We start from the raw sequence: 72089 nt of genomic DNA, 5'->3' as shown, positions 1-72089 counted from the left end.
TTATCACAAATTCAAACGCAACAATCAGCTCCTTTTAGACCGTCTATCCCTGATGTATTGGTTGCACGTGTCAGCACCAAAGAAAGCTGTGCGGAGGCTGCTGCAAATGTTGTTGCTAAGGAGCGGTCTACACTTGATGCTTCTATTGTGGGGTTATACATTGTGTGTGGCGATAGTACACAGGTGGTGGCTGCGGGAAAAATGTATGGAGTTGGTGGCATTATACATAATGTTGCTTACACAGATGATGTAGTAAGGGTTTGTGTTGAGACAATTTATGATGGTGACGCCAGTGTCCCGTTTCCAACTTCAGAGATTCAGTATGTCAGGGACGCGAGTAGCACATTCATTGCATGGCCCAGACATCTAGTGAAGCCTATAACTGATGTAAGTAATATAATTATCGCCCTGTCTAATGTCATTTAATTGAATACAAATTTGGTAATACACCATTTGTGATTAACTTTACTACTTATTTTGTTGTACCATATAGGATTCAAATCATAATGCGCGTTTTCCAGTTGGACGTCTTGGTGAGGCTGAGGTTGCAGCTGAAGCTGATCCGTTGGGCGAATTGATGAAGACATTATTTTACGTGTACAAGACTCCAGTGGAAGTGCCGTGGGAGGCAACACAATTTGGACTTCCTGATGTTGGGGCAAAATTTTTCATCACACATGCTGATCTAGCGGAAATAATATCAGGTGACAAGTGTTTGAACATATCTATCCTGCAGCTGTGGACCATGTAAGTCATTTTTCGTCAACCTTTATGTTTGATTACGTCATAACCAACATTGTTGAATCTAAAACATTTACAATATTCATGACTTGTGTTGGAAATAGTTTTATGAATAACTGTGGTAGAAGCAAAGTTGATCAGTCACTGTATGGTCTGTTGGAGCCTCAATCTATACACAATGCTAAGGACAGACGTGAACAATGCCAACAATACATTCAAACATGGGTCAAGGAATCACAAAGGCAGTTGTACTTAGGAGCTTACTTGCATCAGTAAGTTGAACTGTTCTTGTAATTAAAGTCGTTTTTTTTGCTTGAATAAAAACCTAATTGTAATTGTCAACTTCAGGGCACATTGACAACTATTTGTTTTGTGTCCAAGGGAAAACACAGTTGTTTGGTTTTGTTCTCTGAGGAAGAAGCCAGACATTAGCATCAAAGCCACAATTAACAGGTTCTATTCAAATATACAAATGATGGTTTGTGGAGGTAACTGTTGTTACATATTCAAAAATAATGGTTGTCATATATATGGTTGTTTGTATTTTTTTACTATTGCAATGAAGACAATAACCAGTTCTTTCGAAGGCATGTCTAATCAACCTGCACCTCGGTGGGTTGAACCAAAGGTTAGCAATTATTGAAGTTCTACCTGTTTCTAATGAAGCGTTTGTACATGTTGAAGTCTTGCATCTTAACTAACAATTTTCACTGTTAAATTTAGAGTCATGTCCAAACTGGAGCGTACGAGTGCGGATATTATGTGATGCATTGGATGTGGTGCATAGTGACTGGTGGATTGAAGGATGACTGGAACAAGGTATACGTAATGCATGGACTTACAATTGTAGGTTTGGTTAATATTTGTTAAGTTACTAATAATGTCATCAATTCTTAAATTTGTAGTGGTTTTTTGATGGATCACCGTTAGACGTGGAGGCCATCACCACACTTCGCCAGGAATGGGCAACATTCTTTTTAAGTATTAGGAAAAACGGATGCTAAAGAGGATTTTCATTATGTAGTAGAACATTTTTAGTGTGATTACATCATTTCGTTTAAAATTTCAAACAATTGTTTCATGTGACATTAATGGTTGCAAACAAACTACTTGATGGTTCGGTTAGCTAAGTGTATATGAAAGGCACAATTAAGGTCTCCATTGTTTATGCTTAAATTGTTTTAGTTTGTGGTTTTATTTTATTACAAAATATTCATTTTAATAGGATCAACGCAATTATTAGTTCATAGATTCATTTTAATAGGTGACTTTTGTTAGGGCTCATGTTTACTATATGATTAATTAATTTTACCACTTGTTTAGCTTGTTTGAAGTGTGATGCACTTGTTCAGTGTACTTGCATGGTGCATGTTAAATAATCAAAAGAAGCAACTAACAACATAGACTTGGATGGCCTCGTCGTTATTGGTGGTGATGACTTAAACACTAATATGTGCCTTCTTGCTGAGAATTTCAGGTTTGTAGCTGAATTTTATTTCTGTTGTAATCTGTGTCTTAGGACATTTCCATTCATGAATAATCACAGGTCATCCTGCAGGTTTAATTGCTATAATATGGATTCATGCAGGAGCTAAAATTTATAAATAAGTTTAAAAAAGATGCATTAAAACCATTGAATTCATAACTCAGGTATGTATGACTTTTACCTGAGAGATTCAAGTTGCCTAAGGATGAGGTGCAAAGAATTAAGTGATTGATTTTGGGTCTTTTTCAGGACAACATTGATATGAAAGGTTGGGGTTTGATAAAGTTTTGCTGCTATTCTCAGCACTGATAGATATTATATATTTTTTAGTGTCACATTTCTTGATATTTTGTTTCTAACAGTGGGGATTATGGTCATGCTATCACGGTGGAAATTCGGAGAAGAGTTCAAATTATAGCAGATTTAAGTGCTGACCTGCTTGCATTAGAAACAGTGCCCAATAAGCTTGAAGCTGAGGTATCCTAAAGCTTTGGACAGCCAAATGCTAAAATCTATCCCCCATGGTTCTTTTTTATCTCTGTTAAAAGTGTCATCCGTCTTTTAAAAATTATTGAATCATAAATTTTTTTCTAACTTTACCCTTAATTAATATTTATGAGTGAGAGAAGATTGATAAAATCATAATAATATTTTTAATATTTTAAGGAAGGGTAATTCAGTCAAAGGAACTTGTTTTGCTTATAATCGAGGCTATCTAATGACATTCTTATTTCTTGTGCAATAACCTTAAAATCTAGATAATGAACGGAAATCAAATCCTTGATGATTGAAGAAATTTTGTTATATTTGTATAATTCATTTTGGTTGATGTGCTTTTGTTCCATGTTACCATCAAATGTGAATCACATAAACTTTTGATGGATGTTTTCTTTGAGTGAAGAAGTTTTCAACAAAATTTGGCCCAAATTTTGCCTTGCTTCCCTTGACCACTACAAAGCATTAATTTTTCGATTCTGGAGTTTCCATTGCTTTTGTGAAAGGGTAAAATCACTAGTAAAGCAACTATAATGAGTAACTCACTCAAGCATATATGATCAATTAAAATCCCGGAACAGGTACAAAATAATAGTTATCTAAAGCTAAATATTAGTATTGGACAATTAAATTTGTAAGCCTTCACTTGCAATTATTTTGTCTCGACTCCCGAATTTATCTAACTATATTGACTAAGCAGGCTTTTGCTCAGCTTCTGGAACAAGAGGACATAAAGATTCCAGCATGGTTTTCTTTTAACTCATGGAGTTAATGTTGTTAGTGGTGATTCTTTAATGGAATGTGGCTCTATTGCTGAATCAGGTAATAAAGTTGTCGTTGTTGGAATCAACTGTACCCCACCAAGATTTATACATGGTCTAATTGTTTTGCTTATGAGGGTAAAACTTAGGTTCTCTCGTTTCCAATCAATTATGTTGTGTGTAGGCTAATTATTGAACGTATTTTTTTACACATCATAAATTCTTTTTTTTGTTTTTTATAACCTCTCCTATTCTTTTAGGTCATAATTAGTATTGTTGTTTCAGTTCTAAAAGTGTTAGTATTCACGTTGCCAAGTTCTTTTCATTTTGATAAGTCATGTACATTAGGGTGAATAATAAATGCACATGGAAAATGGCTTATATATATCTGTTAGTCATGTACATTAGGGTGAATAATAAATACTCATGGAGTTAAATGGCTTATTTTGATAAGTCTGTATAGAGTCAACCATTCAAGAGTTGCATGATATTGTAAAAATAGCTTTCAACTATTTTTTATTTTTTTATGAACATGGCTTATATGAATGGAAACTTCTCTGAGTAAAGTACTTAACCTATACCTTGATACAGTTTTCACATTAATGTGAAACTATTTGTCTCTAGAAATGTTGATAGTGTCATTTTCCCTTGTTTTTTTGTGTTACTTTCATGTAAGAAATGTGTCAGTGTTAATAAGCTATTATATTATTATTATAGTTATGGGACTTGTCTTTGTGAAATACTTATTCTTGATTCACATATGATATCTTCAGGTGACTACAAAACCAATTGTTATATATCCAAACAGTGGGGAAACTTACGATGCTGACCTAAAGGAGTGGGTGGTAAGTTTATTCCATGTGGTTTTACTATTACAATTTAAAGGATAGGCAGGCCTACTTTGTCTTCAAAATTGAAGAAAGGTCTATTATAGAATGTAAGTATCTAAATTATCATATAAAAAATGAACCACTATGCATTGGAAAATTGGATTTTGGAAATTATTCTGCTTGAATCAAGTAATGACAAATTTCACATCCTTTTATTAATAATTGTATACAAGTACATCTAAAGATTTTAAGGAAAGACTTAAATAGTTTTTTAGCCCCTATAATATTTATAGGGTTGTTTTCTTTGTGGTCCTCTTAATTTTTTTTCCTGTTTTGGTCCTTATAAAATGTTTTTGTTTCATTTGGATCCCTGTCCTGGTTAGTGATGACATGGTGTTAATAGAGATTAGAAAATAGTCTAATGTTTCCTAAATTGCAGGACTAAAATGAAATTTTAATATAAGGACTCATCAAAACTTTACAATTTTATAGGAACTGAAAAAATAACATCATGGACTAAAAAATAAAATTATAGGGGCCAATACAGGAAAAATATTAAGGCTATCTTTCTGAATTTTATTCCAAATTTTGGGCTGATTTCTCATTTAACCTTACATGATGGAAAGTTAATAGATATGTAGTGATCTAGAAATTAATGTCTGCACTCATGTGTTGGACATAGTCAAGAGAGATTAGTGATTATTTAATCATATTCGGCCTGTGCAATTTTCTATATTTCTTGGAACACAATAGCAAACAATGCATGTAACATAATATCATAAGAAATTAATGTAACCCACATGGACATGAATTCAGAAAAGTAAAAGTATACGCTTAACCTAACCTTTAATTCCTTAAGTTATGTTCCTGTTTTAAGCTATGTTTATCTAGTTTATTGTATTTTTCAAGTTATGAACTTCATGGTTGGTTAAAGTTGATAAGTACTTCATATTGTACACATCCTTATCTTTGAGAAAAACCACATATAGCATGGAGATAGTTTCTTAGAGATTCAATCATTTTAAAGAAAAACCACATATTGTACACATCCTTTCCTACTTTCTAAACTTGATATGTTGTTAGTTTCCATTGTTATGTGCATATCAAATAAATATAAATAACTATCAACTGTATGCCCTCCTAATGATCTATATTCTTGTGTCTTATATAATACTATATTATAGGTTTGTTTGTGGTGTCTTTAGTACTCCAATCTTTCTGAGTATTGATGGGCTTCAATTTTTCTAAAAGGTCGATGAGGACATATCTGTTGGTTTAGAAGCTTTCTGCCGAATAGCTCCTTCAATTCCTATCATTGCCAATGTCATCATTAGTGAAAATCTTTTTGAGGTGCTGAGTTCATCAACTGGTGCTCGCCTTCAGTTCCCCATCTATGACAAGTACCTCACTGGCCTGGAAAGGTATCAACCTTTACCTTGAAATACATTGTAGCTTTCCCCTTTGTCTGGTATTGATTTGACTTCCAAGTTTTTTTATGCAAGCCACCTTTCCTTCATTTTGTGTATGTTTATGTATATATGTTTAATTGTTTATTTTTTCCTCCTATCCTTTCTTCATTTTTTGGGGGTAGGGCATAGGACATATTTGTAGGAGTGGCTGAACGTATATCTCTTTCACTGTTGATTTGTACTTTAAAAGAAAACTGACTGGATATACATAATACATCTGCTTAGATTGATTACTCACCTAGTTTTATAGAATTCTACTTGGGTAGTGTTTCACCTACTGTTTTTTGGGCTTCTTTTCTCCTTCAAAGTAGAAGCTCCTCTAATGAGCTTCTACAGAAGCTCTGTTTTCTGGGCTTTTGTTCATTTTAAAAGCTACTTTTATTTTCCAGAGCTTCACTGTAATGGTGTTTGGTTTGACTTCTCCTTTTAAGGAGGAGAGAAGCACAAAAAAAGTTGGGTCAGATGCTACCCTGGCTGGAAAAAAGATGAAGACATTTAAGTTTTAGAATCCAGACATAATTGTAACTTTTAGCACATATAGTTTAACATTTTTTTTATTGTAATGTTTTTATGATATAATTTAATGGAATCCCTCCCATCTATTTTCTGTAATGGCTATCCTATGAATATAGAAGAGAATGAAACTGTGGGAGGGGCTTACAAGGATATAGATGGTACTGCTCTGCATATACCTGTTGAAAATTTAAGGGCATGGAAAGGGTAAGAGAGCTAGAGAGAGAACCTATATGTCATGCAGATGGGAGTGGATAGGTTGAGCCTTTTTGGTTGGTACCTGGTATTTTGATTTTATAGTTTTGAGGATTCAATTTGGTGTGACTGATTTTTTTGGGAACCTTTTATGTTTCAGTAAATGCAAGAACTTTAAGAAAGATTAGGTACTGGGTATCTTGTATTCCAACTCAATAAGATAGTGGGGAGGAAAGAGATATGCCCGTCGCTAGCAAAACCAGAAATATGCTTGAAGGTCTGGTAAAAGAAGGATCATTGAAATTGTTGCTTGGCAAGAAGAGTTACTTTGGTGAAGAATTTGAAGAGATGGAAAATTCTCCTTCTGCTGGGAAGAACTTTATACGAGAGCTCTCTCCTGTTGCAAACCTAGTTGTTCGTAGATGCTCAAAGTAAGTGCATTTCTGTACATCTTAGCATGTTTTCTTGGAAATTATTGCTTCATAATCAGTTTTCAATTTTCAGTCTTGTTGGATTTAGTTTATTTCGTATATTGGACCTTTCACTCCTTTTTGTTTGACACAATGGGTCATACTTTTGATTGGAAATTCAACTGTAATATAAAACAAATAATGCAGAATCCTTAGGACCTCTTCAAGTGATCTTCTGGAGAGCTTCAATCAAGAGGCTTCTGATTCTATGAAGCATCCATCACGATATGCGAGGAACTTTTTGGAATATTGTTGTTTCAAAACCCGGTTAGGACTTATCTTCGAAGACCATGGAAGCAATATTCAAGAACAATTTTAATGAAGACTTATCTTGATGGCTTTATCAATCCTCAAGGTTCGATGGAATGGAGTGGTAACTTTGCATTGAACACACTTTATTATGGAGAGTACATTGAACAACTACAAGTTCTTTTTTCCTTTTGGCTTCAAGCTTGACTGGTCTTTAACTCAAGAAGAAAAAAATGCTTTAATATTTACCTTGTTGATCATTTTATCCAGCATATACTTTTCACTTTTTATCAATTAGTAGGCCATTTTGATTCCTGTATACAATTTGTATTTTATTCTTTAGTGTTGACTCTTGACTCATTTTTTTATTCTAATTGTTGTTTCTCCATTATACTTCTACTCTTTTAGAAATTCTCATAGATACATTAATTAAAAAAAAAAAGCCAATGCAATACCGAAAAAAATTAAAAAAAAGGCAAAAAAAAAAAATTCAATACAATACCAAAAAAAAAATAAAAAAAGATTAAAAAAAAGGCAATACTACGACGGTTATTGTATAACCGTCTTAGTATGTTGCACGTACGACGCCAGTTATTTTACAACCGGCGTAAAAATCCATTTTCGCATGTCATATACAACGACGGTTCGTGGCCAACCGTCGTAAAACTCGTAGACATACAACTACGGTTCATGGCCAACCATCGTAAAACGCATGGACATACAACGACGGTTCGTTGCCAACCGTTGTAAAACGCGTATACATACAATGACGGTTTATGGCAACCGTCGTAAAAAATCTTGCGCTTTCTACGACGGTTCAGAAGACCGTCTTTAAAATATTTGCGCCTTCTACGACGGTGGCTATTACGACGGTTCAAAACCGACATTAAAATAACTATTTAACCGACTTAAAATGTCATATTTGCAATAGTGTTCCAACTCTAATGTTCTAATCATTTATTTAAATAAGTAATTATTTAAAAACAAAATAAAATTTGGTACATGAGTAATTATGTAAATTGTGTACCCAAAATTTTATCTTTTTTACCAACTGCTGTACTATAATCTATAAATTAGTAAGCTACAGATGTTTCATTGAATTCATTTATGTACCTGGGTTCATACAATAGTAAGACTTTAATTTTTTAATCGAGTTAAAAGTATTTATATTTGGTAACTCAATCATTATCGATACTTCAGTATTTATATTTGGTAAGCTTGTTGGCAACTCATTTAATATCAAATATATATTTTTTCATTTTCTCCAGCCTATTTGTGGTTCTGGCTTTCGGGAACAACCAAGTCCATTCACCGTGTTTTGTTATAATAATAATAATAATAATAATAATAATAATAATAATAATAATAATAATAATTTGAAACGAGTTGTTGAGGAATATGAATAATGTATGTAGAGAGTAAACTCAAGAATAATCATATAATTTTTTTTCGTGTGAAATAAAGCTAACCCTCAAATGATAGATGCTTGCAAAATACTATTTCCAATGTGTTTGATCTATATATAGCCCAGATTCCCGTTTAAATGACAATCAAAATGAAAGCTCAAGTTTAATATAAAACAATCTGCAGGAAGTTGGACTCATAGAGATAGACTAACTAATAATGGACCTTAAATGAACAGCATCAGAATTTGTATGTATCTGGGGGGAGTTAGAGTAACATACTGAATGAGGAATAGGCTGTTGAGATTAATTTTATTAAATATGTCTTGTCAGCCCCTTACTGTATGCACTGATCATTTACGGAAATTTTTTGTTTTCTTATAAGTCACACCAACTCAACTGTGTGAGTAGATTAGAATCATTTGACTGTGTTTTATCCCCGAGAAGAAAAATTTAACTAGCTATATTTAGTATGAAGTATCTTGGAAGTTATTTGCATTCAAGTTCAACAGAGTATTCAAGTTGACGGTTCAAATAGAGGCACCGGTCTAAGTTCTATTCCTCTTCCAGCACGTCCTCAAAGAATTTCTACTGGAAGAAAATTATTCTACCAGTAATTAATCTTTCTTGTAAAAATGTGTTCAAAATACACTCTTGTGCTCTAGTTTATTTGTCAACCTTGATTTCCTTAATCTTGGGTTGTATATGATTGAAAAGTTCAACATCAAAGAGTTGTAGGTTTAAAATTCAAATGCCTGGTTCCAACATGTTATTAAACTACTATGAGCTCTAAGTTTCCTTTATGTAGGCATTCGAATCTCCACTTGACATTAGCCAGGACGTAGATTTTAGTGAAGATCCACATCAATCGACCCAAAAAGATCATTTAGTTTCTTGAAAAAAAATTCTGGATACACTTTAAAGTTCAAAGTAATTCAATAAAGCCAAAACTTCACTTTACTGCTAGTGATGTCTTCCTTCACTTTGGCACCATGGCACACTTATTTATAAATACAATGTCTATTTGGTTCATTAATTCTATGTCAATTTCAAACGTCATAGCATATTTTAGATAACTGTCTTTTTCTAACAGAACTAATCTTTGCTATATACTATTGATTGTGTTTTGCAGTATTAGTTTTACTCATAAGATTTTTTTTATTTTTATTTTTGCTGAAGTTTTACTCTAAAATGCATCTATACTTATCTACAGCCCTTTTAAACATCTTTATTTCAGGTACCAGTCACCTCAACACTACAACAATGGTTGGATCCATCTTTAAAATTGAATGTTCCTTTAGTTGATGTAGATAAGGTATATTTATGTTTTCAGCATCATTCTTTTCAGTTGTTAATTGTTCCATGGTAGGATAATGGAAAGGTTGGTTTTAATGGGTAGTTAGCAAAGTTAAAGAAATTGATATGAAACCCTCATGGCACAAGGGCTGACTTAGGATCGTCTAGGATTAAACCTTGATGGAAAATGCGGAAATTGATTAAGGAAAGGATGGAAAATAAGGTGGTTAATTTCGTGGGTCTTAATAAGGTGGTTCTTGGCATAAAATGGATGAATGAGATGGAAAAACGTAGGTTAAGTGGTGGTTGGACAGAAATATAGAAATGACAATAACTCAAGTTACAGGGATCCAAATGAGGTGATTCCAAAATGAGGTGAAAGGTCTCGTTTTGAAATTCAATTTAGGTTCAATAATCACTTAATTTGAGTACGTAAAATGGGAGTTATGGCCACGATATAATTCTGGGCAGAGTGGATTTTCTGGAATTGTGGTTTGAAAGAACAAGGTTGAAGATGAAAGAAAGAAAAGAATCACTCTTTCCGTCAAGGGCAACACACAAAGGTTGTGAAAGTCCTTTGATACAGCCAGGGTGTTCTTGATGGCTAAGTGTAACTAAAATTGTGACAACCAAAAGTTCACCCCCAATAGCCATCAAGTCAACCACCATTTGGTCTCCCAAAAGGCTGATGCCTAGGTTGCCAATTGGACCCTTATTACAACTTGAACTAAACCTAACTAAAGCCTTTTTAGTTGATTAACCCAAAACATAGTTTTGGTCACCCAACTTTACAAGGATTGGGCCATTATTTAGACAAACTAAACACTCTAAAATTGAGACAAAGTGATGTCATTTAGTCCTCCTCCATTTGGGCTATGATACAACTCACAACCTTGAACTTTTCTCCTTGAAACTTGGGCTTGTATTCAAATAGTATGAATAACACTTGTTGAAGAGCTTCCTTGGCTTTCCTTGCTCTAGCCCTTGTCATTGGTCCTCCAAGTCCTTCAAGTGGATCCTTGCCCTTGCTCTTGGTCATGTCCTCATCATTCTCTTCCTCTTGAGAAGGATTTGTCCTCAAATCGGATTCTCTATCTGCATCAAAAAGAGATAAGTCAGATACATTAAAGGTGGAACTAATATTATACTCACCGAGTAGCTTAACTTTGTAAGCATTGTCATTGATTCTTTCAAGCACTTGAAATGGTCCATCTACCCTTGGTTGAAGCTTTGATTTCCTTTGTTCCGGAAACCTTTCTTTTCTCATGTGCACCCAAACCCAATCTCCGGGTTTGAAGACAACCTTCTTTCTCCCTTTGTTGGCTTGTTTAGCATAGCTTTTATTTTTCCTCTCAATTTGATCTTTGACTCTCTCATGAAGCTTTTTCACATAGTTCGCCTTTGCTTGACCTTCTTTATGCTTAAAAATAGAAACATTAGGCATAGGCAAAAGATCAAGAGGAGTTAGTGGATTAAAACCATAAACAACTTCAAAAGGAGAACAATTTGTGGTGCTATGAACAGCTCTATTGTAAGCAAACTCAACATGGGGTAAACAAGTTTCCCAAGTTTTTTAAGTTCTTCCTCAAAACTGTCCTAAGCAAAGTTCCCAATGTCCTATTAACAACTTCCATTTGCCCATCGGTTTGTGGGTGACAAGTGGTTGAAAATAACAATTTAGTGCCCAACTTGCCCCACAAAGTCCTCCAAAAATGGCTTAGGAACTTAGAGTCCTTATCACTAACAATGCTCCTTGGCAAACCATGGAGTCTCACAATCTCTTTGAAAAACAAATCAGCCACATGGGAAGCATCATCAACTTTTTTACATGGAATAAAATGAGCCATTTTAAAAAACCTATCAACGACCACAAAAATGGAATCTCTACCACTACTTGTTTTTGGCAGTCCCAAAACAAAATCCATGGATAAAGCAATCCAAGGATACTCCGGAATTGGCAATGGAGTATACAATCCATGAGGCTTTACCTTTGACTTTGCCTTTTTACATACAATGCAATGTTCACAAAATTTCCACACATCCTTTTTCATGAGGTCAATAAAAATGTTCTTGTAATGTTTCTAGAGTCTTTTGGACCCCAAAATGCCCCATTAAACCTCCTTCATGTGCTTCACAAACAAGCAAGTTTCTTGTAGAACATTTAGGCACACACAATTTGTTTTCTTTGAAAAGAAAGTCTTCATGTCTAAAGAAACCATTTTCTGAAAAATTTTCACAATTTTTAAAAATTTCACCAAAAGTTTCATCATTTTCATAAATGCTTTTCAAACATTCAAGACCAATCAATTTTGTTTCAAGCATAGAAAGTAATGCATGACGCCGAGAAAGAGCATCGGCTACAATATTACCTTTTCCCTTTTTATGTTTGATACCATAAGGGAATTGCTCTAGGAATTCCACCCACTTCGCATGCCTTTTGTTAAGCTTGCCTTGCCCCTTGATATATTTAAGGGACTCACGGTCACTATGAATGAAAAATTCCTTGGGATAAAGGTAGTGTTGCCATGTTTTCAAAGCCCGTACTAAGGCATACAACTCCTTATCATAAGTTGAATAGTTAAGGGTAGAACCACTTATCTTTTCACTAAAATAAGCAATTGGATGGCCTTCTTGCATCAACACAGCCCCAATCCCAACATTTGAAGCATCACACTCAATTTCAAAAGATTTTTGAAAGTTTGGCAACGCAAGTATGGGGGCATTAGTTAGCTTTTGCTTAAGAACATTGAAAGCTTCTTCTTGTTTCTCTCCCCATTTGAAACCAACATTTTTCTTGAGCACTTCATTTAGAGGTGCTGCCAATGTGCTAAAATCCTTCACAAATCGTCTATAAAAACTTGCTAAACCATGAAAACTCCTCACCTCAGTCACAGACTTAGGTGTAGGCCATTCTTGAATCAAGAATCAAGTTTCGAGAATCAAGATTCAAGGATAATCAAGATCAAGATTCAAGACTCAAGATTCAAGAATCAAGAGAAGACTCAATCAAGATAAGTACTAAAAAAGATTTTTAAAACATTGAGTAGCACAAGTTTTCACAAAATCATTACCAAAGAGTTTTACTCTCTTATAATCGATTACTAGAAGGTAGTAATCGATTACCAGTAGCCAACATTGTTTTCAAAACTGATTTACAAAGTTGTAATCGATTACCATGAGTATGTAATCGATTACCCATGTTTTAAAATGTTAGATTTCAAATTTCAAGAGTCACAACTAGTGATAAAACATTTTTAAATCATTTTAAACTTGTGTAATCGATTACACAATACTTGTAATTGATTACCAGAGTTTCTAAACGTTTTGATTTTCAAAATTTAAACATGAAGAGCCACATCTGTTGATGTGTAATCGATTACACCTTAATGGTAATCGATTACCAGTGACTGATTTCGAAAAATAAATTTCCAAAAGTCACAATTCTTAAAGTGACTTGTTTCTGAAGAATTTTTTAAAAGTCACAACTTTCTAAGTGACTAGTTTTCAAAAGAGTCACAATTTTTAAAAGGTGACTAGTTTTAAAGAAATTTTCAAGAGTCACAAACTTTAACTTGAGTCATCAAGAGATTATAAATATGTGACCATGACATGAATTTTATAGCAATCTTTCAACGAGTTTCATAACAAGTTTTTTTACAGATCTTTCTGATTCATTTCTCTTCATCTTTCTAAAAGTTTTTGTTCAATCCTTTCTCTTTCAAGAAAAGTTCTTTGATCAAAAACTTGTGTTATTCTTCTTCATTCACTTCTCCCTTTTCCAAAAGAATTGAAGGACTAACCGCCTGAATTCTTTTGTGTCTCTCTTCTCTCTTCCAGGAGAATTCAAAGGACTAACCGCCTGAGAATTCTTTTGATTCTTCCCTTCCCCTTAAGCAAAAGATCTCAAAGGACTAACCGCCTGAGATATCTTTTGTTTCCCCTTACAAAGGTTCAAAGGACTAACCGCCTGAGAATTCTTTGTCCCAACACATTGGAGGGTACATCCTTTGTGGTACAAGTAGAGGGTACATCTCTTGTGGATCAGTTCAAGTGAAGGGTACATCCACTTGGTTTTTCAAAGAGAACAAGGGAGGGTACATCCCTTGTGGGTCTTTGGCTTGTAAAGGATTTTACAAGGTTAAAAGAAATCTCAAGAATCGGTTGGTTGCTTGGGGACTGGACGTAGGCACGGGTTAATCAGTATAAATCTTGTGTTTGTCTTCTTCTTCCCTACACTCTTTAATTTCCGATGTGTTCTTTTATTTCCGCTTTACTTTTGTCTATGTTATTGTCTTTGTTCTTTACATCCTCACAACTTAGTAGTAAAGCCTAATTGAATCTAGTAACATTAAGAAGGTTAAATTTTTAATTAGTCAAGACACATTAATAATTAATTCAACCCCCCCCTTTAATTATTCTGAGGCCACTTGATCCAACATTTTCCTCCATATCTGTGTCCTTCACCCTGTCACCACCACACCAGCAACTTCCCAAAACCCAGAAATAGCCACCCTTCTGACCCTATTCTCCATCCTTTTCCAAACACCAACTTCCTTTCCTTCCTCACGACCCACCAACCATGCTATCCACCTCCTACCTAACTCAAAGCCAATTAATGTTCATCCCTATCACTATCCTTATTTTCAGAAACAAGAAATTGAAGCTCAGGTCAAGGCAATGATTTAGAATGGGATCATACGACCAAGCACGAGCCCCTTTTCATCCCCTGTTCTCTTAGTTAAGAAACGCGACGGCTTCTGTTGTTTCTATGTTGACTACAGAGTTTTAAACGCTATTACAGTCAAGGATCGATTTCCAATCCCAACTATTGACAAATTACTTGACGAACTAGGTGGTGCATGTTGGTTTTCTAAGCTTGATCTTTTGCAGGGGTATCATCAAATTCGCATGAAGGAGGAAGACATTGGAAAAACTGCATTCCACACGCATCACGGTCACTATGAATTCTGCGTGATGTCATTCGGCTTATGCAATGCCCCATCATCATTTCAAGCTACTATGAACTGCATTTTTGGCCCTTATCTGTGCAAGTTCATTATCGACTTCTTCGACTATATACTGATTTACAGTAAGACCTTTCTAGAGCATCTAGATCACCTTGCAAAAGCTTTCACAGTTTTGCTCGAAGGAAACTTCTTCCTTAAGTTGTCTAAATGCACTTTTGCCCAGCAACAAGTTGAGTATCTCGGACATATGGTATCTCGCCATGGAGTGGCACCTGTTCCCACAAAGGTCGAGGCGATACAAGCGTGGCCAATATCGAATTCTACACGAGGATTAAGGCGTGGGTATGGGGGCAGTCCTCACCCAAAAAAACTACCCTATAGCATTCTTCAGTAAATCCTTCTGCAATAAACTGCTCCACTCTTCAACATATGTCCGGGAACTAGCAGCGTTCACTGTAGCAGTAAAGAAATGGCCCCAATATTTGTTGGGGCACCATTTCATCATTTTAACCGATCATAAAAGCTTAAAGGAGCTCATGTCTCAAGTGATTCAGACGCTAGAACAACAAATTTATTTGGCTCGCCTTCTGGGCTTTGATTATTCTATTCAGTATCGTTCCAGCAAAACTAACTCCGTTGCTGATGCCCTATCGTGAGTCCATGAAACCTCCCCAGGTCAATTATTATCGTGGACTGTTCCTTATTTCACCTTCTTGCAGGATTTGAAAGCAGAGTTGCAGAACCACCCTGCCTATCAGGAACTCTGGCGAACTATCGAGACCAATTCCTCCACTCATTCGGCCTTTGTGCTTACCCCGGACTTCATCCTACAGCAAAATCGTATTTGGCTCCCACAAGGGTGTAGTTTTATCCCTTTAATCATGGCTGAATTCCACTCTATGCTGACAGGAGGACATATGGGGATTTCCAAGACCTCGGCTGAATTCCACTTTGTGACCACTTGTCTTCAATGCCAGCAAATTAAATATGACCACCGCAAAAGTCCAGGCTTATTGTGTCCTCTGCCGGTACCATCACGACCATGGGAGGACTTGTCGCTTGATTTCATTGGCGGCCTCCCGGCTATCCGAGGTCACACAGTTATTCTAGTGGTGGTTGACCGCTTCTCAAAGGGAGTCCATTTGGGTAAGCTCTGGCCCAATTACACCGCGGTAACAGTGGCCAACTTGTTCATGGAGATAGTGGGCAAACTCCATGGGATGCCAAGGAGTCTAGTTTTGGACCGTGACCCATTATTTGTGAGTCGCTTCTAGCAAGAATTATTCAAACTTTCCGACACAAAACTTCGTATGACCTCTACATACCACCCCCAATCAGACGAACAAACTGAGGTTCTCAATCTCGTCATCGAGAAGTATCTTCGATCATTTGTGCATCAGCAACCAGCTTCATGGGGAAAATTCCTCATTTGGGTAGAATGGTCTTATAACACGTCTATTCATTCAACAACAGGGCTTACTCCATTTGAGATTACTTTTGGGAAGAAACCCCCCACCATCCCTCATTATCTCACCGGCACTTCCACCATTGATGTTGTTGATGATTTTATGATGCATCATGATGTAGCCTTCGCCAGCTTCAAGAAGAAATTACTAAAAGCTCAACAAACCATGAAGAAGTTTGCAGACAACAACAGGCGCAAAGTCCACTTTTAAGAAGGTGACTGGGTCCTGGTCAAGTTGCGACCCCGTCGGCAAATGTTCGTTGCCGGATGCACACCTTCTAAGCTAGCCAAACGATACTATGGGTCGTTTCAGATTTTACAGAGGATTGGGCTAGTTGCATATCGCCTCAAGCTCCCTCCAGACTCAAAGATACACCTAGTTTTTCATTGTGCGCTCCTTAAGCCATTTCACCACTCCTCTAACACAGACACAGGTGCAGTTGACTTACCGCTGCAGTCAAAGGACAATGATCTGCTAATTACACCTCTTGTGATTCTCAACACGAAGTGGCCCACAACTGACATAGGCCCTGAATTGCAAGTTCTAGTTCAGTGGCAGGGATTGCCACTTGAGGACACATCATGGGAGCCTTGGACCGAACTGAAAGAAACCTATCACCTTGAGGACAAGGTGCTTCTTGATGTGCAGGGGATGTTATGAAGCAGCCTTCTGACAAGCCAAACCAGGAAGAGGCAAGCACTAACCTGAGAAGCAAGAGGCAGAGCGTGCGCCCTCAGCACTTGAGGGATTTCATCACAGAATAGGAGCAAACATGCTGAGCTGGCAGTGTGGGATTAGGCACCTAAATGATCCTGTCAGAAATATACTTTTTTTTGTTAGGATAGTTTTACAATTCTGTTATTGTTGGCTCCCTTTAGAACCTGCAAAAGGAACAAATAATTAGCAAATTGAGCCTATAAATAAACAATCCATGTAATGAATTTGCAAGCAGAAATAAAAGTTCCTTCTCTTATCTTGTTTTCTAGAGGATCCTTAGGCCTCAAACTCTAAGGAAATTCACTACCCATAACAGTTTACGAGGAGAGAAAGAGAATCGAGATACATCTTCGTAACAAAATATTTTATATAAAAAATATTGGAAATGCATTAGCTAGAAATTATAGAGTATATTAATAATATTTTTTAATAAAGTTATTAACTTTTAATCTTTTAATTAATTCATGTTATATAAATATTGGTTAAATAAAAATAATAAGATGATCTGGCCTGGTTTATTATTGAACTAGCCCATATATATAATCTATCCGCCTACTTCTTATCGCACGTATATTTTTTCGTAAAGGCGCTAAACATGTGAACTCAAAAACTTGGAGTTATGTGCACACGTAAATCGCAATAATGAGTTTTGTCTTGACCTCTACTAATTTTTTTGGTAGGTCTTGACCTCTACAAGATGATTATGCGTAATAGGCAAAAACACGTATTTATAAAAAAAAATTATGTCCATGAAAGGCGTCTTCAAGTCTTTGGTTCGAAAAAAAAATAGTTTTCCTGTAATAAACATATTCTTTCTCTTAAAATAAAAATACAGTACCACTTTTATATTTTTTTTTCTTAATTTAATATTTTTTTAATTAAAAATAAAAACTTACGAAATGAAGAAAGTTAACCGTAAAAATTAGATAAATACAATCGATCATACTTTTTCATTTAATCCTAAATTATTGCAGCTCTTGTTTGTTTATAATTTTGTCAATGTGTCCTCCAAAATTTGTTTAGTTCACAAAACATCCTTTCTATTTGTAATGCAAAACAAACTGGCTTGCATGGACTGTTAACCTCCGTTTGGTCCTGATGATGTTAACATTTTGCCTGTAGAATATATATTAATAAAGTTTTTAACCGGTTTTATTTTAGATGCCATGCTGTGAGTTATCAAAAGTTCCTAGCTTGTTAGCTTTAAAAAAAAAAGTTCCAAGCTTATTTATTAAATGTTTAAAATATATAACGTTTAACAACCAAAAAGTTATTGATGAAAAGGAGCATAACTATAAGTGAACATGTCATAATTAAATTATCATGTTTTACTGTAAATAATAATTTATATTATTTTTAGAAGGGAAGGAATTCAAATTTTGAGAGGATTTAAATTATCGTGTATTAAATTGTTTTGTTTGGATATCAAATTTAAAGAATTATTAATATTAATTAATGATGAGAATTTAACAATTTTTTAAGTAAAAAGAAAATATTTAATTCGGTTAAAATATATTTTTAATAATAAGTTTAATGCTTATGTGTTAATAATATAAAATAATTTTATACTGTCATAATTCAATCATAACATATATATTGTTTAAACTACTTTAAAATAATTATTTTAAAGTTATAAAAAAATATTTTAAAAGAATTATTAATGATAAGTTGTAATTGGATGATTTATTTTGTAAAACTTTTTAAGCTTTATCAATGCATGATCATTTTTTTCATTGATCATTTATCTTATTTGTTAAAAAAATTTAGTCCATTATTTTTTAAAAGTTTCATTTCAGTTAACTTTCAAATTTTAGTTAATATTTTCTTCTTGTTAGTTCAAAAATAACACCTTTAATGCTAAAAATAAGATGATAATGATTTTTTTAAAAATATAGTAGCAATTTTTTAATGTCACTATAATAATTTTATTTTATTGACGTATTAATGGATTCTTCTGACTATGCAATGGACATTTGAATTTAAGAAATTGCTAATGAAATAGTATATGACAAGAAAGTCTGCACAAAGCTTTTTGCCCGTGATTTCTGTTAAATTACTAACAATTTTTTTTTCTTTTTAAATCACAAATAACCATTTTCCTAAAACAAATACATATGAATTTGTGCAAATTCACGAAAATAACACTGCTCTTGAATTTAATACCTTCATTTCATCAATGCATTGGATGTTCTCAATGCTGCCTTAGATTAGCAATCCTTGCCAACAAGCTCATGCCAAGCAAAAGTGATTTTAACAGCTGAAAATTGACAACAATCTAATGCCTGAATTATTTCCAGATGGTCGGTCTTGTTACTACGATTTTTCCTATGATTGAGAGCAAGCTGATGATGTTGATCCCAGGCTGAAACAATAAAATCAATAGTAGAATTATACACTAATGTAAATGTGTGTTTATTCGTTCTAAAAACCAAGAGTGAAGTTAATTGCTATACCTCACATCTATGAACATCATCACATCCACACAATAGCTTTCCATTGAGAGTGTCTACCGAACGATCCTTCTCCTTCACTCCTCTGCATAATAACACCCGAATTATAAGAATATGATGATTATGGGTGGAAAAAAATTGATGCTTAATTTAGCAACAAAATTTGGAAGAAGACATAAAATTTGCCTAAAACCAACCTTGTAATAATCAACAGCAACAAAATTAGCCCACCGGTTACCAGCATCACCATAACAAGTGTGTATCATGTTAATAAGTTCTCCTGAACTATCTTCACATGTGATTGGTTTAATTGGAGTTGATCGAAAATAGTTTACCAACACCAAGGATTTGCTTTTGTCGTTAAGGGGAGATGATTCTGCCCTATTTGGACAGCTTCCTGCTTTCCTACCCCCATCCCCATCTGCAAAATTCAAGATAAGAACATGACCAAAAAGAAAGTTGGCAAGAGGAACATAAATAAATAAATTAATATAATTCTTAAGAATGAAATAGGTTTAATGGATGGTATTTTCTTGCATTGATTTTCAACCATGAAATTCCACTGGTAAGCAATGCCCTCAGTTTGTTCCTTAGACGTGATAGAAGTGAACACTAGTAATCATTGGTTTTTGGCAACCATATCACTCACTAGAGGGCCAATCTTGACCATTTCTTGGCACCCTTATCAAAGGAAACCAATACTTCATCAGACCGGCATCAGTGAAGACCTTTGTCAAACCATTTGGGGCATGAACATAATCTTCCAAGATAATTGTGACAATTTCTGTTGGATTTGCTGATAGAAAAGCTTCGATTTCTTTCAATGTGTCCCCACTAATGGCATAAGCGTTGTGCGTTGTCAAAAATGCATATTTGTTGAATGGTAGAGAATTATTCTATACAAAAAAAAAAATCAACAATTAACAAAGAGATCAAGATGAAAGACATCTTTTGTTTTTCTCTACGTGTAGGAGAAAAAAAATCACTTTGCTTTTCTCAAAGTGCTTAGCATATTATATATTAATTTTTCTATACGTACGGACTTGCAATGCTTCTTTTGAATAGCAGACGCGCACTTGCAATACTAAGACTTGGCAATTCTGATATAAAACTATATATTCATGTAGATTATTTATTTATTTATTTGTATTTAACCTAAATACTTGGCACATTGACATTTTCTAAGTACATGGCACAAATGGATATATTTTCAGTTTTTCCTTTTTTTTTTTCTCTTACCCTAATCAAGCAAATGTTTCAGGAGGAAAACTGTAAATTTACATCAAAGAAGAACTTCATCGCTTTTCATAGACTTCTGTAAACTACTATTACAAAAGTGAATAACGGATCAAACAGACTTTGTTCATCAGGTATTTGTACGTGGACAATTTGATTCAATGTCGTTCAAAGCTTGGGGTGTAATTCAGCGACGGACCTATAAAATAATATTTTTTTAAAAGGAGAAAATAATATTAAGGGGCGGAAATTTAATACATGAAAATTAAAATCTACAATGTCTAACTTTTAATATTCATAATAGTCTAAAATTGAGAAAAAAAAATATATTATATATCTTATAAATTAAATATAATAAATTAAAATCATTGAGTTCTTTTTTTTAAAAGGTCGTTCATCAAGTTTATAAATTTGTGGTGAAATTTTAAAATCTGTGACAGTTAAAATTGATAAAAATCATTGATTTATTTCTTCTTTAAAAAAATAAAGAACATGTTCTTTAAATTGTCATATTATACGAATTATTTTATTATAACAAATTAATTTATCTACCAAAATCCAAAATATTATAAATCTTTAGTAAACAATAAATAAATTCATGTGTAAAAAAAAATTAAAAGTAGTTCAAAACAAAATTATTACCTAAAGTATATCTATCTTGCAAAAGGCAATTAAAAGTGAATAAGTAATCCAAATGCTATAAAGTACAACTAAGACATGTCCCAACACTAACTCAGGTTAAAAAATTAGTTTATTAAATTAAAGGAGTGTTTGATAAACTAGTTACGGTTAAAATAACTAAAAAAATTAAAAATTGACAATAAAATTATAAAATCATGATTTATTTTAAAAAGATAACAAGAAAAAATGAATAAATATATTCAAGATAAAAATAGAAAAAAATATATAAACTTAAAAGTTAAAAGCTAATATTTTAAGAAACATTGCTTTAATAGTGTTTCAAAAAACTGGAAAAAGTTACTCAAAAAACTTGTTTATCAAATAATTAAATGAATTTTTTAATTAATAAAAAAAATTAAAAACTAACTAAAATACATTTTCTAACAGTTCAAATTAAAAATAAATGTTGCAGTATAACAATTTATAGGAAAAAATTATAATTTATATCAGCATAAATAAAATAATTTATAAAACTAAAAGAAAAATCATTCCAAAATTAAAACAAAGTCATATTCTTTCTATTAATAAAATTATCTAATAATTAGTTAAAAGAAAAATTAAATCTTATAATGAAAAAATGGCTACAATATTTTTTAATTCGTTCTACTTGTTATGAGTAAAATTTATAAAACAAAATAAAAGCAAAACAGAATCTCAATATAAGAAAAAGTAATATGAGACATATTTAATATATAATACAATATACCTGTAAAACGGGAGGCCCCTATTTAATAGAGAGATAAATATAGGCATTTATTATTTCCACTCCCCTTTATTACTTATCCACTTCGCTTTCCCAATTTCTTCTTGAATTTTCTCCAAATAAGCCCTGTACAACTCCCCTCCTCTTTCTCTCTCTCGTATACCTCTTTTGAAAAGAAAAGAAAAAACTCTCCCCTCCCTAACTCCCTTCCAGAAAAAGAAAAAAAAAAATACTCCCCCTCCCCTGTACTATTGCCAACAATGGAGTGTGTGGCAATAATGTGGTTCAAAAATGGTTCTCTTTCTGGTCTCTCAGAGTCTCAGTTGAAGAACGAGGTTCTCTTCCTTTGTCAGCTCCACCACCCCAATATCATGCCTTTAATTGGATTTTGCATTCAAAAAGACCCCCAATTGATTCTTTCACATGAATACATGCTTAACGGTTCCTTCAGTGATCATCTTCATCATAGAAACAATCACAAACTTGATCCACTTCCTTGGAAAATGAGGCTTTAAATTTGGGTTTTTTTTTCTCGTAAATACACTCTCTCTCTCTCCTCCTGTTTTTTTTTTTTTTCAATATATATTACTTTGTAATTTAATTCTCAATTTATACTATCTGGGACTTTGTGTTTTGATTCACTCCACTTTGCAAATGAACGTAGCCAAAGATTGCAAACTCAAATGAACGTGAATACACTCTCTCTCCTTTTTATTTTTTTTAATTTAAAATATTATAAAATATAAATATTATATCATATAATTTTTTTAATTGGTTTTAAAATTACTTATTTGTTAAATTAAATTTTATAAGTTTGTTTTTTATTTTTTTTAAAGAAAAATTATATAGATAAAGAAAAATAAAAAATTGAATAAAATTAGAGTACAAATTTTTAGTTACGTTATATGTAATTTTGTAGTTAAATTTTATGTGTTGTTGATATTTTTTTTGTTATGTTCGTTAATTAAAAAATAAGAAAATTAGTTAGTAGTATTAAAACAAATTAAAAAGCACAATGAGAAAATAATTGATATATCTATCTTATGCAATAGACATAAAATTTCAAAGTGTAGTAAATAATGAAACATATTAAAAAAAATACAATTACAACGCAAATATGACAAAAGTAATGATGATCTCAAATATGTTGTGTAGGATATATGTCTTCTTCTATTTCAATTACTGGTTTGTTAAAAGTAACCAAAATTTCTATTGTGCAGAATCGTTTTCAATAGTTGGATTATAACACCTTTAGCACGTCTGCGTCATTTAATTATGTTATTTCATATTCAATTAAATTTTCTGAATATTTAGCATGACCTGGTTGTCGAAAGAACAATTGTCTAACCAATTGTAATTCATGAATTCCATAAGGGGAATCCCTATAGGTGCAATTTGTTTGATGAAATGCTTGAATTTGTCCATGCTACATCCCGAAAGAATGCCAAATCTTATTGGATTTGTTCCAGTAAAGGAGTAACCCAAAAACCCACCTTGGCGTGGTATGTTCCACTTCTCGTTGTAATACATAATTGCATCATGAGTAGGAGTGATAGTTGATTGAAGCAGGTTGAGTATAGCATCTGGTGTTCTAATGGTGATACATAATAATTCTATAGGACCAACACACGAGTATTGCTCATTGCAAATTAACATTCTGTAAACATCATCATCATTTTTCAACTGTAGAGATTGAAAAAAATATTGTTGACTTGCATCTATGAATGGTTGTCGATAGTAGATTTCATCCACTAATTGATCGTTGGTTAGTTGAAGCTTGAGTGTATCAAAAGAACAGTCATCAGGAACTTGCATTAGTGTCAGAGTGGGGCTTTGAAAATAAACACCAGTTTGGTTGTGAGTGATTGATCTATTTGGAAAAATGAAGGCTAATCTGGAGTTAACAATGGTCTGGCTGCTTGTTTCTCCCAAAAATGACATAGTAATAAGATTGAATTTGGTTTATGAAGGTATGTTGTGTGAAATTGTGCGTTTCTATTAAGCGTGTTTTGTGTTATTTATAGTTGTATGAGCATTTTGCCACATTGATGTGTATTGGAATTCAATGTTTATTTTCCCCTTGTAACTGGTGTAGCAGACGTCCATTATAATTTCAGAGTGAAAAAAGAGATTATGAGTTATCTATTTCATGTTAGTTATGCTAGTGAGACATTTAATTTTTTCAAAGACTAGTGCAAATTGCATAGTGTTGTCAATTTGAACAGTGATTTTCCCATGTAACTAATGCAGCAGACGTCTATGATGATTTTCAGAGTGAAAAAAGAGATTATGAGTTGTCCATCTCATGTCAGTTTTGCTGGTGAGACATTTAATTTTTTATAGACTAACACAAATTGCGGTGTGTTGTCAATTTGGACTGTGATTTTTCTGATATAATTAATGCAATAGACGTCCATGATGATTTTCAGAGTGAAAAAAGAGATTACGAGTTGTCCATTTCATGTTAGTTTTGTTGGTGAGACATTTAATTTTTAGAAAGAGTAGAGTGTAAATTGCAAAGTGTTGTGAATTTTGACAGTTATGTTACCATGTCACCTACTACAGTAAAAGTGGATAAATTGAAAATTGCTAATTTAAATTTAAAGAAAACAATTATTTCAATACGTAAAGTGATAACTGAATACGGACATAAGACACTACATGAAAACCTCAAAGCAGAAATAACTAAGACATGAATGATCCATAGATTACCAATCCCGCTTGAATATTGTTTCGTGAGATGAAGACATGTTACTTCCTCTGGCCTGGAAGAGGAGTCAGTATCACTATCATGGTTTTTGACCCAACAAGTCTCGTATTCATCTGATAAGTCCTCAAGATTGGAGGTTGAGCCATGTTGGTTGGTTGATGGGTTATTATTGTCACAGATTATGACAAATAACTCCACAAACGCTAATGATAGGCTGTTGTAAAAAATATTGAGCATTTGTCGAACATCAACATCATCTCGCAGAATAAAAGATGTGTACATATAACATTGTCCTGACTCAAATATAGGGCACCGAAAGTGGAGATGTTGGATATGTTGTTGTAGGTCAATGTTTAGTTTTTGGTGAACAAGTTCAAGCAATTGTGTAAAGGTTATGGCCTTGTTGACCATGAAATTTTTTGTGTTGTTACTAACGAAGGTAGTGCCTTTATTAGTATTGCAAATTTGGTCATCGTAGTAAACACAAACATATGCAATTAAGTGACACATTGTGGTAGGGATTGAGATAAAAATTTGAAATTGTTACGAATGTCTTTAGCTGTGGTGGTATTTATAGAATTTGGTTATAGTTGGGTGAGTCACTAGTTAACTATGCATTTAGATGAATGGGTAAATGAACATTTAAGCATATTTACAAGGTCCATAATGTGCAAATTGCAGAGTGAAAAAAACAACTGAGTGAAAAAAAACTGAGTTGTCCACGTCATATCAGTTTTACTGGTGCGACATTAATTTTTTTTAGAGACGTGTGCAAATTGCCGAGTGTTGTCAATTTCGACTGTGATTTATCTCTGGTAATTGATGGAGCAGAAGTCCATTATAATTATCAGAGTGAAAAAAAAAATTGAGTTGTCCATGTCATGTCAGTTTTACTGGTGCACCATTTAATTTTTTAGAGACGTGTGCAGATTTCCGAGTGTTGTCAATTTCAATTGTGATTTATCCCTGGTAATTGATGGAGCATAAGTCCATTGGAGCAAAAGTCCATTATAATTATCAGAGTGAAAAAAGAATTGAGTTGTCCATATCATGTCAGTTTTATTGGTGCGACATTTATTTTTTTAGAGATGTGTGCAAATTTTCGAGTGCTGTCAATTTCAACTGTGATTTATCCCTGATAATTGATGGAGCAAAAGTTCATTATAATTATTAGAGTGAAAAAAAAATTGAGTTGTCCATGTTATGTCAGTTTTACTGGTGCGACATTTATTTTTTTAGAGACGTGTGCAAATTTTTTAGTGTTGTCAATTTTGACTGTGATTTATCCCTGGTAATTGATGGAGCAGAAGTCCATTATAATTTGAAAAAAATGTAGAACATGGACACTTAATCATAGATACAAGGGTCCAAATCATAGTTTTTTTATTTTATTTTGTGCTTCTATTTTGAGGTGCTATTCCATGGCACTAGTGCAAGATATATTTTTTTTTGGATTTTTTGACATACAAACCATAGATAAAGTGTGTCACGAAAATCATTAATGTGTTTGACATAATTTGAAAAAAATGCAGAACATGGGTACTTAAGCATAGTTGCAAGGGTCCAAATCATAGTTTCTTTGATTTTGTGCTTCTATTTTGAGGTGCTATTCCATGGAATTAGTGCATGATATAATTTTTTTGGATTCTTTAACGTTCTAACCATAGAAAAATTGTGTCACGAATATCATTAATGTGTTCGACATAATTTGAAAAAAAATGCAGAACATGGGCACTTAAGCATAGTTGCAAAGGTCCAAATCATAGTTTTTTTTTTTATTTTGTGCTTCTATTTGGAGGTGCTATTCCATGGAACTGGTGAACCGAACACAAATACACTTAATCTAATTTTAATGCCTCCAAATTCCAAAGCATATTTATAATTTGTCTCGTTGTAAAGCCTCGAGATTGCAAAGCACAGCTGCGTCAAATCAAATTTGTAACACCTCGAGATTCCAAAGCACGTTAACACGACTGTGGTAGTGTGAGGCATCAAGATTCTAATTCACGTGAACCATGGACCCATGCACCGACAACCCCATTAATGTGTGGTGTTGCACATTGTTCACTCACATGTACTAAATATCCTATCTAACCCTCTCACCTAACCCTTGTAACTAACTTTGCCTCCTAACTCTCTTACCTAACCTTCCAATCTAACTCTCAGCCTATATATAATATCCCCATTTGACAACAACATATCATACACGATAACTTAGTCACAAAACAAAACTCGATTTGTAACTGTCACAATATTTTCATTCATATCACATGAGCACCACCATGGGTCCACCTAAAGAAATTTCGACCATCATTTACCACAATGGTCACATTGCAGACAACCTAGTTCGTGGATCGGTGTATATATTTGCGAACCCAATATTTATTTATGTAAGTCGTTCTATATCGTTTACACAATTCATTCGAAAAATTAACAACTGTCTCCCTACTCGAGCAACTGAAAAAGTTGCTCAATTATTATTTCATGTCCCTATTTCATTTCATTAGGGTCAGACATATTATATTTCAGCATAACTACAAGACAATGACGATCTCAGAGGCGTGATGGAAACAATTCTCAAGAATACACAATTGAATTCTACCAAATTCTATGTTGTTACTAACCTTATTCCTCAACCACAACCATCTTCATCATAACCCTTATGTCCACAACAACAACTACCACCTCCACAATAATAACTGTATAACAACATAGACCTCAATAATCCTGTATCTTCATACAACAACCTTGAAACACAAGACCCCTTTGACATTTATACTTCATACACACAACTATTATCTGAAAAATCCATATTTTTTTTATGTCCAACAAACCTCAGCTTGAGGGTTTTTTCTAAAGAATTTGAGAAGACATGTTACTTTGCAAATTAGCATTTCTCTCATTTCAGACAAACACTCCTCAATTATAAGTGCCTACAACAACCTAACTAACTTATGGGTTTAGGACACATCCCATTTCTTTTGCCCACGCCACATTGCACAAAACTTTCTTTGTGGTAACTCAAACTGCAAGCATTTAAAGAAACCACTTATGCTGGCTGGTGAAAATCTATTTTATTTATTCGTTAAATTTTACTTTCAATCAATTTTATAACGTAATAGATTGATTGAATATTTATAGGTTACGCATACACCGAGAAGATGCACTAGCGACATCTTGGGAATATTCGTGCGAATAAGCCAAGTGCAGATGAATGCATGGTTGTTAAAATCGCGCTTTAACTCATGAAATCGTACGATTTTATGATTCCACCAAGGGTTGGCAAGTTGAATCGAAATCGGAGTAGACTCGTCCGATTTAGCACAGACTTGGATGAGTTTAGGTAAACTTGCAAGTCTACAACGAGTCCGTGAGTTATGAAATTTTTGAAACGGCGTCGTTTTGAAACTGATTTACTCGTGAGTCGCGACTCCTTGCTGTGCTGAGCTACTCACCGTTGTTCTACTTTGAAAGCCCTCGCCCCTCAGTCGTAGTCCTCGTCATCGGTGCTTGGTGGTCCTCCGTCATCATTGCTGCCTTGCGGGTCCTCACCCGCGCTCCAAGCTTTGCTTCACGTCACGACGCTAAGGTAATTTCTCCTCTGCCTCGTGGTGTTCCCTTCTCCTGCAACTACAACTCTTTAAGGCTTCTCATGAGCTGTTAGATGCCTCTGGTTGATTGTGCATCTTCCACTGTGAGGTCTTGGGTTTTTAGTTTTTTTACTGTTGACTTAACAATGAGCATTTTAGTAATTTTGTGTGCAAACTTTCTCCTGCCTAGAATTTTCTAAGATAAGTTGAACATAAAAACCACGTAGTCTGATTTAGTTGTGGGCTTGTGGCTTTCATTTGAACTACTCTGGTTAGATCAAATTTTTTGCATTCACTCTATGGTGGGAACAAAGACCTTCCCTTGCCTGGAAGCACTCTATGGTGGGATTCTCTCTCTTTGCATCTTGGTTGACCAAGTTGAACCATTTGAAATATATTGGCCAAAAAAATCTAGCAAACCAAGAATTTCAGTTAACAATTAGGTGTAGTTTAGAGATTTTAAAAAAGATAGTTTGCTCAGTAACAATGGCTCTAAAATATGATCTCTGTGGAGTGCACTTTCAATTGGATGAGATCGTGAGAACTTTGGTAGTGATTTTTCAAGACCTCAATTTTTATACTAAGCAGGGAATTTAGGATAAATATGAAAATTTAGCTCTGGACATCAGTGCTGAAGAATTAAACATTGAATTTCTGTTTGAAAGGATTTTAGCTGAGGGCATGAAAGAAAACTGTTTTAATTGAGTTATAATAAATAACTTTTCATTTAATCAAGTTATTGTCATTTGAGGACAACATAATATATTTGATGATTATTTAAGTGCTTTGTCATTTGTATTCAACATTTTTTTTCAGACTTAAATTCATTTCAGTTTGTATTAAATATACATTGTTAGTTTGTGTTGAATTGAAAAGTTAGGCTTACCTCCAATAATCTAATAATTATTTGTTTTTGGGCATTGCAGGTTAAACCATGTATTGTCGTGTAGGCCTTCAAGAATCACTTTAGACATAAAAAAATCTTCCTACAAAAAGTTATCATAGTGGTTACAATCAAAATCCACCTCTGGCTTGGTTTGTGCTATTAAAAAATGGTTCCATAATTACAATGTCTACATGATCCTTTTCTTATTAACTGATCATTTGTTTTGTTGTTTATTGCTTTAAACTAATAAGCAGAGAAAGTACAGCAGCAGCCATCTTACCAAGGGAACTACGATCCTGGTAAATCAAATCAACTCACTTTTGTTGTGCACATACTATGTGTTGGTTACTATCATGTCCATTGAATAAGTCAAGCATACTATGTGTTGGTTTCTCTTTTCTTCGCAGCTTCACAAAGTGTAGTTTTTACAAGTTTCTTCGCTGCTCCCTGTGTCACAACCATGTGTTCAATAGAATTTTATACTAAAAATAGTTACCTAAATATTGATATTTTTTTATTTGAGTAAACTCTTACGATTCTACGATTCGATTCTACGAGTTGAGTTTACGGAGCCTCCATGATTCTACATAGAATCGCGAGTCTGACAACCTTGGCTGAATGGCTTGATCAATTACCCAAACAAAATTGGGTACAATGCTTCAATGAGGGGAAACGTTGGGGATATATGACTACCAATTTGTCTGAGTCTGTTAATTTCATGTTAAAAAATACAAGACATTTGCTGGTGTCATTGTTGATTGAGGAGACGTATTTCAAGACCGCACAACTCTTTGTTATTAGAGGTCAACAAACTCAAGCAATGATCAACTCCGGCTCACAGTATTTTGAAGTTGTCTCTAATGCAATGAATAGCGGTTAACAAGAATCTAATATACATTGTAAATGAATTTGATAGACACAATCACACTTTTATTATAATAGAGACTCAATCCCCACTTCAAACACCCAGACCACCTGGAAGGTTTAGAGTAATGTTACAATCCCAAAAGTGTGATTGTGGTGAATATCAGGCTAAACACTTACCGTGTTCTCATGTCATGGTTACCTGTAAATCTGTCAATCTTGATCCCATGAACTATGCGCCGATGCTATTCACTTTACAACACATTTTGCACATCTATGAGAACTCCTTTGGTTTACTGCCACACGAATCAATGTGGCAAGAATATGAACGAGATCAGTGGGGTCCTGATCCAAGGAGAAAGAGGACGACAAAGGGTCGTCCCGTTTCAATTCGCATTCCTATTGAGATGGACAAAGAAGAAAATGAACGGGAAAGTAGACAAAAATATGAAATTTGCCGGCAACATGATCATAACAGAAACAATTGTCCTAACATATATCCATCTTAAGTTTTTCCTTAGTCAAGTGTAATTGTTTAAGTATTTTATTGATAATGCAATATATTATTCTTCTATAAATAAATTGTAACGAAAAAGTCTTCTCAATTTAATTAAATCTAATGACAGAAACAAACTAATTATATTTAGTAATATAATTATATAAAAAATAATTATATTAGAAAATTCATATTTTAAATAAAAATATTCACCTAAAAAATATGTTAATTAAGTAAATTAAATAATAAACAAAAATAATTATATTTAACAATATCATTTTCTTTAAAAAATAAAAAACAAAATTATAAAATTTAATTTAACAAATAAATAATTTTAAAACCAATTAAAAAAATTATATAATATAATATTTATATTTTATAATATTTTAAATTTAAAAAATAGGAGAGAGAATGTATTTACGTTCATTTGAGTTTGCAGCTGTCTGATCTCTTTGGCCACGTTCATTTGCAAAGTGGTGTGAATCAAAACACAAAGTCCAAAATAGTGTAGATTGGAAATTAAATTACAAAGTGGTGTATATTGGGAAAAAATAAGAGAGAGAGAGAGAGAGTGTATCCACGAAAAAAAACCTTCAAATTTGCATAGGCGTGGCTCGGGGATTGCACTATCTACACACAGGAGACAAGTACTGTTCTATCATACTCAATTTTTCCAAAACATGTTACATCCTTTTGGACCAAAATTGGGAGCCTAAAATCTTTGGCTTGTCGTTGTCCAAAAGGGTTGGACCTATTGATCTCGCAAGTTTATCTCTTGTTGCGAGAAACCATGACTCTTTCGCATATTGTCATCCTGAGTATGCGACAGCCAGCAACTTGGCTATGAAATCAAATGTGTTTTTCATTTGGGGTGGTTCTATTGGAAGTGGTGAGTGCAAAGCAGGGGAAAGATTTTTTTTCGGAACGTAATCGACTTATGAATAATGAACCAAATTATTCACTAGAGTTACAAGCAAAAAAAATAGTTGATCTGTTTCTTAAGTCCCATATTGCTCTAGATTGTTGGAAAACGTTCATTGACATTACTGAGAGGTGTTTGCATAAACATGGAACGGAAAGACCAAACATGGGTGAAGTGGCGATGCAACTTGAGCTTGCGCTTCCATTACAGGAGGAAGCAGATACCTAGATTGACTGCAATGTTGATTTTGATCACTGCACAAGAGCACCAAATATTTGTGTTGGTGTCTGAATATTCTGAAGAAAACTGATGTATACTCTTGCAAACCCTCTGAAGCAAAGACTAACAGACCAAATGGGCCCAGTCCACTTTTGAGGGATGAACCCTCTTTGCTACACAAAATTTGGGGATCTTTCCAATATTCCAATACTTCAGCCTCTCTCAAATTACTCATTTCAAATGAAATTTCAACATCGGCCTGCAAAGAGCAAAGGACGAATGATTGTTGTTAAAACTTAAAAGTTAAAACAATTATATTCGTTGGTTTTTATTATCATTATCTATTAAGACAGATCACTAAAGAAAGTTTTATCAATAAAATCTTTCTATTTTTAGTTACTTAGAATTACAAAATCAGTTTAATAGCGGCATGGAAACAAAGACATTTGTCTTTCGGGGGAAGAATGATTCTCATAAATTCAGTGCTAACATCCATTCCTATTTATTTCTTATCTTTTTTTAGGGTTCCTAAAAAGGTGGAGAACAAGCTAGTGAGAATACAGAGAAAATTCCTATGGGATGGTGCATCTGAGCAAAACAAAATTGCTTGGATCAGATGGGAAACGGTGTGCTTGCCAAAAGAAGATGGAGGATTGGGGGTTAAAGTCATATGGTCCTTCAATACAACACTGTTGGGCAAATGGAAATGGAAGTTATTTCAGAATCAGGGGGAAATGTGGGCCAGGGTACTTGAATCAAAGTACGGTGGATAGAGGAGGCTAAATGAAGCACCGAGAGCTAATAATGAATCTATATGGTGGATGGACCTAAAGAATGTATCTCAACATCCACAACAGGGGCAGCTGTTGAATGGTCCAATATCATGGAAGGTTGGGTGTAGGGACAAATTTAAATTTTGGGAGGATAATTGGACAGGGGGAGATAATCACTTACTAAAGAAGTATCATAGGTTATACACCATATCGATTCAGAAAAATCAATTAATTTAGCATATGGGAGCATACAAAGACACATGATGGGAATGGGATTTTAAGTGGCGGAGACCATTATTCGACAGTGAGATAGATCAGGCAGTTTCATTTATACAAGAAGTGGAGGGGTTCAGAATTCGGCCTGACATTGGTGACCAGTGGGTGTGGGAGGCAGATCCAAGTGGACAGTATTCGGTTAAGAGTGCTTATAGTGTGCTTATACAGGATGTATCAAAGGAGGCCCTGGATGAAGAGTTCAAGGAATTATGGAAGCTTAAAGTTCCATCTAAAGTGGTTGTGTTTGCTTGGAGGTTACTCAAGGATAGGCTACCAACCAGAGACAATTTGAGGAGGAAACAAATTGAGTTGCAGGATTATTTGTGTCCTTTTTGCAGAATAATGGAGGAGAGTGCAAGTCATCTGTTCTTTCACTGCAGCAAAATACTTCCGCTTTGGTGGGAATCGTTGTCTTGGGTGAATCTCATGGGTGTCTTCCCACACCACCCAAGACAACATTCTATCCAACACATGCATCAAACACATGAAGGATTGATGGTGACTAGATGGAAATGGTGGTGGTTAGCATTGACATGGTCTATTTGGAAGCACAAAAATAGCATAGTTTTCTCCAACAACACTCTCAATGCAAATAAAATGATGGATGAGGCAGTGTTTTTACTATGGACTTGGCTGAGACATTTAGAGAAGGGTTTTGCATCTCACTATAATAGTGATCTTCAAATCTTAGAGAAGGATTTCAGTGTAGTTGAGGATAGGAATCTATGCCACATACTTGTATTATTCTCATTATGTGGTTTACTTTCTGGATATGATCAACCAATTGCTTGATTTTAACTATAGCAGAATTGTAATCTGTAATTTGTATCTTTAGTACCTCTAGTACTCAATTAATTCAAATAGATTATTTTGGCTGATAAAAAATAAATAGTGAACAATCTCTCTATATTCTATCTAAATTTTCACTTTTAATATAAGAATGGTTTAGTGAATTTTGATATAGAATCTGAAAATCAATTGCTCGACCTAATGTATCATAGAAGTTATATTTTATCAAGCGTTCATATGTTTAACATCTAAGGGTACCAGTAACTTATTCTTTCAACATTATAGTATATATAATCTTTTTAAAATTATTGCAAGCATCATCTTGAACATAATTTAGAACCTTGATTATAATTAGTATTTTTACTAGATTGTAGCAAGTAAAACTTACTTGTGTTGCTGTGACACCATTAATTGAAAGTAACTTGCCTCCATTATTGCAAGCAGTTCTATAAGGTTGGTTGGAGGAATCATAAGATAGACCTTGAAGATTTCTATAAACGTGATGAGTAGCTGCACTGCCATAAATGAAAGAAAAAGAAAGTCAATAACAAAATAGTAGACATAGTCATGCTTGTTATGTGGTAATGTTGTGAGGGAGAAGCAGGCCAACTCTACTATCTATTTATATAGATAATATTGTTGTGGCTATGGTGGAATTTTATGAATGGATCATAAAATATAAATTAATCACAACTTACCGAGTGACTTGTTTTACATATATAAAATTGTTGAGTGAAAATTCAAAAGCATGACAGAAGCAAGAGGAAATTAAAATAAATATTTTAAGAGAAATTAATCATGGCTTACGCGCACATGGAGAATCAAAACTAGAAAGATATTCACTAACAAATGGTTAATCTTGTTATTGTAACATCCCAATTTTTCGTAAATAAATTTAAAAAGCTTTTTAGTAATAAATAAATAAATAAATAAATATAGAGCAAATAATAAGCTGAGTACCCTAGGTATAAATAGTTATGTTAAGTCAGCTGCCTCCTTTTGGCCTCATTTTCGTTTTTCCCCTTCCCCTCTCAAAACCCTTTCTTTTTCCCGCAGCCCACCAAACCAGTCTCAGAAAAACGACGATCTCGAACCCGTTCACCGTTGGATCGTCGTGAAATTTGAGTATCATGTTCGGAACACAATTCCGAGCATTCTCACCGTTGGGAATGACGATATCATGTCTGAACTGAGAGAAAAACCCTTCGCATTGTAGCCTTTTTCTTTCCCGCAGAAACCCAGAGCTGTCTTGGTAAAACTACGATCCCGGTTTCGTTAACCGTTGGATTATTGTGAAATTTGGATATGTTGTTTGAAATTCAATTACGCACGTTTCCACCGTTGGGATTTGCGAGATAATACTAGTGGAGGGAGAAAAAGGAATCGTATGAAGACAGTACAAGTGGAGGTTTCAATCTCTTCTCCGTCTCTCTGACGTTTGGGAATTCTATCGGAGCAGTCGGATGAATAATTGAAAGAATTTCCGGGAACCGCTAGAGATGTTGCTATCGCTGGCTGAAGACACGTGAGCCCGCTTAGAGGTAAGGGATGAGTTATTCACAGTTGGGGATTAGTGAGAACATGTGTAGGGATCCTTAGAGGATTAAATTGGGATTTTATTTTGGGATGTTTGTTAAATTGCAATTTTTCCTTTATGATTATAAATAAAATATTGATGTCCTGATGAAAATTGCTTGATAAATTGTGCTCTTGATATTTGTATATTTGGACCTATGATTTGGATATAATTGTGTAATATTATTTGAGGGGTTTTAGTCCTCATGTTGTGATAGTCTTTTATATAAATTGTTATATTGAGGATATGAAATGATAATTCAAATTGTGAGTATGTGATGAATTGTAGAATAACATGTTGCTTTGAGATTATAATATTGTTATTGAGATTGAGTATAAGTGTAAAGTTGAACATATGTTAATTTGTGAGATACGTGTAAACATGTGATGGTGGATTGTGATACTATGAGATGTGAAATTGTGAATGAGTTCTAGTTGTGGATAAGTGTGTAGTTAACACTTGATGTGAAATTACTTGTGTTGTAAGCTATGAATTGTACAATACCCGACCAGCGTTATCTTGAGAAAAACGTTGATGCGCAGTGTTAAAGAGAAAATGTAGGTTTCCTATTTAGGAACCAGTGTTAAATCGTAGCGCAATTGTGTTGAACGTGTTTAAAACACGAGTGTAAGGTCGTGGGTATTGTATAATTCATGAGCAGTGTCTGCATGTAAAAAAAATTATTTTAGGGGTTGGATCTGAATCAGGAGGGAGAGGCCCTGACGGACTCTTCGGAGTGTAGGCCTTGGGGGTCATCGGGTTTGAGTGCTCCTTTAAGCCTATGCTGATCTCATATGGTTGGAGCATTCTCGCAAAACATCGTGACCCTGACTGGTCTCCCTATGATCTTACTTAGTGAGAGTGACCTGACAAACCCATTGTGTGGTGTGTCTTGTTATGTACTCCTAAGCGCCCCAGGGTGGTTTTTCACTGACATGGTACCACATTGCATATAGAATTGAGTCTTAGCATAACTATTGCATATGCTTGCTAATTGATGTGTTATTATATCTTGATCGAAGTGTGGGATTCTTGTGTAATGTGATTGATAATTGAAAAGTGAATTTTGAATGACGAAGTGGTGAAGTTACGTGAGCTATGTTTAAGCAAGTGGTATCTCATTTATATAATATGTATATTTAATTGTCTTGTTTCTCTATTAGCTAGGAATGTGATAACTCACTCCCTGTGTGTTGTTGTGTTTGGATCCTGTGATGATCTTGAACTTGTGTTCGGGGGAGCAGATGAATAGGTGGATGACTATGAAGAACCTCATGCTAGAGGACACGGGAACACCACGCTCTGATAGGATGTGACATTAGGATATAGGTTCTATATTAATTGTATGAGACTTATATGACTTTCTTTGAGTCGAGATGACTTTATTATTTATTTGGACAAGTTTGAATATGATGTAAAAGAAAGTGAATGTGAGCCTTTTACCCATTTGAAAAGCTTGTATTTAAAAATGTTTTAAAAATACTTTTAATTAATATTTGAATTTTTATTCCTTTATTAATATATATGTGAGGGGTTGAGGGTGTCACAGTTATCCTTAATTTTAGGAATCTTATGAAATTTAAAATCTTCCAAAGATATCCACTAACAAATGGTTAATCTTGTTATCCTTATCTTTAGGAACAGGGCCATTTTGGGGCCTAAGGTAAAAATGTTAAAGGGTCTTTTTTTACAAGAATTTTAAAGAGACTTAGTATATTATATAAAATATCAATTTTTATATTAATCTTCTAGCTTTTTTAGCTGCAAAATCATTTATCAGAGTTTTATAATCAAGTAATTCTAACACTTCACTTTCAATAGATAAAATAGCTAACTCATTCAATCTATCTTGTAAAATTGTTGATTTTAGATATGATTTAAGCAATTTTAATTTTGAAAAACTTCTTTCGGCAGTAACAATTGTTACAGGGATTGTCAATAAAATTCTATATGCAATGTAAACATTTGGAAAAGAATCTAAAGTTTTAATATTACTCAATACTTCTATTGGTGTGCTAATTTCTTCTCTTAACACTTCTCTTAGTACTTTCAATTCTGAAAATAAATCAAGACCATCAATATCAGAGTATTCATTAAACCTTAAAAACTTTTCAAGATTAATACAATATTTTTTCAATTCATCCTCATCTAAAGCTTTAATTTTTTTGGAATCAAATAAAAAACCAAAAATAGTCTCATATTGTAAAAATTGTTCAAATTGTGTCTCAATAGAATTAATTGATTGATCTAATATGTATAAAAAAATACTCAATATGAACAGATTCTTCAGGTGAATGTGTAATGTCATTACTAATATTTTCATCAAAATGAGGTTTTCTATGAATTTTACGTTTTTCACGAAATTTTGGCTCTATATCCATTTCGATAGCCATTTTTTATGTGGATTCTAAAGTCAATGCAAACCCGTTTTCCCTATTGTGTTTTAAATAAGTGATAAGACCTTTTAAATGATCTATAGCAACATCTATATGCATATCTTTTGATTGTAGAATCTTGCTAACAGAATTGACGGCAAACAAAATATCATACCAAATATTCATTCCTAATAAAAATTCAAAATCTTCAAGTTCATGAGTTGCTGAAGACATGACTTCACTTTTTAATTTAGGATCTTCACAATTTTTTTATAATTCAGTCAAAGCATCTCTTACCTTTGGAGCTTGAAACTTAATAGCTTTGACACTTTCTATTCTACTTTCCCAACGAGTTTGAGATATTGATTTAACAGAAAATTTAGATACATTATCTTGAAAAATTTTCCACTGTTTGGTAGATGAAGCAAACGAAGAATAAATACGTTGTAGAACTCCAAAAAAAGAAATAGCTCTAGGAGACGAACTAGCCATATCACATAAAACTAAGTTCAAGTTATGACACCTACACGATGTATAAAATGCTCTAGGATTTATGTCTAATAATCTTCTTTGCACTCCTTGATTTTTACCCTTCATGTTGGAACCATTATCATAACCTTGTCCCCTTATATCATCAATATTAAGGCCATATTTTTTTAAAACATTATAAAGACCTTTTTCCTGATATGTCATCAACTTTTAAAAATTCTAAAAAATACTCCTCGATTTTAATGGGAGATTTAGAAGTATCAACGCATCTCAAGATAAGAGTCATTTGTTCTTGATGACTTACATCAAGAGTATAATCAAGAATAACAGAAAAATATTTTGCATCTTTAACTTTCTCTATGATTGACTTTTTAACTTGGAAGACTATCATTTCTATAAGCTCGTTTTGTATGGTATTACTCAAGAAATGATTACGAGTTTCATTACTTTTTATGCGTCTAACATGTTCTTACATAATTGGATCAAATTCCGCAAGCATCTCAATCAAACTCAAAAAATTACCATTACCTTTTTCATATATCTTTTCCTTTGTACCACGAAAAGCAAGATTATTTTTAGAAAGATATTTGACTATAGCTATAATCCTAAGTAGAACCTTTTCTCAATGTTCCTTTTCTTTGTTATTTTGTTCTTGTATATGCTTATCAATTGTTTGTTTTGTTGTCAATCTCTTTTCTAGTTCAATCCACTTGATCATATTAATTATATGTTCACGATTTGTTTCATGTCTCTTAAGTTTGGAACCAAGATTCTTCCAATCTTTAGTCCCTTCATTTGCTAGTTGACTAACATTTGTTGAACCAAATAACTTACAGCAAAAACAATACACTTTGTCTAAATCTTTAGAATAAACTAGCATCTTCTATCATGTTTTTCTCCATTTGACAATGTTCGTTGATAACATGATGAATAGAAATATCTATTATTTTCATCTTTTGGATATTGAAAATTGTCATGCCTGATAGGACTCTTTTCTATCATTAAATCTCTAAATTTTCCATCAATATTTTTCCATAGTCCTGGGTCATAAATATTTGTAGGTACTTCACTAGAAGTGTTATTATGCTCAACATTCCCTTCTACTCCTATTTATAAAATATTGTCTTCTAGTTCTTGATTGAAATTATGACTATTTGTGTTGTCAGTATTATTTATAGGTGGTTGTTCTATCACGTTTTCACCATTGTCAGTATCATCTCTAGGTGGTTGTTCTACACCGTTGTCAGTATTATCTATAGGTGATTGTTCTATAACATTTTCCTCGTTGCCAGTATGATCTATCAGTGGTTGTTCTATCACATTTTCACCTATTGAACTTGCTTCTGCGTCATTTTTATGAATAATAACAAATTTATCAAGGGCACCACGTTGAGATTCAATTAGCTTTTCAACTTTTCATTTTTTCTTCAATTTTTCATAACCAGATTCATACTTTCTATTTGACATTTTCTTTTGTAAATAATCAAAATAAAAAAAATTAACTGAATATTAAAGAAATCTAAATAAACTAAACTCTAAAATAAATATAGAAAATGATGATCGATGAACAGAACGATAGAACTTGAAATTGGAAACAGACAGATATTTTGTTGTTTAGATGTTGTGTCAGGCGCAAGGATGCTACGTGATACGTGTTGTATTGCTGCGTACCCAGAGTCATGCTCGTGAAATGAATCGTTCCGCCAATCCATCGGGATGAAGATGAAAGGCTTCGTACGCAGGACGCTAGGATGTATGCGATTTATAGGCATTCAAAATCCAGATGATGTCAAATCCAGAGAGGTTGAACCACAGAGACAAAGTTTGATCAATAGACAATAGGTTTCATTCAAGGGAAGGAGAAGAATAGATTTTTTTTTATGAACAGAAGATGAGGAGATGAAAAAACGTGAATAATGGAGTTTGGAGAGTGAGATACGTTAGTTAGGGAATTGGGATGGGTTAAAGGAAATTTAATAGAGATTTACTTTTTTGGGATAAATAAAATACTTTAAATGACATTAATTGTGATATTGGTTAATTTTTAAAAAGATCATATTGATTGACTAATTTTTAGGGAAGAGAGAGATTCTAAATTATTTTATTTTGATAAGTTAAAATTTGTTAATAGTTAGTAATAAAAAAATTTTAGGGGCCTAAAAATATTTTGTTTGGGGGGCCTTAGGTTGATGCCTAATTTGCCTTGCATCTTGCACGACCTGTTTAGGAATCTTGTGAAATTTAAAATCTTCCCTTAACAAATTAACTGTAGCTCTCAGGATTCATATGAAATTTGAAACTCCCAAAAAATAGTTGCTCCATCGTTGACGAGGGACATTTAATCACCGGAAACCATAAGGTCGCTCTGCTATTGTTGTACAATGAAACAACCCATAATTTAATGTCAGGCTTCTCCGTTAACCTCTCAAAAAAGATTTCCAACTATATCAACAACCAGGTGCACATAAGCTATATCAACAACCAGGTGCACATAAGATTCAAAACAGATATTAACACCAAGTGATCGTGTCTTCAATGAACTTTCATTATAAGATTTGATCATATAAACAGAGTTACACATGATTCAATTAAGATCACTTTACAAGATTCTGATGCCAAGTTTAATCCGTGAACAATGAAAAACCTTAAGTGTCTCTGCTTCAATCATTAGTTTCACATGATTAAAGTTAAAACAAACAAACAAACAAACAAACCAAAATAAATTAGACAAAAACAAAACACAAGTGCATATATGAAAGAAAATCAATGCCAATTAAAATTTAACTCACTTGTGGAGTGGATAAAATAGCAGCATCAGTTTTGCTAAGTCTAGGGTGCATGAGTACAAAGTATATCTTCCAAAAGTTACCATCACTCATGTATCCGGGGCACAGCTCTATTCTAAGAGCAGCTAAGCTTGGTGTCAGATGTTCAACAGCTAGAGCGTGCATCGGACAAATCAAAATCTAAACAACAACAAAATTTCAAAGATAGTGAAATACCAGGCACAATAAAATATCATACAAAATACACACATAGATAACTGCCACCTACGACGTAACAAATTAATCACCTCGAAATATCAGTGAAACGATAAAAAGAATTTTCATATTCAACGCAACCATATGGAAAAATGAATAAGAGTGATAGAATCAATATACCATCAGAATCCTCATCATTGAGAAGGGGAAAATCGAGCCAAACTTCTGGATGCAAAGCTACGCTTCTGGCGAAGGCAACCACATCCTCTGTAACTCCGAGGACGCCGTCGAGATCGTGTTCCTCTTTGGATCCAAGTTGAAGGAAACTAGAAGCGATCTTGGTGAATTCGGATATTGTGTTGTTACCGAAGATTTTGAAGATCCCGTTCTTGAACTTGCCACTAATCTCTGCAAAATCGTTTCAGATACCGGCAATTACATCTTCTTCTTCATTGTTGGGAATGGGATTGGGATTGGGATTGGGATCGATGACGGGCTTTTCAGATAGGGGATTGGGTAGCGGGGCGAGGAAGGAGGCGACACCCTAGAACTGGCGAAAAAAGGATTTGGTGAGCTCGGAGAAATCCTCTTTGATGCCGCGTGCGGTGGGACTGGGGGTGGATGCAGAATCAGGTTTCTTTGAAGGTGATTGTAGGTCACTGCCATTGTCGTCGTCTTTGTCGAGTCTGAGTAAGTTTGCGATTGTCTTCGTAGCGACACTGCCATGATGTCAAGGACGACACACTGTTGATGCGGCACAGCAAAAGATCTTAGCTTCGAGGTTGTCACCTTGCTTAGGGTTCAGAATGCGAATAACTTTTTTTTATTATTTTTTTCTAAACTAACAAGGACGGTTTTCTAATGACACCCGTCTTAGAATGAAGTCTTCAAATTACGAAAATGCCATCATGCCCTACCTACAAAGACATGTGTCATAGAAATTGTAGTTGTATTGGCATTAATTACAAAAATGCCACCGACGCACATTCTAAGACGATTCTAAGGAACCGCCTTAGAAAGTGCGTCATAAAAAAAATGATTTTTTAGTAGTGCATTTATGAAAATATTGACTTATTTATTTATCTGAATTATATATAATTTGGAATTAGATGAATCTAGAATTATTTGAATTTACAATTTTTTTAAATTTATAAAAAATGTAAAAAAATATCAAGACGTGGGTTTTAATCAAAAAGATCATAAAATTAAGTCTAGAGTTATCTAAGTGTATCTATAAGTATATCTAAGGGTGTTAATGGGTACATTCATGAGGAAAATCTGAATTGACTCAAATTTATCCGAATAGTTGGGGTAGGATCATTTATATATTTGGGTCAAAATTGAATCGAATCGATCAAAACTGTTCATGTACGAGTTGGATCACGAATTTAAATTTATAGATTCAATCAAAATTGAACCGAATCATCAAAACCAATAAAAAAATTTAGAGTTATTTGGTTTGACTTTAGATACTGTTACTATTGAGACTTCAAGTATTGGAACAAGAAGTTGAAACTTCTTAAGGTATTACTTTCATGTACATTGTTATTTGTTTCACCTTTTTCATATTTATTTTTTCTGTCATATTTATAATGTTAATAGATAATATTTTGTTCATTTGTTTAAGCAAATATGATTGTAACAAATTTGGTTGCAGCAAAACTTATTATAAGAACTTAGTTTGTAGGAAATAGTTGTGATTCAGATTATTATAGTAAATTTCGTTGAAGAATATTTTGTTTTATTTGTATTAATCTATTTTAAAATATTATGGTGATGGTATTAAAAGAATCAATTTCACTGCTTTCAAACATTTGATAATATTGTGTTAATTGTATTGGATATTTAGATGAATTATATATAAAATAGTAGTTCTAAGAAAAAAAATCAAATTTGAATGAATAATTGATTGGCCCAAACCGAACAAAACCATTCATGAATGAGTTAGGTTTAAAAAAATACTATAAAAATCGAACCGAATCAAACCGATCAAATTTAATTAAACTGAATTCTGAATTTGACCAAAATTGATTCAAACCTGAATTTGATCAAAACCGATTCGAACCGACTCACAAACACCACTAAATATCTCATTTACTTGGCATTAGAATTAAGCAAGTTTGAGTCCCATTTTAATTAGAAACATTTCCCTTCTTCAATCAAAGTGGTATCAAAGCAAGGATGGGCCTAATTCATCCCTACGTTTTGACAGTTAAAGCACCAGCTAAAGCTAGTCAGCAATAGGCAGCCTTTGTAACGTTGTTTTTTTGGATAACATTTTTACTAGTAACTTGTGGTCATTATAATTTGTCATATTCTTGTAATTCCCGACTGTATTTAGCTCTAATAATAACATGCTACCTGTCCGTGAGCGTGTCCCCAATCATTATGAAATCAATTTGTCCGGGCTACAACACTATTTTGCTCAAAGTCACGGAAGATTACACTAGAAGGAAAATACTCATTTATGATTTGTTAAATTAAGATTAATTCTCATTCAATAAATATTTTTAAAGATATTTTCAATATAACATTTATTATTCTTTAAAATTTTATATCTATTGTATAAGATAGATGTATCAATTATTTTTTATTATATTTTTTAGTTTATTTTAATACTACTAATTAATTTTTTTATTTTTTTAATTAATGAACATAACAAAAAAATATTAACAGTACGTAAATTTAACTACAAAAGTCCATACAAATTAATGAAAAAATTGTATTTTAATTTTATTCAATTTTTTATTTTTCTTTATTTGTATATTTTTTCTTTAAAAAATTAAAAAATAAAATTATAAAATTTAATTTAATAAATAAGTAATTTTAAAATTAATTAAAAAATTATATGATATAATATTTATATTTTATAATATTTTAAATTAAAAAAAACAAAAAAGAAAGAGAAAGTCCCAAAAATAATGTATATTAAAAATTAAATTGTAAAATAATATAAATTAAAAAAATAGAAAAAAATGTGTATTTACCCAAAAAAATCCAAAATACCATAATAACTTTACGAAAACAATATGGTGTTATGCCCCTCTCTCTCCAAGCCAGTCAATTATCGCAAACCAAATTCAATTTATGTGAATTTGTGCGGAGAGAGAAGCATAACAACAGATATATATTATTCTCCCAATGCCTCCACTAGTTCTTCCATATTCATAAGTTCTAAAACTAATATCAAATACATATTACAACTTCTGTACCAAAAGAAATACATATTACAACAACATAATTCAGTTCAATCATGAAGAATCCACTGCAAGAATAAAAGAACATAAATTAGGTCCATAACTTTATGTGAAAAATGAGCTATATATGGTATGAAATAAATAAAATTTACAAACCTTAAGTAGAACTGCATCAGCCTTAGGAATAGATTTGAACATGTCCCCACCTTCGACAATTATTTTTCCTCTTTCATTATTTGAAGAAATATCTTCTTTACAATTCTCTAATATCTTTATGCAATCTTTATGAGTCCAACCATGAAGAAGTGAGGTCCATAATTTTATTGTCTTTTGATATTTCTATTTCTACAAATATTATTTTGTAAATTTCAACCGTGTAAATGTGCGAAAATGAGTTCCAAAGGTGATATTCAAATTGCACAACAATCAACGGTTACCATGTCAAATATCATAGTTTTATTGAGACAAATTTGAGTGTATACAAATAAAAGAGAGAATTTTGAGAGAGGATGAAGAGAGAATAAATTTGGGAAGAATGAAGACTATAAAGACTATCATAATTCTAAAAACTAACATAATATGTCTTTATTTATAACTAAAGTACTTTGAGATTATTATTTATTTTATTTATTTATTTTATTATTTTATAAAATAAACTTTATTTTACTTTTTCATTAAATAAATAATCAATTAAAATATCCTTTTATTTTCTAAAACATCATTTTTATCTATCTATTTTATAATACTATCAAACCCTTATTTTAATTAACAAAAATTCTTTTATCTCATTTATTTTATTTCTAAAACTTCTATTAATTTTTAAATAATTTTTTTTATTTCACGAAAAACAAGGTGTTACATATTACTCATCTATGATTGGTTAGAAATTTCCCCCATAATTAAGGTTGGTTCAAATTCAAGTAAATAGGTAAATTCAAATATAAAAAATTGAGGAGCACATATAGGAAGTTGTGGAACACTTTTCCAAGAGCTTGAAACCTTGAAACTTACACACTCTTCTTAAGAAAGTGAAGATTGAAATTGCAAAGAACTTTGTGAATGTAACTCATTTATTGACATTTACTACTCACTCTTGAAGGAAGTCATACTCATCTTCTATAAATAGGGAGACTTGTGAAGAGTTAGAGCATCTCCTTTCATTCCATCCAAAGAGAAGCAAAATAAGAGTGATAATGAGAAAAAAGTTTTAGTTTTCATGAGAGATATTCTCTTGTATTAAAAAAGTTATTTTAATCTTGCTTTTAATAGTAAAAATATTTATTGACTTGATTTCATAGTTTTTAGCTTTTACATAAAAATGTTTTTCCACATAAAAAATTTTAGTGTCATTTTTCTAGGTTTTTTGTTTTTGGTACTGACAAGAAAAAAAAAACTCTGCTTTTATTAGGAGGGGTGTAATTTTGTTTTGTCCCATTCCAACTTTATACGTTAAATATCAGCCTAAATACACTCAAAATATCGTATAACAAGAATGACATATATTATAACGACCATAAGTTACCGGTACAATATTATCCCAAAAAACAATAAAGTTACAATACGATAATAACGTTAAGAAAACAATATGGTGCTATGCCACACTCTCTCTCTCTCTCTCTGCAAGCGAGTCAATTATCGCAATCCAAATTCAATTGATGTGAATTTGTGCGGAGAGAGAAGCACAACAACAGATATTATTCTCCCAGTGCCTTTGCTCCACTAGTTCTTCCATATTCATAAGTTCTAAAACTAATATCAAATACATATTACAACTTCTGTACCAAAAGAAATACATATTACAACAACATAATTCAGTTCATAACATGAAACTAATAAAAAATAAAAAATAAAACATAATTATCTAAGGATAGATCTCAATAAGAGACAGAAACCCGGTCAAGGGAGATATTTTGTAGTCTTGGAACCCTGCTTCCATGAAGAGTTTCTTCCATTCTTCTTCATTTCTCTCTTTTCCATTTAATACACATGCCATGGCTACATCCCAAAGGAGCTTTAGTTCTGTAACTTTATGCTCATCTTGCTTTTCTTGTATCACCATATCTATGACGATTATTTTTCCTCTTTTGCCATTATTTGAAGAAATAGCTTCTTTACAATTCTCTAATATCTTTATGCAGTCTTTATCAGTCCAATCATGAAGAATCCACTGCAAGAATAAAAGAACAAAAATGAGGTCCATAACTTTATGTGAGAAGTGAGCTATATGTGGTATGAAATAAATAAAATTTACAAACCTTAAGCAGAACTGCATCAGCCTTAGGAATAGATTTGAACATGTCCCCACCAACATATGTCAAATTGTTGCTTTCGGACAAGTTCTCCAGAACGTGAGGACGGTCAAGCACAACGCATTTCAAGTCAGGAAATGCTTCAGAGATCATCCTGGCAGTGGCTCCAGTTCCACCACCAACATCCACAATGGATTCCAGTCCCTCAAACACCAACTTGCAATCTCTCAATGCCAAATTACTCATTTGAGAATCTCTAGCCATTGCCTCATTGAATGACTCGTTGTATGCAGGGTTTTTGTTAAGAAAATCCCATAAACTACACCCTAAGGAGATATCAAATACTGAGAGATCTTCCTCATAAACCCACTTTTTCATTTGATGGAATGAAGCTGATAGAGTTGGATCAAGGATGTACTCAACCATTGGAGCTAAAGAAAGTTCACTGCTTTTTACAAGTAGCTCTGAAGCAGCAGTGAGAGCATATGCTTCTTTTTCATGGATTCTTACACTTTCAAAGAATCTATGGTGTGACAGGTAGTGCATGAGGCTCTGAACGTGACCTACTCTAGCTGGTGGAACATGTAGAATTGACACCAACTCAGAAAGAGTAATGGGTTGGCCGTGCTTGTGGATTATGTCTGGTATTCCAAGCTCAATAATCGTTTTGAGGCACATAGAATCTATGAAGGCAAACATGTGTCTGTATATGAGAGCTTGGCCTTGAAAGATCTCACTTGCTTTTCGGCCATTGCTAGAAGCCATAATTGCATCTGATTCTTTTTTTGTTGTGTTTTGTGGTGTTTCAGAATTGGCTGCCGCCCTTTATAAAAAGTTTCACATATCCCTGAATAACATTAATGTACGTATACCATTCAAAAGAAAATGCCAAATGTTACAAAATTTCATTGTAGGAAACTACACGAATATACGTGGCTACAAATTATAATGCCTTAATTAGCACCGTGTTTTCCGTCAAACCAAACTGCAATTGACTACAGTATAGCTAATTCAATATTCATGGTTTAATTAACTCATTCGTGCATTTCCTACATGCAAACATTATTAATATTTGGACAACAACAACGGTTTGAAAAGAGTTAACTTATATTTTTTAATGAAGTGGTTCGAAATTTAAATTCTTAATTTTTGGATTGAAATTAGATTTTATTAGAAGAGAAATATTTATTTTTGATTCAAGTTTCACTTTTGACGAGACAACTTAAGAAAAAAAAAACTATTTATGTAGTTGGAGACATTAAATTCATAACTAAAAACAGAGCTACCTTAAATTCATTATATTTCAAGTTTGGGGGCCACGCCTCCCTCGGTCATAACTATGCTAATACAAGGTGGGGACCAAACCTGTGAAATGACACGTGACAGTTTATGTGAGGTTTTGCATTAGTATTTTTTTATTTTATTATCATAGGAAAATAATATTATTATATATAAATTATCTACAAAGCAAAAGAAATATCAATGTAGACCATCAAATAGCGTACATATGTACAAACAGAAGAAGAACGCGTCGCTGCTTTCCTCAAAAACAATAACCTGTCCCTTCCCACACATATTTCACGATTATCATCTCATACCTACACCGGTACATCATATAATTCATATTCATACCCATGACATGTTGTGCCACTAACCCAGCTCTCCACAATACAAATTGTACCCGATTATATAGCTCAAGCAACACTTGGTGGATCTAAGAAAATTAAGTTATTAAGGACACTCGTCTGTACGGGTAAAAAACCTTAATTCGGATGTGCTTATTAGTTATTACTTGCACTTTCCTCTCATCACTCGTCTGTACGTCAGGTTTTGCATTATTGATCATGAGATTATCTTTGTTATCCACGGGTTTGAAGACAAAACTGACTGTTAATCACTATTATACGTGTAATTTTTAATAATATTTTTTGTCTAATACTTATTAAAAATATTGTTAAAAACTTTTTTTAACATTTTAAAAATATTATCAAATATAAATAAACGTTACTAATATATTTTTGTGATATTTTATCAAATGTTATGTATAGTCTATGTTGATAAAGGGTTTAACAACATGAGTTATGTATAACATAAAATATCACAAAAACATATTAAATATTTTTTAAATGTTGTCAAAAAAATTTATCATATTTTTAACAAGTGTTAGGAAAAAATATTGCTAAATATTGTATATGTTGCAGTGGCGGTTCATGTGCTAGTGTTTTAGGGAGGGACCTATGTAATTTTACTTTTATTCAAGACAGTGTGTATATATTATTTGTTTTTGTGTATCTTGTGCTCAACAAATTAATACATTCCATTTATCTACTCTTCCCAACAAATGGATAACAATTAGTAGTAATACATACTTAGAAAATAAAAGTAAAATATTCAGGAGCAAATAAAATGTATTAAATGCCCATAGTCTAGGCAGGAAAAATTGCTTCTAGGACAACTCCAAAGTTAGTGGTAAAAATAAATAAAAAGAGGACAACTCCAATGTTTCACAGTAATCTTGACTGTGGTTCTAGTTCCACCACCAACATCCACAATTGATTCCAATCCCTCAAACACCAACATGCAATGCAATCTCTCAATGCGAAGTTATTCATTTGAGAATCACTAGGCATTGCCTCATTGAATGATTCATTATATATATGCAGGAATTTTGTGTTAAGAAAATCCCTCAAATAAGATCCTAATGAGATACCAAATAGTGTAAGACTTCCTCATAAACCCACTTCTTCATTTGATGGAATGAAGCTGATGGAGTTGATCAAGAATATACTCAACCACACGATTTGCCAACTTCAGTCATAAATCATAATCAAATAGGCCAAAAGTCGATTATCACCACACGATTTGCGAATAATTAGCAGCTTCACTACAATGAACTTCAGCTCACTGACCCAGCTATCAACTAATTAGTTGTAATTAGTGAGGTGACCGCACTTCATCCTCATTCATTTCATCACTTTCCTTCAATCCAAATAGGGCTTAGGGAAGACAAAAATCAGGTAAGGTGTTTAGTGAAGATGATTATACGTGAAAATAAGTTTTGTTATAGAGGGGTGGGGTATAGTTATGCACCAGCTTATGAAGGAGGAACAGTAACCCATACACGTATGTATTTCTCTTTTGGTTCTCCTTGTACCCTAGAATAATAATCTTTTTGCTGTTTCCAAAAAAAGTTTGATATGCATTACATTTTTTGGGATCGTCCTTGTTAAGATTGTGAAGAACTACAGCTACGCTAACAACAACAAGCTGAGGCTTTAGAGCAACTGCAACGGTGTCATGTAGCTTTTTCCATTGCCGGAGCATACAAATGAGTTGCAAATAAGCATCGATTGTTTCTTTAACGCCCTGTTCGGTCCGAAGACGGAACTAACATGATGCCCTATTTTGAGACAGATTTAATTTTGGCAAAGTGGATCTCACTGGTCAAGAACATTTCTTATATTTGTGTCCCTCTTTTTTTTTTTTTACAATAAATCTTATTCACATTTTGATAAAAAAAAATCACACATGCATAAGGGTATATCAGTATTTTTATTATTATATTTTCATTTTATTTTCACTTATTTTTCTTAAACAAAACAACTCAACTTCCTATCTTATATTTCTATACTTTATTTATCTTTTTTTTTTATTTACTCTATTTGTTTCCTCAAAATCAAACACCCTGGGTACTTTTATAAAAATAAAAACCTAAACATCGGTGCTTATTTTTAAAAAAAAAAATATATATATACAATTTTTAAATAAAGTTACCCTTGCCTTTTCAAAAAAAAAAAAAAAAAAGAAGTAAAGTTACCCTTGCTAGTAGCTGTTGCTAGCGACGTTTTTTCTTACCGTTGTCAATGATAAAATTTTAATGTTAAAAATTTGCAGTTACATTCTCCTTTTTGATTTTTTACCATTAAAATTTTCAATGATACAGTTACCGTTGTCAATGATAAATAGGGGATACTTCAATCCAAATTTTCAAAATTTCCCACGCTTATCAAATTAGTCATTACCAAAAAAAAATATTTCGTATAATAATAGTTTAAATAAATCTATTAATGTTTTAAAATTTAATTAATTTATAAATAAGATGATTGTGACTTAAGAAATAAATTATTGAAAGTACTCTTTAAAGACACTTTTGCCTTTGTTTTTCTCTTGTTTTGTCACAAAGGTGAATCCCATAATCATAAACCTATAACACTTACATTCCTCTAAGGAACTGTGCTTCAAACTTCAAGAGCCTTCAACCAAAATCAATTATTTGTAATGTCAATCTTACAATTTAACCAATTATGCATCCTTTTCGATAGATTATTTAAGTTTAGAAGCACGCCCATGTTGAGGTATAATAGTATTTTTTTTACCATTTTTTTTTACTTAAATGCAAATTTTATCGTCAAATTTTCATTATTTTGTAAATTTGACTACCCAAAATTTATTTTTGATCATTTTACTGCCCAACTTTTATAATTTCCCAAATTTTACCACTCAAGTTTTTTTTTCCCAAATTTTACCATTAAACTTTTAATATTTCACAAATTTTACTATTCAAATTTTTTATTTTTGTACATTTTACCATCACATTAGGAAAAAGAGGATGTAAAATTTTTTTTTCTAAATTTCATTATATCAATTGTAGTTATAATTGATGTATAAAATATTTTTCTACATCAGTTGTGGTTATAACCAATGTAAAAATTCATCAAAATCGTCTATTTTCCGTTAATGGTGGTAAAAGGAAAAAAAAAATAAAAACTTGAATGATAAAATTTTTACAAAAATAAAACTTTGATGATAAAATTTATAATTAGGTCAATTCTCTTCTCTCACTTCATTCAACTCAAACAATACTACTTAGATTTCACTCCATTTCTCTAACCAAGCAACTCAACATTGAATTTTACTTTCATTCTATTTTTCTTTTTTTAATTAACTCTTTTAATTTTATCTATTCTATTTTTCTCTTCACAAACAAACAAACCATAAGTTAGTTACATGGAACGAAAAATTTACTATAAGAAAAATTATTAGCTTAAATAGATCTTTGGTCTCTCAAGTTAGAATCAATTTTATTTTGTCCTCCAAATTTAAAAATATTTTTTAGTCCCCCTAATTTAAAAATGTCTACTTTAGTCCTTGGAGATTGACATGCCAAACGGTGCATTTTGTGACGATTCAAAAAAATGTGATTTCTAGTAGTTCTTAATTTCAAAAATTTATATATTAATTCATTTTAGAATATGATTTGTGTGGCAGTTTTAAGTAGTCCCAAAATCAATAAAATCAAAACAAAACATCACCCGCCAGAAATCTCACCACCCCCCACCATGAAAAGATTATTGTATATCTATCATATCCACGAGAGTATAGGCTATTGCTTCACTGCAAAAGTACAAAAAATTGTAAGCAGAAATTATTGTATAACAAATCATAACAAAATAACTTCCTTTTTCATTGAATAATAAAAAACAAGACTCTAAAAGTTCAAATAACATAATCTATAATCATTGGAGAATAGCAGTGCCCTACTTATTATTTGTTTGTCAGAAGACAGTAATGAGATCAACCAATACATAAAAGACAGAAGAACATACACAATAGAAAGCTAATAAGGAAGAAATTTGAGAAAGAAAGTCACTTCAACATGAAATTTAATCTTTTCAACTTACGTCCTTAGTTCAAAAATACAATCGATGGCACATGTTGGACTTTGTGGTAATCCTCTCCAGCAGTTCCAAGCCTGGTCTTGAATGATTTAGGCATCCATCTGATTTCCAGCTCCCGAAGACTAGTGATAAATTTTAGTCCATCAGGAACTGTCTTTAAATTGTTGCAATCGGATATACTCAATCGGTAAAGATTAGGCATGGCTTGGTCCTCTATAGTCCACTGATCTAAATTAGGTAAGCCACGAAGTACTAGAACCTTTAGTTGAGGAAAACCATTTGGTGAGCATGCCATTTTCTTTCCGACAAACATATCCCACCCATTTAGAAACTTCAAGTTAAGAAGCTTCTCTAATGTTACCAATGGGTCTTGCACAAGTCTACATCCCCATAGAGTCAACTTTGAAAGCTGTGGAGGAAACAGTGAGGCTGCTGGCAGCCTTTCCATCCACCCTTCGACCTGCAATTTTCGAAGGGAAGGACAGCCTAGCACCAATTTTTCAACATCTACAACATTTTCAGGGAAGGAAAGCATGTCAGTCCTTAAAGACAAGGATAAAAGGCAATCCAACCTTTTATTAGGGGGACTGAAACTTTCACTAAACTTTTGAAAATGTCTTGGGTCCTTCAGTACTAGCTTTCTGAGTTTTTTCAACTTCAATAGATCTTTTACATCACATTTGCAGGCAAGAAAATTTACTATTGTCTGTAAATTGGCCAGATTTTCCAGTTGCAGGTTGTTAGTAGCATTCCCACACCAATTTGGAAGATATAGATGCCTCAACCGTTTCAACTTACATATTACATTTGGAATTTCCACGGCTAAATACTTTATTGATCGTTTGCAAATTTAGGAATTGCAAATTATCCAAATTGCCCAAGGAAGATGGCAGTATCTGTATGCGAGTCCTTTTTAGACTCAGAAACTTCAACCATAAAAGATTTCCCACTTCTTTAGGCAATGACTGTCCCTTCACCCCCTTAATTCCCTCAAGATCTAGAACTTGAAATAATTTGAACTTCACAAAAACACCTTTGACTGGATCCCTATTTAGCATGTACACTTCTTATCATTAAAAAACACAAGGGATCTGAGGTGTTCATTCACTTGCTTGTCCTGTGGAATCAATTGATCAGCATGTTGATCCAAGAAGACAGCAAGCCTACGAACTTCATCAATTCGTCTTGCATCTGATAAATTAGATGAAGAAGAAACATCAATGGTACTATTTTGTTGTGATCCATTAATAATATAAAGAAAATTTTCTTTTCTGGCCTATGGCAAACACAGATCACACATTAAATCATGGAGCCGACAGGTTTTAATCCTACCAGTAGACCCCATCTGACCAACTTGAACCATGCAGCGGCTGATTAAGTTACCCAGGTAGCATTCAGCAACATCCTCCATTGCCTCGTCCCATTTAGTCTCATATTGAAGAGAAACAACACCTTCTGCTACCCATAACTGAATTAGTTTAGTTCTTGGAATCTCAGTCTTCAGGGAATTGACTTAAATAGAGAAACATGGTTTCAGTTGACAAGGCAAGTCCTGGTAACTTAAATCCAACACTTCATCTAATTTTTGCTTCTCACGTACCTCTCCTCCTATTGTATCCCAGTCACTAACTCTCTCCTTTGTAGCCAAAAGCCCTCCAAGAACAATGATAGTCAAAGGCAGACCAGCACACTTTGCAACCATTTCTCTGCCTAATCTTATAAACTCATCAGAAACCGTGGATTCTGCAAAAGGCATATTCTAATTATCACATTAACACAAAATGGCACCATAAACAAGCATACAGAAATTCTTTCTTATAGGTATATGTAGAAAAACAAGACATGAGAAGTTTTTAAACATTTCCATGTTTCCATCATGATATGAAGAAGCTTATACAGATACAACTTTGAATTGAACAATAATTATTACAAACCACGTACAAAATAACTTAAAATATATAAAAATAAAATAAATAGTTTTTAATTAAATAAAATTTAAAATAATTTAATTCATCTATCTGCACCACATGGGGCTGATATCTAATTTCTTATGAAAGCAGAGCACTCTATGTTTTCTCAACACTCATTCCCTTCGTTTTTCTCGTATTACAACATATGGCTTTAACATAGTCTTTCTATTCCTTAGACAGTAGACACCTGAACTACCACTTATTACAAAATAAAAAATCAACTTATGGCCATTTATTTATGCTTTATAAAAGAGAAACAAACACTATTTTTACTTAAAAAGATATGCTTAAAAGAATTAATAATAAGTATGTGAATTCTTCAAAAGAGAAAAAAAAAAGATAAAAGAAAGTGCTTTTCTCACTTTCCTCTGGTGATCACATAACTGATAAATATGAAAGATAGATGAGAGACTTGGGGAATTGGAGATGAAAAAATGAAACAAATTATATGGAAATTTCTAGTTAAATAAGTTTGCTCACTGAAGACATTTCTAGTTACCAGGATTATCTTGTCTTGGAAAAGCTTTTTTCTTAAACAATGCCCAACTGTCCTCTGGATTTAATCAACTTGGTTCGTGGAACAAGCCTTCAGGATCTACATGCAATGAAATGTCTTTATTGTGGGATGTAAAAACTATCTTACACCTTGTATTTTGTGATGGAAAAGCAGGACTTAGAATGTCCCATGCCTCATTGCTCCATATGTCATCCAGGATGATCAAACATTTTTTATCTTGCTGAACTTTAAACAACTTCCTTGCCAGTTCATCATCTTTCATCTTCGTAATCCCATCCCTTTCCTCTTTGGTAGGAGAAATAAGCTTCAGTAAAATTCCCTCCCAAACGTCTCTTTTCTTGCATTGCTGAGATATATATGCCCAAGCAAAACCATCAAAGTTTCACCTAATAGCATTGTAATGGTAAATGCTTTTGGCATGTGTAGTTTTACCAAGACCACCCATTCCACAAATATAAACAAATCGACAATACTAATTTTCATTTAATAGCCAGTCCACCACTTTGTCTGTGTCCTTATCTAAGCCAACAATGAACTCTTCAACTATGTGAGAATAAGACCTTCTCAATTGTCTTTGCACCTCAGATGCCTCTTCACCGTCTTCTATTGCAGTCAAACCATAGGTTTGTAAGTTTCTTGTGAGGTCATCTATTCGAGAATTTATTGATATTGCTCAGTGCCAACTTTGTGAAGATGTTTAGTTTTGGCGAGTGGATTTTTAGTTCCAACACTTATGCCTAATGCAACCTTAATAGCATATATTTCAATCACATCCTCTGCATCATAGGCTAGTTTTCCCACCTCTGAAATATAATTCTTTATAGTATCATTTTTATCCTTCTTTCTCTCAGCATCTCTTAGGAAGCATTGCATCCTCTTCAGTTCATTTTGCATGCTTTTGGCTTTGTCACTCACCCCAGTTAACAATCTGGCCTCTTCCGTCGGTAGGTTGTGAAGCCTTTCAACTGCAAAGGACACAACTGCCTCAACCATCTTGATTTTTCTGTCTCCTTCAAGAACAAAATTATGAGTTAAAACTTCTATCTACTTGTCATATATTTACATTACATTTGACTCTGATACTTCACTCTTGTAAAAATTGGCCTTCTATTTTACAACTAAAATAGATGAATAGAATTCCTTTCTATACAGGTGATATATGAAATTATGAATGTGTATCAATTAGTTAAATTTTCATATGATTTTGCAAAACAAATGGTTTTGACTCTAATACTTAAATTCTTGGCAATCAGAGGAACATTTTCCTACTTCTTCCCCCATTTTCCATTTCAAATTGCAAAAGGGGGATTAAAAACAAAACTGGGCAAAATTAAAATATTTAAACTTCAAGTACAAAAAATAGGCTAAGATTGGAAAGGATAAACTTAAGATTGAAAAGCAGTGAGAAGAATAAAAAAGAAAGGGGGGAAAGGATCTTGAAAGCAGTTGAACTTTGTATACAAAGCTAAATCTATAGTATATTCCTCCGATCCATGTTTAAGAAACCATAAAAATCTAATTTTGGTGTACTTTTGTTCCTAGTTACTTCAAATATTGCAAGTAAATCCCTCCACTGTCAGAAGCAGACCGGCACTTGACTTTGGAAAAAATAATGTATGTCTAAAAATTCTTTAAAGAATACGATGTATGATTTCATATGAAGCATGATTCTACTACAGCTTGGAATTTGTTGTAAGCATAAATTTAAACCAGAAAAGTGTATCAGGGAAACTCGATACAGAATCAATTTATAGGAGCATAATTAACAATATCCAGTTAAGGATAAACATAGCATGGAACAAAAGAAATTAGAAGAAGAAGATACCACCTTCAATTCAGTTCAGCACAAAATATGGAGTCCTTATGGTTAATCAATCTCTTATTCACCCAAATGTGAGGTTCTGCAACTGAGACACTTTAGATGCTCCATTGAAAATATTTTATTACATAGATCGCAACAATAGTTGCGTCTGCGTGTGTTTTATTTTCCTAAAAAAAATAGATTTCGATTACAATTTACTTTAAAATAAAATAATTTATGTTTACATATATATATTTTTTTAGAAAAATTAGTTATTAGTAAAATTTATTTAAAATATTTAAATTTAATATTTACTTTAGACTCATAATTATTTTTTCAATAAAAACTAAAGATTTTTGGTGAATATATAAATATTATTTTTTAAGATTACATTAATTAATATTTTAATATGATTTTAGAATATCAACGAGAATCTAAATACAAAGTAGGAAAAAAAATGATTAAATGAACCGCGTTAGAAAGTATCATACTTACACTCTTTATAATAATTTAATTTAATAAGTAATGGTAATTTTAAAAATACTATTTCAAGTTATCTAATGACCTGATAAGTTCTTTATAAACTATGGAGACATTTTCTATCGATCCTATGTCACCTTTGGATACTTGGAACATATTCACACATACTTCTAAAACATTTTTCTTAAAGTACCTAAGTTGAGCATAGCTAGCCAAATTATCACTGCTTCTTTATTATCCTCACCAAATCTCTGCTTCTTTTATAATCTGATGTATAGAATTTATCTCTGATTGAATAAAATGAAGAGTTTTTCATTTAAAAAAAAAATACCTTCAAAGAAAATAAGCACAAGAAACAGCATCACTTCACCCAAAACTGTTACGTGGCATGTTAAATTGTTAATAGCTCAACTCTTTTTTTTCTTCGAATAAAAGATGTAATTTCAGGACACTTGTCATATAGGCCGTGGCAAAAATAAAATTATCTGAACTCTAACACTTGGACAGGATAATTGAGAAGAACCGGACAAGATACAGAAGCCACAGAATTTTAAAGCATTGTTTCAGCCTTGCCTTCATCTCCAGGTTTCTCAACCTATGAAATCTTATGTGATATTCAATATCTCTATGAACTGATTTTATTTTATTATTTTGGGTATATATATTTCTTCTTCTTTTTTTTATGTTAGTTTTACATCACATGCAGCAAAGAAGATGGCCCAGTGTCTACTTTAAATTTAGTCTAGTTGTACAAAGTTTGCGTCTGTGTAATAGTGTAAGTCCATGTAGAAATAATCCCCAAACAAGAATTTGGTGTGAACTGGTGTTTTAGCCTCGTTCTCTGTTTACTATAGTCCTCCTATTCTGGATCTATAGCAGTTCCGGAACAATCAACATTTCAGAACATACAATGTTTAATTACTAGCTGGTAACAATCTAGTCCATATAAATTAAAAACTGGATGCTGATTAACAAGGCATGTAAAAATAAATTGTAAAAGACTATCCAAGAGCTAGTTGATTTTATGCACTAATTCAAGTTCATTTATGTTAACTAAATTTTAATTGTTGCCATAAAGAAAAACTGATAAAAGCAAATTCAATTTGGTTGCTTCATGTTGGAGGAAAATCATACATACATTTACACCTATTCCGTCAAACCACATTCCTGAAACTACAAAATGTAGTAATGACTAATGAAATTTGTACACATGAATGGTACTCCTTAAATTACTCTTAATTTGTAAATTCATCATTACAATCATCATATATTAGAGTCTAAATTAGATAGCCATAAAGCATCTCCCAAAGGAAAGTACGTTTTATACTTTTTAGTTTTCATTCCAAAAGATGAGTATTCATGTTCATTATCAAATTGAGTTCAGATAAAGCTAGCTATTAAGAATGAAACTTGAATCTTAGTTGTGATTGAAAACAAAACAGGCATCTACAATTGGGATAATGCTTATCAAATATTTGAGCTTCTGCTGTCAAAGCATACAAGTTCATCTCAGCAACGGTATCCAACAGTAATAGAAGATCTGTGCCATCAATTTTCACGACCAAATAGTTGGAAGCGGAGACCTTCATACTGTATATAAAGGTTCTGTTCAACACAATGGTGTCACCAAGCGAACCATCTTATATCGTGACGTAACACCTTATAAAATTCTTTGGGATGGCAACAATATGGCCAAACTCTCAGACTTCCAGCTTTCCTTAAGAGGACCGCATTCTGCGTCAAAGCCAAAACCAAAGACAATATCAAAAGAAGGCTTTGTAGGTATTTATTTTTTTGTTTTGTTCTTGGTTTACTGAAAAGAAGTTTGCTGAAATGTTACACTAACTGGACAAATACGAAGTGTTAAGCGGGTTTATAAATAATTAAAGAAATATTTAAATAAATTATTTATTTGATAAATTAAATTTAAAAATATAATTGTCAATGATATTTCATATTATTTTTTATTAAAGGAGATTAAAAAATTACGTATAAATTAAGATATTTTTTATTTATTAATATATTTATAAGGGAATATTTCAAAATTAGAGGTTGATCACTCAACTAAAGTTGATTAACGTGAAGATAAAAATAAGTATTATGTATAAATTTTAAAAGAACAATATAAGAATAAAGTGAAATTGACATAATAAAACAACCAAAAAAAATATTTAATGAAAGAAAAATAGTCAATCATAATGATAAAACACATAAAAATGATGCGAATAAAACACTCAAAATTATTCATTTAAATAGACTTTTTGTATTTATTTACTTTTGTTGGTGACTGTTGTTGAATTTTTTTTTTTTGTGTATGCTTCTTTTTAAACTTTTCCTGAGATGGAATAAACTTCATTTGATGATGAAGATGCATCTTTTTTTACTTCTCAGATGCTTGTAACTTTGAGCTTTTACTTATGACAGATTATTTTTTCACATTTTTTCTTCCATGTACTTTCTTCTTATTTTGATGATGAAGATGCATCTTTTGACTTCTTAGATAATTGTAGCATTTGACTTTGACTTGTGACAGTTTGTTTATTCGCCTTTTTTCTTAATGGATTTTATGAGATTTGATAAACTTCTTTATTAGATGATAAAGATGCATCTTTTGATTTGTTAGATGTTTGTAGCTTTGGGCTTTGACTTATAATTAGTTCTTCATCTCACTCATTTGATGATATTTATTATGGTGAAGTGTACTCTTTTTTTAATAAAAATATTAATTGGTGGACAAAACTATTAATATTTTGTACAAGTAAAAATGTAAATAAATTATAAATATGGTTACTTGTTTAATTTCTTTGAGGAGAGGATCATGCTAAATGATATTTTTTGAGATAAAAGTCCTTGTGATGATATAGGTTTGAAATCCTTCCTTCAAGTTGTGAGCTTGATTTCAAAATTAAAGGCCTATTTGCAAAGGGTATACAACATTGAGGGTATGTCAGCCTTATTTGCATTTTGAGTGTGAAGGAGTTCAAACATTGTTGTGTTTAGAATTTGTTGAATATTGTGAATGTTGTTGCACCGATGTCATTAGAGACTTTCAATTGTATCTTGAACCTAAAAAAGATTTTAAAATTTGTAATATTTATTTAATTATGTTATAAAAAATATTTTATTATATATAAATATTAAACCTTGTTGTTAGGTACTTTGATGGTCGTTTGCATTCTCTACAAGTGTATTGATTTTCCTCTTTTGTAACTTTCTTTTGACATCTCTCACATGCAACATAATTTCAACCAAACATATCATCGATCTCATTGACTGTTTCATGACTTGTGAACACATTATCCTATTATTTCATATATATTAAAACTAAAAAAATCAAGTATTATTGAATATTATAAGTATGAAGATCATGGTAGGTTAGCATACGTGTGATTCTGATACTCATTCCATTGACATTATATATTGCAAAGGTCTTTTATTTTTTGACATTCTCTTGTCAAGATCAGTGTTAACAGAACTTGAAGAAGATAGTTCTTTTATTTGATGTTGCTCCATTTTTTCTTGAAAAATAGTTATTTAGAATAAAATTTATAATTTTTTAACTACATCAACAAAAAAATTAGAATAAACTAACGATTTTGTTTGTTGAATGTAATAAAATGTGTATAATGAAATAAAATAAAAGAGGAAAGTCCATTTTACCCTATCTTGAACTCTGCAAAGGTTGATATAGATCTTTGTACTTGAAGTTGAGTTGATTGAATACTCATCTAACAATTATTAAAATATAATTTTTAGTAAATTAAAATTATAATAGTAAATAAAATAAATAAACTATTGTAAGCAAAAAGTATGATATAGACTTAATTGAATTAAAATTATTTATTTATTAAATAAGTTGAATTGAAAACAATGCTTAAGATAGTAAAGAAACATCTCAAATAAATAAATAAATATCAAATTAAATAAACATGCTAATATAAAAATAAAGAGATAGGAAATTATGGAACAATTTTTTATTTAAATGTTATTTAAAGATTATATATATATATATATATATATATATATATATATATATAAAGAAAAGAAAATAGTAGTAAGAAAAGAATGTTAGAAATTTTATAATTCCTAATTAATTAATTAGTGTGGACTACATATTATATTTATCATATATATTAGTTATTTACATTTATAGACTCAATAAAAGTGATCTAATTTGATGAGCCTATTGGACTATCATCAGAAATTAATATGGGCTTGATAAACGGAAACTAGTTTGGCCCGTTAGGAAATAATGGGAACTCTAACAGGTTAAAACCTAAAGTAAGGTTGTGGTCCCCGATACACCAAAGTTATAAATTGTATTCCCTTCTCCCCATCTGACGAGAAGCCTAAGGTCCCAAAAGGAAAACGATGATTTGGTTGAGGAAGAACACAAAACCAACAATTTCTCAGACTTATCAATTCCGCTGCTTATCATGGATTCAAGTATTTTTCACAACCCCTCTTGATAATCTAACGTAATGTGTCTTCGGTGATTATTGGTATTTTATTAAGATCCCTAAAATTCCAAACAAGTAATATCAGAGCCACCATTATTGTTAGATTATTGGGAATTAAAGTTATTTGGTTTGTGTTATACCTGTATTATTTTGTTACATGAACCCTAATTTTATTTTGGGATTTTATCTTTGCAATTATAATTATGATTGTAAGTTTGGAAATATTTTTTTCTTTTTGATCACGATATAATAATCATCACATGCACATTCATGTTTTGCGTTCGGATTCCACGAGAAAAAACTATTTTTTTCCCTTTTTGCTTCTCATTCACGTGTTTGTTTTTTTTTTGTTATGGCTGTTGGTTTTGTTTCCTTATGCATGCCATGAATCCATGCCATACATGTCATGACATGTGATACATAATCTTTGGCTTTATTATATCATCATTATAAGAGAACCCCTGTTGTGTATCGTTAAATGCAATTTGGCTTTTGCATTTTATTTTTGTTTTCCTTGTTTTTATTTGTGAATTATGTGTATTAATTGGTGATTCCCATTATGTTTTGGTGTAAATTCAGAAATTACAAACCCTCAAAATTATTCTTTTTTGTATGTTTGGTAATTTTGATTGAGTTGATTGAAACAATATATTATCAAAGCAATCTCTATTGCGTAAATTAATTTAATTAAAATTGCATAGATATTAGTATAAAATTATTTATGCAAATTGTGCTCAGCCCAAAGGAAGACATAATTTGGCTAAATAATTTTGTACTTGCGATGATAAATGTGTGATAATTATAAGGTGTTTTCATGTGAATTATAGTTGGTCCAAAGAAAGACTATGATTTGACAGAATTTATTGTCAATATTTGATCATTGTGTTGAGAGTACCTATTACAAATTAATTTCTCTGTCCAAAGACTATGAATCAATGTTGTCTTGGGTATCTTGTGATGAGTTTGTTATGTGAACTATTTTACACATATCTTGTTTTATATATATGTATATATATATATAATAACTTGTTGGCTTATTTGTGAGCATCTAATTATTTTTATTTTTATTATTATTCATTTTCTGTTGCTAGTGCTGCAAATGTATCTGCTCAAGTGAACAGTATCCCTATGCTGAATGGGACAAATTTTAAGGTCTGGAAGGAAGTCGTAAAAATTGTTCTCGGCTGTATGGATTTGGATTTGGCATTGAGAACAGAACGACCCACTTTCACTCCGGAAGGGAAAATTTGTGAAATGGGATTGTTCCAATCGAATATGCATTATGATTATGAAGTGCTCTATTCCAGAAGAGTTTCGGAACTTTATTTCTGAGGGTGAAAATGCAAAGAAATTTATTGATGAAATTGAACAGTACTTTGCCAAAAATGAGAAGGCGAAGACGAGTAACCTTTTGGCTAAACTCATCTCCATGAAGTATAAGGGCAAAAGTAATATAAGGGAGTACATAATGGAAATGTCTAACTTGGCATCTAAACTGAAAGCACTTAAGTTAGAGCTTAGTGAAGACCTGCTCATGCATTTTGTTTTGATCTCAGTGCCTACACACTTTGGGCAATTCAAAGTGAGTTATAACACTCAGAAGGACAAATGATCCCTTAATGAGCTTATATCTCACTGTGTGTAAGAGAAGGAGAGGCTACAGAGAGACAGATCTGAAAGTGCTCATGTAAGCTCCACCTCTCAAAATAGGAAAAGAAAGAAAACTAAGGGTGCTGCTAAAGGGTCTTCTAAGCAAAAGAAACCAAAGAAGGATGAGGAATTTACCTACTACTTCTGCAAGAAGTTTGGACACATGAAGAAAGAGTGTCCCAAGTACACCACATGGCGTGTAAAGAAAGGTAAATCTCTTGCTCTTGGTGGGTAGATTTTGGTGCTACTACTCACATAAGTGTAACCATGTAGGGTTGCCTGTGGAGCCGACTACCAAGTGATGATGAAAGATTCATATTTGTTGGCGATGGCAAAAAGGTTGTGGTGGAGGCTATAGGAACTTTTAGATTGCAGTTAAAGACTGGATTTTATTTATATTTGTTTGAGACTTTTGTTGTACCGCCTTTTAGACGGAATTTAATTTCTATTTCTAGTTTGGACAAGTTTGGTTTTTCTTGTTCATTTGGAAATAATAAAGTTAGTCTCTACCAGAATTCAAATTTGATTTGTTTCGATTCCTTAATTGATAATCTATATATGTTGGATGTTAGTTGTTCCTATAATGAAATACTACAAACAAATTCACGTGGTACAAAAAGGAAATTAAAAGAGAATTCAACCACTTTATGGCACAAACGCTTAGGTCATATTTCTAAACAGAGAATTCAGAGACTTGTGTCGGATGAAATTCTTGAACCTTTAGATTTATTAGACTTTGAAGTCTGTGTTGAATGCATAAAGGGAAAATGAACAAACATAAGGAAATTAGGTGTCAAAAGAGCTAAAGACATCTTAGAACTGGTACATACAGACATTTGTGGTCCTTTTCCAACACCTTCTTGAAATAGGCAACAATACTTTGTCTCGTTCATAGATGACTACTCTAGATATGGTTACCTTTATTTGATACATGAAAAGTCCCAATCCCTAGACGTTTTTAAGAGTTTCAAGGCTGAAGTTGAACTTCAACTTGGAAAGAAAATTAAGGCTGTCAAATCTAACTGTGGTGGTGAGTACTATGGTAGATATGATGGATCAGGAGAACAACGTCCAAGACCTTTTGCGTTTTTTCTCAAAGAGTGTGGAATTGTTCCACAATACACTATGCCAGGAAAACCTAGCATGAATGGTGTTGCAGAACGACGAAACTGAACTCTTAAGGATATGGTGAGAAGTATGGTTAGTCATTCTTCTTGGCCAGAGTCACTTTGGGGAGAAGCCTGACTGCAACTTACATCCTTAATAGGGTGCCAAGTAAAGTAGTCAATAAAACCCCTTATGAACTTTGGACTGGCAAAAAGCCAAGCATTAAGCATCTGCATATTTAGGGTTGTCCGACTCAGACGCGGCCTTATAGGCCACATGAAAGAAAACTGGATTCAAGAACAATTAGCTGCTATTTTGTTGGCTATGTTGAACGCTCTCGGGGCTATAAGTTTTATGATCCCACTTTAAGATCAATATTTGAAATGGGAAATGCAAGATTTCTTGAGGAAGTTGAGTTTGGGAAGGAAGAGAACATAAGGAAAGTTGTCTTTGAGGAAGAACCTGTTATTACCAGTGCTCAGGTTCTCATACCTATTGTTGTTCAAGAAACAACTTCAGTAATAGAAAACAATGTTCAAACTATTGTTGATGACATTGTTCAAGAACAAGACAACGATGAGGTTCCTCCTCAAATACCTATATAGCAACCTCAACAACCTCAAGAAGTGCCATTAAAGAGATCTGATAGAGATAGGAGAAGTGCAATCCCTGATGATTATATTATCTTTCTCCAAGAACATGAGGATGGCATTGGTTTAACAGAGGATGATCCGATTAACTTCTGTCAAGCCATGCGTAGTTCTAACTCTCAAAACTAGATCAATGCCATGAAGGATGAGATGAAATCTATGCAAGACAATGATGTTTGGGATCTCGTCGAATTGCCTAAAAGTGTGAAACCTATTGGTTGCAAATGGATATTTAAAACCAAAAGGGATTCAAAGGGCAATGTCAAGAGATATAAGGCTCGTCTAGTTGCTAAAGGATTTACCCAAAAGGAAGGCATTGACTATAAAGAAACCTTTTTCTCTAGTATCTTCAAAGGATTCTTTTAGAACCATAATGGCACTGGTAGCTCATTATGATTTAGAACTACGTCAGATGGATGTTAAGACTGCATTTCTAAATGGTGACATTGAAGAAACAATTTATATGATGCAACCAGAAAACTTTGTATCAGGTGACTCAAAGTATATGGTTTGCAAACTAAATAAATCCATCTACGGTTTGAAACAAGCTTCCCGTCAATGGTATTACAAGTTCCATCAAGTCATTACCTCATATGATTTTGAGGCAAATGCGGTTGATGATTGTGTATACCACAAGTTTAGTGGGAGTAAATACTCATTCTTGGTGTTATATATCGATGATATACTACTTGCTAGCAACGATATAAGCTTCTTACAAGAGACTAAGAAATTTATGATGAAAATTTTTTAGATGAAAGATCTTGGGGAAGCCTCTTTTGTATTAGGAATCAAGATACTAAGAGATCGCTATCAAGGTATCCTAAGGTTGTCACAAGAGAGTTATATCGATAAGGTCTTAGATAAAATCAACATGAAAGATAGTAAACCTGGAGATACCTCGATAGCTAAAGGAGAAAAATTTAGTCTCAAACAATGCCCCAATAATGACCTTGAAAGAATAGAGATGCAAAAGATTCCTTATGCATCAGCAGTAGGAAGTCTAATGTATGCTCAAGTTTGCACTCGTCCCGATATAGCATTTGTAGTAGGAGTTATGGGCAGATATTTGAGTAATCTTGGAATGCAGCATTGGAAAGCAGCAAAACGTGTGATGCGTTACCTAAAGAGAACAAAAGGATACATGTTCACTTATTAGAAGTCTGAGAATTTGGAGATCATTAGGTACTCAGACTCTGATTTTGCTGGATGTCAAGATAGCAAACGCTCCACATTTGGATACATATTTATGCTGACTGGAGGAGCTATCTCTTGGAAGTCTGCTAAACAGACTTTCATAGCTTCTTCGACCATGGCCGCGAAGTTCATTGCTTGTTTTGAGACATCCAACCATGGGATATGGCTAAGAAATTTTGTCACTGGTTTATGTGTGGTTGACGGCATTGAAAGACCATTAAAGATTTATTGTGACAAAAACTTAGCAGTTCTTTACTCCAACAACAATAGGAGTGCAACCAAATCAAAGTTCATTGACATCAAGTTTTTGGTTGTTAAAGAAAGAGTTCATAATATACAAATTTCCATAGAACATTTAAGGACTAATGATATGCTAGTTGACCCACACTTACGAAAGGTTTGGTAACTAAAGTTTTTCATGAGCACACTGATCATATGGGAGTGATTCCTTATAGTACCTTAGTTTAGTGGGAGTCCCATTTATGTTCTATATATGCCTTATGTTTTTCAGATATTTGTATAGATTGATTTTCTATAAAATAAAGTTGAAGATAATCATTTCATTCTGAGCTTGTTTTGTTTGCAATAATTATATTGTGTTTGGATTGATCTCTATAAAAAATGAAGTTTGGATTAGTTGGAAATGAACATGAATAAGATCACATTGCATGTTATTTTCATGCTGCTTATCCATATTTGATCTATGTCACCAAGTATATGTGACATTGGTGATCATTGTGGCTCAATCACGTTGGATTGTGAGGAAAACTACAATGGTTTTGTGTTACTATATAAGATGAACCAAATTGTTTAAGGAAAGTCTAAAAGTAAATAACTTATGATTACGCACCTAAAGACTTTTGCAATATAAATGATTAAGGTTAATATGAAGCTCAAGTGGGAGATTGTTAGAAATTTTATAATTCCTAATTAATTAATTAGTGTGGGCTACATATTATATTTATCATTTATATTAGTTATTTACATTTATGAGCTCAATAAAAGTGATCTAATTTGGTGAGCCTATTGGACTATCATCAGAAATTAATATGGGCTTGATAAGCGGAAACTAGTTTGGCTCATTAGGGAATAATGGGAACTCTAACAGGTTAAAACCTAAAGCAAGATTGTGGTCCCCGATACACCAAAATCAGAAATTGTATTCTCTTCTCCCCATCTAACAAGAAACCTAAGGTTCCAAAAGGAAAACGATGATTTGGTTGAGGAAGAACACAAAACCAACAGTTCCTCAGACTCATCAACTCCGCTGCTTATCATGGATCCAAGTATTTTTCACAACCCCTCTTGATGATCTAACGTAATGTGTTTCCGGTGATTATTGATATTTTATTAAGATCCCTAAAATTCAAAACAAAGAAAAGATATATTTTTTGAGGTTATGTTTGTCCGCAAAGTAACCTTAATAACTTTATTTCTGAAAATAACCCATTAAAAAGGGAGATGTGAAAATATAATATTTTATATTATATTCTATTGTGTAAAGAAATATATATTGATGAATTATACAAAATTATTATTTAAACAAAATTTATAATTAATGATAAAGTAAGAATATTATATTTACTCTTTTGGTATATGGTTTTGTTATGTTGTGAGTAACATTAAAGAATGGAGAAGGAAAAGGGAATAGTGATAGACACAAAAGAATACTCTCTTCCTTCAAATCATCAATTGTGTTGTCGTGGCAGCGTAATAGTAAGGAGCTCAACTTTTATATATTATAAATAGATACTTTTACTTATAGGTACATATGGCTATGCTGCCCTAGAGATTCCACAAAACAATACATTAATAGAAAAATGCGATGTTTACTCTTTTGGTGTAGTTCTACTAGAAGCGATATGCAAAGACAAGCTAACAAATGTTGAAAACAAGCAAAAACATCCTGTTGAGGAGAATATTGATCCTAATCTCAAAGGCAAGATTGCACCAGAGTGTTGGGAAGTAGTTATGGATATCACAGAAAGATGCTTGAAGTTTGATCCAAATGAGCGACCAATAATGGGTGAAGTGGAGGTTCAACTTGAGATTGCTCTACCACTGTAGGAAGAAGCAGATATTAGAAATAATTATAATGATTATACCTTATTATCTATGATCATTATTAAGTAGTCCTTAACCATAATAGGCACCATGCAATAATTTCTCCTACATGAGACATTTAATTATCTTTTGGTCTATTACTATGTTAAACCACCAACGTGCTCTCATAAACAAATAAGCGATTTAAGTAAGTGCAACAAATATAATGGTGGAACAAGCAACAAATCAACAAGTCAGATATTGTTCCCACAAGATTGAAGCATCACAATTCACACAACTGATTACTACTCAGGAAGAACAAGACATTAGTGACTTAAAATGTAAGACAAAATATGAAATCAAAATTAAATATAATGTTATTGTTCATCAATTTTCTATTTTATGTGATGACAATGGGTATGATTGTTAGGGATTCGTATTGGGTAATCAATATTCTCACAAAAAAATTACTCACACCTACAAAGGATTGTGAGAACACACACAAGGATTATACTGTAGAAAAATAATAACAAACACAAGAATTTAACGTGATTCGACACTTCTTGCTTACGTTCATGGAATCGTCTCAAAAAGTATTTCATTATCACAAAAATGATTACAAAATTGTAACAGACCCCAAATAGTGTATCACTTTACAAACCTAGTGATGCAATCCTTCCTAGGAAGGGACCAATCACTAGAACCATGAGCAAGAGGCTCCAAGAAGATTGGGCTAGAGCTGCTGAAGAAGGCCCTAGGGTTCTCATGAACCTTAGGGTAGATTTTTGAGCCCATAGGCCAAGGTTGGGTCCAATTATCTTTGTACATATTAGACTAGGATGTCATTATATTTGGTCCTTGTATTTAGGGCTCCATATTGTAGGTAGGGTACCCTAGAAATATAGGATTTTTCAGCCCTTGTATTTTTGGGCACCTAGACTAGTTTTGTATTAGGGGTAGTTTTGTAATTTTGCATGCACTAAGTGGATATTTGATGTGTGTGGTTGGAAATAAATTTAATTGAATTGATAGAAGCCCAATCCAATTAAATTTTAGAGGGGGAGGTGAGCATTTGCTTACTACACCCCATTGCCACATCATATAGTCACACTTTGTGCATGTCCTTCATGCTTTTCATGCCTCATGACACCTAAGCACACTTAGTGGAGAATCTTGGAATTGATCTTGGATTAGTGGGCTGAACCATAACTAAAATTCACTAATCATAATTAGTGAAATTTTGGCTCCAAAGTTTGGCTCCACAAATTCAATTTCAAATTCAAGTGAAATTTGAATTTCCCTCCAATTTTGTGTGACACTTAGGCTATAAATAGAGGTCATGTGTGTGCATTTTTTTCAACTTTGATCATTTGAATATTAAACTTCAGATCTCAAAGCTCATTTAGAGCACAAAATTTCGTGCTCTTCTCTCCCTCTCCCTTCATTCATCTCCTTCTTCCTCCAAACTCTTATCCATGGCCTTCTATGGTGGTGAGCTTCTTCTAGACTCATCTTCTCCTTGAAGTGGCGTCTCCTCTCTCTCTTCCTTTCTCCATTCCGCTGCCATTCATCTTCCAAGAAGCAAAGAAATCCATTGATGAAGAAGATCCTAGGCCTACAAGCTCCAATGGAGCTTGCATCACCTAGGTACCTCACTCAATGGTTATAAGAAATGATAACACTCTTACACCAAGACACTTTTCTCAACAAAGTGACTTTGATTCACAATCTTTCTTCTCACACACTCTCTCTACATGAGTGTTTCTTCTCTATTTATAGTGAAGATTGCCACCAACTACAGTAAATAAGTTCTCTTGGAATCTTCCAATGCATCCATTCAAATAATCTTCATCTAGTAAAATGCAATCTTTCACTTTGCATTTAAGCCACCTAAACCTTAGTGATAAAAATTCAATTCCCAATATGCATGCACCTTATCTTTTGGCTTGAAACTCAATAATTCGAAACCCCTAATTGTGTTCTTCCTTCTTTGATCTCATCTAAATCTTATACAAGTACACAAATACTAACAACATTTAAAGTTCATATTTCATACAAATAGATTAAGCCCAATCTTTTTGTTAAACCCATGCCTAATAAATTCGAGTTTAAATATATTAGCATTTTAGTTAGTCTTAACTTACTTTATCCCTGGACACCCTATGCAAACCCAAACCCATATATGTTAGGAACATGACTACATTATGCTATGCTAACTACACTAAACAGGTATTTCATAATTATTCTTTGTTTACTGATATTGCTGATAGCATGTTTATAGCTGAACATATTCCATGATTATGGCCCAATATTGGTCAGCTACCACTACACGACTAACAAACTTACACTGAAATGGTTACAACGGAAATGGATGATGGATAAAAGGCAATAACAGAATGATATGTAGTAGTAACAAAATGATATGTGATGGGATATTCTCCAACTGTTATGGGACACATAATCACGTAAATGGATGGACTTCTTAGTAGTCCTCTTAGGTCTATTATGGGACATGTTACAACTGGTGTTGCTATCATTACCTACCACTGGAAAATCAACCTTGTCCTCAAGGTTGAAGAGGGACTTCAAACCATGGTTTCACATAGAGGCTCCAAAAATGGATCATTGCAAGAGAAGAAAGTGATGCAAAGGCAGAGGTAAAGCTAACTAGTGTTCCATGGGGCTGAGTGGACGAAGCCATTACGTTGAGGAATAGAAATAAAACATGGGGGATTGGATTGTAAGGGAATGCAAACCATGAATCCTACCACCGGGATCAAAAATGAAAATGTTCTTCTCAGTATAGCTAATGACCTTCTTGTCGAGCCCTTAAACAATGGCAGACGTGGTAGGCACATGGATAGTTCGCATCATGTTGAGCCCAAAAATGACACTAGCATCCTTGGCAGCTTGACATTGTGAGTCATTGAAGTAAACATGCACAATAACAACCACATTCCTTATGGTGGATCCTGGATACACCTCTACGATCTCCTTCATCTTCATGAGAATGGTTGAGTGTGTAGCGGCCTGATTCATCGCAACGCCAATCGGTTGTTCAATGTTAGGGAAAGGCACGTCGAGTGGGGTAGTTCAGTGACCCTAATTGTTGGCTATGATTTCAACATGACCATATTGCCACACGCCGATGCAAGGGTGCATCATTCGCAAAATGACACTACTAGCAGGACCATCTTCTTTGTCGGCCATTGGCGTGTGGGGCTTACTATTGGTAGGTAGGTGGACGGAGGAGGAAGTTCCTATGTTTTGGTGTTCCAGCCTTGCCATTGGCACTACAAAATCCATGGAACGTAGAGTCGGCATGGTCCGCACAATTTGTAGAGCGGTGGTACCGCAGAAGGCTAGCAAGCGGTTCCGAGTACTCGCAAAATTAATCCCAAGGGATTAAGCTCGATGTACATAAGGAGAAGGTGTGTGCTGAAACGAAAAGGATGGGTCCAACAAAGGTGGTTGCTGATGGATGGCTGTGTGGAAAGGATGCAACAGAAAGAGGTGGACTGACAGGTGGTGTGGTCTAGCATGGTTAGAGCAGAGGGACAGGCAGCCATGGGTGGCAGGTCGGACCAATTAGTTAGAAACATAACTACACTATGCTATGCTAACTACACTAAACAGGTATTTCATAATTCTTCTTTGTTTATTGATATTGCTTATACCATATTTATAGCTGAACATATTCCACGATTGTGGCCCAACATTGGCCAGCTATCACTACACAACTAACAAACTTGCACTGAAATGATTACAACAGAAATGGATGATGGATAAAAGGCAATAACAAAATTATATGTAGTAGTAACAAAATGATATGTTATGGGATATTCTCTAGTTGTTATGGGACACGTAATCACGTAAATGGATGGACTTCTTAGTGACCCTCTTGGGTCTGCTATGAGACATGTTACAACTGGTGTTGCTATCAGTATACCTAGTTATATCCATATAGCTCCTAAAGTGTATGAATTTTGATTTGTTTTTTACAATTTAATTTTTTTTCT

General features: G+C 33.0%; 3 protein-coding genes, 1 long non-coding RNA gene and 2 pseudogenes across 4 annotated transcripts in view; 3 read left to right on the top strand and 3 right to left on the bottom strand.

The window, feature by feature from the left end:
* LOC114422838 overlaps positions 1-1098 on the top strand; it is a 1742-nt gene extending 644 nt beyond the window's left edge. The window contains exons 2-4 of the mRNA XM_028389378.1: positions 1-387; positions 494-747; positions 846-1098. The exon at positions 1-387 is cut by the window's left edge and continues 306 nt beyond it. Of these exons, the coding sequence (XP_028245179.1) occupies positions 1-387; positions 494-747; positions 846-1017 (813 nt within the window). The 3' untranslated portion in view covers positions 1018-1098. The remainder of the gene's footprint in view (positions 388-493; positions 748-845) is intronic.
* A 5552-nt stretch (positions 1099-6650) lies between these two features.
* Positions 6651-7577, top strand: LOC114421013. Its single transcript, XM_028386759.1, has 2 exons — positions 6651-6921; positions 7108-7577. The coding sequence occupies exons 1-2, from the start codon at positions 6731-6733 to the stop codon at positions 7277-7279; spliced, it is 363 nt and encodes a 120-aa protein (XP_028242560.1). The 5' UTR covers positions 6651-6730; the 3' UTR covers positions 7280-7577.
* Positions 7578-19265: 11688 nt separating this feature from the next.
* On the bottom strand, positions 19266-23658 carry LOC114424020 (annotated as a pseudogene).
* Positions 23659-45755: 22097 nt separating this feature from the next.
* Positions 45756-47369, bottom strand: LOC114422730 (isoflavone 7-O-methyltransferase-like). The gene is made up of 2 exons (XM_028389232.1): positions 46527-47369; positions 45756-46438 (listed from the first exon to the last, which is right to left on the bottom strand). The coding sequence occupies exons 1-2, from the start codon at positions 47283-47285 to the stop codon at positions 46133-46135; spliced, it is 1065 nt and encodes a 354-aa protein (XP_028245033.1). The 5' UTR covers positions 47286-47369; the 3' UTR covers positions 45756-46132.
* A 4594-nt stretch (positions 47370-51963) lies between these two features.
* LOC114424019 lies at positions 51964-56619 on the bottom strand (annotated as a pseudogene).
* An 822-nt stretch (positions 56620-57441) lies between these two features.
* On the top strand, positions 57442-63530 carry LOC114422731. Its single transcript, XR_003668719.1, has 3 exons — positions 57442-57551; positions 58409-58748; positions 62518-63530. It is a non-coding gene; the product is annotated as an uncharacterized LOC114422731 (long non-coding RNA).
* Positions 63531-72089: the final 8559 nt, after the last annotated feature.

The sequence above is a fragment of the Glycine soja genome, chromosome 8 (assembly GCF_004193775.1).
Source record: "Glycine soja cultivar W05 chromosome 8, ASM419377v2, whole genome shotgun sequence".
Classification (NCBI taxonomy): Eukaryota; Viridiplantae; Streptophyta; class Magnoliopsida; order Fabales; family Fabaceae; genus Glycine; species Glycine soja.
The sequence above is the reverse complement of the archived record's forward strand: the minus strand, read 5'-3'. Positions and strand labels throughout refer to the sequence as shown.

Coding starts and splice junctions, on each gene's coding strand:
- LOC114421013 (XM_028386759.1), top strand. CDS start 6,731: ATGCCCGTCGCTAGCAAAACCAGAAATATGCTTGAAGGTCTGGTAAAA. Junction 6,922..7,107: donor GTTGTTCGTAGATGCTCAAA/GTAAGTGCATTT, acceptor CAAATAATGCAG/AATCCTTAGGACCTCTTCAA.
- LOC114422730 (XM_028389232.1), bottom strand. CDS start 47,285: ATGGCTTCTAGCAATGGCCGAAAAGCAAGTGAGATCTTTCAAGGCCAA. Junction 46,439..46,526: donor CTGATGCAGTTCTGCTTAAG/GTTTGTAAATTT, acceptor TTATTCTTGCAG/TGGATTCTTCATGATTGGAC.